Source organism: Sinocyclocheilus grahami, unplaced genomic scaffold (genome assembly GCF_001515645.1).
Source record: "Sinocyclocheilus grahami isolate Dianchi unplaced genomic scaffold, SAMN03320097.WGS_v1.1 scaffold161.1, whole genome shotgun sequence".
NCBI classification, from domain to species: Eukaryota; Metazoa; Chordata; class Actinopteri; order Cypriniformes; family Cyprinidae; genus Sinocyclocheilus; species Sinocyclocheilus grahami.
In genome coordinates, this window is record NW_015505340.1 from 872,638 (window position 1) to 936,053 (window position 63,416).

Consider the following 63,416-nt stretch of genomic DNA (forward strand, 5'->3'; position numbering starts at 1 on the left):
TCTGTCTGTCTGTCTGTCTGTCTATCTATCTATCTGTCTGTCTATCTGTCTGTCTATCTATCTATCTATCTATCTATCTATCTATCTATCTATCTATCTGTCTGTCTGTCTGTCTGTCTGTCTATCTATCTATCTGTCTGTCTATCTGTCTGTCTATCTATCTATCTATCTATCTATCTATCTATCTATCTATCTATCTATCAACAAATAGAGTTTGTGGTTTCTGGTCAAATTAATTACTTTACTATGCACTGATTAAAATAACTGTTTTAGATCTTAAAATGTGCCATTATGTATGATACTCAATAAATTACAGTACTATTGTGGTTTGTCCATTATTCAAACATAACAGAGCAGAGGTCATTCTGATTAAAATCCGTAACTGTATAAATCCTGTAACAATGTGTAACTGTAAAAATCCTATAAAGTATACTTATTCATCTGTGTTTTTCTTGAAATAATAAAACAAAGCTTCTTCTTATATTTTATTAGGAATTACAATGAACCACCAAATCATCTTGAAAATGTTGACATTTAAACATGAAATATTTCATATAAGTAAATACAATGAGCAACACTATAAAATGTAAATTAGTTTTCAAGAATCAGATTACTTTTTCCTTTAACAAAATTGACAAAACATTTTTAATTGTTAAATTAAATTATTTCGTTTAATTGTGTAAATGGAAGCCAGAAAGGCCGCAGAAGGCTTTAATGAGAAAGTAAAGCATACGTCTGCTACCACCTTGACATCAATCTAAACACAACGTCAACAGAAAGCTGTATTGTGGTTAATCTACTTATAATCACTAGAGGACGCGTGTGTTATCGTGACCGTTTGAAATATTCAGACTTTTGAACAATATATTTATTTTAAGACTTAGGCCCTACCAATTCATTCCTTAAAAAACTATTTATTTTAAGGAATAACATGATTTTAATATAATGTTCTGCATTTCTCTAATTCTATTTACTAAATGTGCCTTGCACCCCAAAGATATTATAATTGTCTGAAAATAATTTTAAAATTGGGACCCTGATCAATTTCCGATTAGAAATTCCATACATATTCCTTTATTTATTATATCAGATTGTTCACTTGCCCTTAAAACATCACACTATTAACATGTTTTTGTGGTTATTTTAATTATTTAATTGCATAGAAGTGAATACAATTATTAAACAACATGACAGCCAAGCAACCATTTCTCTTTTAACCCAACAATATAGGAGGAACAGATGGTACAGAAGGTGCTGTAAACAACTTTCAGTCGCTTTTCTAACTTGAGTGATATTTTTAAAAAATTAAAAAAATTAATTGAAATAGTAGCTACACATAATCAAAAAAGTTTTTTTCAAATAGTCAGTGAAACATTAGCTACACATTATTCCATGATAAAGTCTTTTAAACAGGGTTGCATGCACAGGACTGTATGTGTCTGTTGGCTGTTTCAGCTATGCAATTTCATCTCTCTGTATATTATCTATGTAATATTGGACGGATAAATGTCATATCAATGAAAGGCCGCAGAAGGCTTTAATGAGAAAGTAAAGCAGACCTCTACTGCCACCTTCAGATCAATCTAAACACAACGTCAACAGAAAACAGGATTAGAATAGTTATAGTCACTAGAGGGCCAGTGTTATCATGACCGTTTGAAATGTTCAGACTATTGCACAATATATTAAGACTAGGGCCACACCAGTTAAGTCATTCAAATCCATTCATTTTAAGCAATAACAAGATTTTAATACAAAATAAGTTTCTACATTTCTTTGTCTAGCCTAATTCTATTTGCAAAATGTCCCATGCACCCCAAAGATATTCCACTGGCTGAAAATAATTTTGAATTGGAACTCTGTTCAGTTTCTGATAAGAAATCCCTTACATATTCCCTTATTATTGAAATGAATTCTTAGATTGTTTACTTGCTCTTCAAAAAAAAAAAATCACACCATGATGGTGTTTTTGTGCTTAGATTAGTTATTATTTTAATGGTATAAAATAGAATATAATCATTTTACATGATGGCCAAGCAACTTTATTTTAACGCAGCAATATTGGAAGAACAGATGTCAAAGTGTTACCTTCAATGGCACTGAAATATATTATGAATAACGTGTCGCATTGCATCTGTAAAAATCACTTACAGCACTTTTAAATTTCACAATAATTGAAGGTCACATTCATCCACTGCTGTTTAGTAGTTTTCTACTACAACTTTAATTTAAATGTAGATCTATATTCAGCAAAGTAGTAGATATGTGCAGTTAGAAAGTTGTATGTGTATGTAATCACAGACTGTATAAAAACAGGTTATCACCAGCAGAAGTTTTGACCATATTACATATGTATACTGTATATATATATATATATATAAAGTTGTTCTAAACCTGTATGAATTTCTTTGTTCTCGTCAACATAAAATAAAATATTTTGAAGAATGTTCGTAACTAGAAAGTTTCTGGTCCCATTGACTCCAGTAGTGCATTTTGTTTTTCATACTATGGAAGTCATGGGGGCTCAGCAACTGCTGGGTTACCAGTATTGTTCGAAATATATACTTTTACATTCAACAGCAGAAGGAAACTCATACAGGTTTAGAACAACAACAGACCTTTAATTTTGGGGTGAGCTATTCCTCTAAAGCAGCTTAATTTAGCTGCTGTTAACATTTATGTCAATAATGTTAATCAAACATTAGAAAGAAAATCACTCACTGTCCTTGACCGAATTACTTTTGTAAAATAAATAAGAATGAATGTACATTGAATTTATACAGTGAAGACTATACAGTTTATTTGTACATTTATTTTATACAATATAATTTATTATTCAGTGCTTTAAGTGTTTCAAGTAGGTCTAGTTTTTGTAATTTGTGGATGTTTACTTGTCTTAAGTATAAGCTTGTTTTTACTTAGGCTAGTATTTTATTTTATTTTTATTTTTTTTTTAATATTGAAATTAGTAACAAGAATTATGAAATTTCAATGCATCAAAATTTTGATAGGATAAAAATCATATTTAACGCTATATATATATATATAATATTTGTAATAGGGGGCCCTGCAGTAAGTCATAGCCCCGGGGCCCAGTAAGGTCTTCATGCGGCCCTGGACGCCAGTGTACGTTTACAAAAAAAAATTGGTATGTAAATGTGTTTATGTCAAAAGTGTATTCTCTTTTGTGTAAGATTTTTATCTAACCTTTTAGAGTCAGTATTATAAACTCCATAAATGAGAATGTTATTGCCAGGGCATAGCCCACCATAGATCCGGGTTTTGTATGGGACCACCTGTTTACAGTAAAAGGAACTTTGTAAAATTGTGTAATATAGAAAATATAGTACTCAACAATATGAATGACATGAATTATCATATGCTTAATAGTGGTAGAGTATTTTTTTCTTACCACAGAATTCGGGTAGCCAATGAACTCCAGCTTAATGTTTTGGTCCACTGAGATGGTGTTCACTTGAGTGACTGGAATACAATATTCATAGTCCATTAAGTGTTTCCCATTGGCACTTATCTATGGAGAGCCATTGTATAATAAGTAAAACAGTAGAAATCAATCATTGTTCTCATTCTGGTAATACAGAAAAAGTACAGTGTTGAACTAGATTGATTCTCAGTGAAATAGTCTTATTCTTCACAACATTCAATTTACAGTCCAGTTGTGAAAATCTATCATACATAAATGTATATTCCATAAATGTCTATGGCATTTGACATAACCCATTTGTCAATACTTAGGTCACCTTTTCAAAACTTTTCACACATGAGCACAACAGTCTATGGGCTAAACTGTGGATCAGTTTCAGTTGCTTTGGTACAAAATGCAGTGAATACATCTTTCAAATTGCAAGAATTCTTTTCTCACTCAGACACAACCACCAACAAAATTCTATGTACCTACTACAGGTTAATTTGCTCAGTTTTAAATACTAATCTTTTTAAACTTAGGTTAAAACAACTAAAATAATACAAAACTGAATAAGGTATTTCTGCAGAAATATATTCCAGATCTAAAAATGAAGTACTATCAAAACAATTAGATGTAACTGAAGGCCTACACAGGTGTTAGTCTTTCAATTTCATTACCATCTCTTTTTACTGTACTGTACTTGTAACATATACTGTAGTGAATTCTGAACAGCAGAGAGGTCTCATTCTTGTTATGTAAAGAAATTTTACAAAAGAAAAGATTCTATAATGCAACATATTGGTAGTGTTTTAAGTCATTGTTTTATGAGTGACTAAGTGTGTTTGTTTGGTGACTATCACGGTTTCCCTCTGATCTCCCTCACACCTGTCTCCTTTTCTGTCTCTGATGGTATATCTACGGACATCTATATCTAAAAAGGTCTCTGTGATACACAAAAGCTTTTAGCTAAACAAAACTGATATTATTGTAATATTATGTGCTTTATACTGTAATGTTTTCTCACCGGTGAATGAGACATGAGATAATCTGACAGCGTAGCATTCAAGCTTCCACCAACACCGTCTCTCATCATGTTGCTGGTTAGCCTCTGGTCGTTCATGTATTTTGGAGGAAGCGTGGCTTTGGAGAGTGATTTGCAGGAAGGGTGGGATCTTATGCTTGCTAAACTAGGTTGCTATTGCTAGCCTCTCTGAAATCACCTACCCTACCTTTAAATGTATAAATAAGAAATATTTGGTTGACTGCTGTGGTGAAAATAAACATCTATTGGCCAGTACGGCTCACAAGATGACAAAAACTTTCATTTCGTTGCCCCTAGCCAATTTACTGACCCACTAACTAGGTTTTGAAGCATGAATTAAATGTTTTGGGTGAGTTACTACATTTTGCAGACATGAAATTGATTTGTGATGTCCTGCAAAAAAAGTTTATTAGAGAATGTGAAGACTGTTTCAACAAATGAGCCAAAGTGGTTGAGATAAACCGAAAAAACTAGTCATGATCAAGTGTAAGATGTTGTATATACGATATACTCAAACATCAAATATAATGTCTATCCCTTATCTTATGTTGTCTCAAAAATATTTATTAATGAATCCATTTTTTTATTGATTTTACGCTGTTGTTGCCATGAAAATAGCTTTATGTTGACATGACATAATACATCTAAATAAATGGCTAACTTTTAACTTCTGCAAAGAGTGAATACCTTGTATGCCTCCTTGGTGACAAGGATCTCAATGGCGAACAGTTTGTCTTTGACGATAGGAGAGTCAGCTGTGGCTTGTTTGGCAACCATTCTGGTAGGTGTAAGGTGTTGTACACTATATGTGCACTGCCATTCTCATAGCGTGGGTTTATGTGCAGAGCAATATCAGCCTCCGAATCAGATCCGCACTGAAGGTTCAATCTACAGAACACAGAAAGAACTGTCCACAAAACTAGTAACACGGTAATATTCCTTTAAATAAGACACTAAGATTAATTTGTCCTCTAAGATTAACATGAAAAATACTAATCACCTGTTAGCATCTGGCAAAATCCTTCCAATTATGATAACACTCTTCCCTTCCTGCAAGCCTCCCTCGATTGACCCAATTGGGATTGTCTGTGTTGTAGATGTGCACACTGTAAGCATATTTTGCAATATCTATCATAATAATCCGGCAGATAAAACATATATATATAGTAACGGGGTGAAGAATCACACGACAAGGAAATCTTAATCAATACCCCGGAGGGTGGATTTATTAGTGAGGTGGGTGGTAGGGAGAAAGGTCCAGGTAGGTGCTCCGGTGCCGTGAGTGCTCTCTTCCGTTTTCCCAGTGCAGAGGGTCCGTGCAGTGCTCCTGTGGGGCTGGTCGGTCACACGCTGCTGTCTGTGGGAAAAATCAGAGGGCGAGTTAGTGCTCAGTCTCATGGAGAAGTCTCTCAGATGGCAGGGCTTCGTGGCTTATGTGGCCGCCGCCTGATGAGCTGCAGCTGTGACCGATCAGCCTGTGATGAGGACGGCCAGGTGTTCCTTGCTTGTTTCCTGTGTCCTGGTCCTGTTGATGATATGAGACAGTAGGGGAGAGATAGGGGGTGGGTGGGGAGTGACCCCTGACAGACCTGTGAAAGCTGCCCAGATGCGCGGGCCATCCACTGAAGGGGTGCGTGGTCCGTGACCAGGGTGAATTTGCGACCAAGGAGGTAGTAGCACAGCTCCAGGACTGCCCACTTGACGGCCAGGGACTCCTTTTCCACCGCGGCGTAGTTCCTCTCGGCCGGGGTCAGCTTCCTGCTGATATAAATGACAGGATGCTCCTCACCTTCCTGGATCTGTGACAGGATGGCTCCCAGTCCTGTGTCAGAGGCATCAGTCTGCAGCAGGAAGGGGCAGCTAAAGTCTGAGGCTCGGCGGACTGGCTCCGAGATGAGGGCCCCCTTCACCCTCTGGAAGGCCTCTTCCGCTGCTGGTGTCCACTATCTTCTCCGGCTGCCCCTTCCTAGTCAAGTCTGTCAGGGAGGCGACTAAAGAGGCGAAGTTGGGGATGAAGCAGCGATAATACCCCGCCAACCCAGAGAAAGCAGTCTTAGGTTTAGCATCCTCAGAGAGGGGTACCTGCCAGTAGCCTTTGGTGAGGTCCAAAGTAGAAGATCCTTCCCAACCGGTCCAACAGCTCATCCACCCGAGGCATGGGGTATCCGTCAAACTCGGAAAACTCATTGAGGTGACGGAAGTCGTTGCAGAAACGGAGGGTGCCGTCCTGCTTCGGAACCATCACGATTGGGCTTGACCACGGGCTGCGTGATAGTTCTATCACCACCAACTTCAGCATTTGTTGGATCTCTTCCACCATAGCCCGCCGACGAGCCTCAGGGACGCGGTAGGGACGTTGCCTGACAACGACCCCCGGATGTCGTGCCGCAGGACTCCGGTCTGCCCGGGACAAGAGGAGAACACATCGGCGAATTGACCGACCAGGTGCTGCAGCTCCCTCTTCTGGGCAGCCGAGAGGTGGGGGTTGACATCAACAACCACGGGGTCAGAGACGGCGAGGGCTGCGAGCTGGTCTCTAGTCCCCACCCACTTCTTCAGCAGGTTGATGTGGTAGAGCTGCTCGGTTCTCCTCCTCACTGGCTGGTGCACATGGTACGTCACCGGCCCAATCCTTTCCAGCACCGTATAGGGACCCTGCCAGGTGGCCAGGAATTTGCAGGCAGCATTGGGGACTAGGACCATGACTCGGTCTCCGGGCTGGAACTCCCGTGGTTGGGCTGCCCGGTTATAGTGGCGCTGTTGGGCCTGCTGCGCTTTCGTTAGGTGTTCCCGGACTAATGGCACACGGTCTCCGTTTTTGTGCGTGGCACCACTAGCAATAATTTTTCCTCCCCCCTTCACTGCGCGACACAGTAGAGCAGGCCATTTTGAACGACGAAATGCGGGAGAGGGTGGGGGCAAGGCTGAACCTCCTTGCCTTCGATGACCCGGACCTGGGTCCAGCCATGCTTCAGCCTGTCGTCCTCCCGTTGTTCCTTTCCAAATGAGCCCCCTCCCGTCACCTGTTGGAACACATCATAGAAGAGGTTAGGATTTTTGGAGGGGGACTCCCCTTCAGTCCCGCTATGCGAGGCCAGAAGCCTGGGCCGCTGACGAGGTCCTGTCGTGGGCTGGTCGGTCACACGCTGCTGTCTGTGGGAAAAATCAGAGGGCGAGCTAGTGCTCAGTCTCACGTAGAAGTCTCTCAGATGGCAGGGCTTGCGTGGCTTATGTGGCCGCCGCCTGATGAGCTGCAGCTGTGACCGATCAGCCTGTGATGAGGACGGCCAGGTGTTCCTTGCTTGTTTCCAGGGCGACGCTGATGCAGCTTCGGGACGCTCGTCACAATATATATGAATATTCTATATCCTATAATAGTCCTATAAGGCTAATAATGTCAAGATGTTAATAAATATTTGCCCTCTGCTTTTATGGAAAATAAGAATAATTTAACATAAACCAGTAACAAACATTATATAATTGTAACACAATATAACAGTAAAAATGATAACATATGAAAACGTTGTATTAATCAACAATGTACATAAACACAAATGTACATAATAATAATAATATTTACCAAAAAGTACATTATTAAATTTTTTATAGGCCTAACACACATTCTTCTTCTTCGTTGTCTTTATTATTATTATTATTCTCCATCGGTGACAGAAATCGAGAAAATGTTGCTCATGTCTTGTCTGGTTCTCTGTCAGACCTTCTCGGTCCTGAGTGTATTCCCGCCTGTTACCTGTTCCCTGGAGGGTTTGGACTGCTCGGATTATTCGCTGCCTGAGCTGAGACTCTGCACTGCTGGGTTACCTGCACTTCTACTTGATGTAGTTGGAGTTTTCACACGCAATTGGATCTTGTGTTTCCGTTTCATGACACCTCTAGCCAGACGAAACCAGCATGGCGTGGTTAATTCCAGGCTGCAATACAGGTGCAGAGGACTTGTCTGGTTCCCGTGGTCTTGTGCCGATGGTCATCGAGGTGATGAGGTGGCTACAGTGACCATCTGAATCCGTATGGCTACGGTGATCTCGGAATAAGAATGAAAGAGACTAATATTAGTGTAGACGCCATTCTTCTTACAATGTAGCGAGTACATCGGATGTTATGGGAAGTGTTCCTGGTTCCGGCTGACCTAATTAATACAGCCTAACAATCCTTTAACGGATTTGAATTATAGAAATGCAATGTTGTATTGTGTATGCCAGGTTAAAGAGATGGGTCTTTAATCTAGATTTAAACTGACAGAGTGTGTCTGCCTCCCGAACAACGCTAGGTAGAATGTTCCAGAGTTTGGGCGCTAAACAGGAAAAGGATCTGCCGCCCGCAGTTGATTTTGATATTCTAGGTATTATCAAATGGCCAAAGTTTTGAGATCGCAGCGGACGTGAAGGACTATAATGTGATCTGAGCTCGCTCAAGTATTGAGGAGCCAAACCATTCAGGGCTTTATAAGCAATTAGCAAGATTGTAAATTGTATTTGACACCTCAAACTCGTTGTTGTTGTGCTCCTCAAATCATTCCTGAACCATTTTTGCTTTGTGGCAGGGCACATTATCCTGCTCAATAAGGCCTTAGCCACCAGGGAATACTATTTCCATGAAGTAAAGTGATGTGTCAAAGTAACATGGATGGCAGGACCCAAGGTTTTCCAGCAGAACACTGCCCAAACCATCACACTGCCTCCGCCAGCTTGCCTTCTTCCCATAGTGCATCCTGGTGTCATGTGTTCCCCAGGTAAACGACGCACCCGGCCATCCATGTGATGTAAAAGAAAATGTGATTCATCAGACCAGCCCTCCTTCTTCCATTGCTCCGTGGTCCAGTTCTGATGCTCACGTGCCCACTGTTGGCACTTTTGGCGGTGGACAGGGGTCAGCACGGGCTCCCTGCCTGGTCTGCGGCTATGCAGCCCCATACACAACTAACTGTGATGCACTGTGTATTCTGACACCTTTCCATCAGAACCAGTATTAACTTCTTGAGCAATTTCAGCTACAGTTGCTTGTCTGTTGGATCGGACCACACGGGCCAGCCTTCGCTCCACACTTGCATCAATGTGTCTTGGCAGCCCATGACCCTGTCGCTCGTTCACTACTGTTCCTTCCTTGGACCACTTTTGATAGATACTGAGCACTCCAGACCGGGAACACCCCAGAAGAGTTGCAGTTTTGGAGATGCTCTGACCCAGTCTCTAGTCATCACAATTTGGGCCTTGTCAAACTTGCTCAAATCCTTATGCTTGCCCATTTTTCCGACTTCTAACACATCATCTTTGAGGAAAATTTTTTAACTTGCTGCCTAATATATCCCACCCACTAACAGGTGCCGTGATGAAGAGATAATCAGTGTTATTCACTTCACCTGTCAGTGGTCATAATGTTATGCCTTATTAGTGTATACATAGGTTATTGTCTATAACTATACATGAAACCTCATTATAGAGGCTAATATAAAAAATATCACTTACTGGGTTAGGGTTATGGGTTTATAAATTGCCATCTGTTGCTGACAATCTGCCATTCTTCCAGTTCTTATTCTTTAGCAGTCTCAATGCAAATCTTCAGCTGGGTATTCAAGACCAAGGTTGGAGCGCCAAGGATGGTAAAGCTTGATGTTGAGTAGCCTAAATATATAATATATATATATTTAAGCCCACCCAGTTATTATACATAGTTTATATACAATTCTGTGTAGATATACCTGGAAATTACTGAAATCTACCTTGAAATATTGTCTGCCAGACAGCTAAAATGAAAACAATGGTAAGGCAGAAAACAATGGTCCAGTGACAGTCATGTAGACTATAGTTGGCGTAACAGTGATAATGAAGAACACGATGCCTAATAGTATGACAAAAAATGCATGAGGTGTGAGGGACACAAACATTGGTGGATAGCTAAGGTATACAGAGGAATATTTGTGCTTTTTGGGTAGATAGGCCTATACCTACCTGGAAATTACCTAGACGTGCGGTCTGCCAGATAACTAAAATTCAAACCTGGATAAGAGCAGAAACATACACTCTCAGAGTGTCACATTTTTTGGTTCTGGTCATTTTAGGAAAATAAGCTTTTGGTTCTCAGAGCATTCCTAAAACAAATTAAATATTAAATAAATAAAAATTAAATAAACAATTGTTTTAGGTTGTGGATAATTAGGATAATGCTCTTCTAACATTTCTGTAACCATGCTGCAATATTAGGCTACTTTAATAAACAGTGTAAATATTAAGATTGAAATAATCTATTAATATGTCAAGTTAACTGGAACATTCATCTATTACTGTTCCACAAGCTGTAATCTGCCCAGATCTTATGTTTCCAAGAGTACACAATAAAATAAAAAAGTTTCAGCTCCCTGTTTTTCCATTATGACATTTATCTGATCATTACAATTCCTTCTGGCAGCAAACTACATATCCGTGATCTTCATTTTGCACATTTCATTGGATGTAGTGCTGCATGCACTAATGTAAGTTATTGTTAGCAAAACTTCTCTGTAATATTCTACAAACATTCATCATTCATTGGAATGAGGAAATAAAACAAATATAACCATACTACTAGGTTGTCCCAAAATTAAAAAAAAAACTCCCTACAATGTTATGGGAACATTTACGGATATCCTTGTAGGGGAATTTACAGTTAAAACCCAAGGACCAGGTGTTGAATTAAGACCAGGAGTCAGAGATGCAATCAATTGAAGAAAAATTTACTGAAGAAAATAGTTTGCAGTTTCATCAGCAGAAGTCAGCTTCATTACTCGCAATGGAGTTAGTAGGCCGCTCTGCATACATGTCAAAAACACCAATAATTATACTCTAACAGAGGTCACTAATTACTTCAATACATATCTCATAAGTGATTATTTAGGCTATAGAGATCAGGAGTCAGACAAAACAGGTATCTCCAGAGACCTATTCCTGATCAGAGGGGCATCCGATGACGAGCTTCTCCACTTACTCAGGAAAAGATGCCAACACACACAGAGAAAACTTATCTTCTGTTCAAGGTGGCCTGGCTCTGGCGAGAATCTTATCAGCATTCAGCATGGTTCATTACATATATCACACACACTATGCCTGTCTCTTTTTAGAGAGTAAAAATACAGAATAAAGCAGGATTATTTAATATTTATTATGCAACTACCAGTTAAATTGCTCAATAAGCAAGTTGCAAGCAATATCATAAAACAGCAGAACACATAAATGTCACAGTTGTCCCAATCACTGTCGCTATCGTAGATGGGAGGTCACCTTGACCTAATCATGGCATTGTGACTCTAGGAACAGAATAGACTTCAGCATGGAACTAAGTCAATCATCAAATAATCTAGGAGGTTAAATACTGATCAATAACTTGATTAATAAACACACAAGAAATAATATTATTATGAAGGATATGGTAGATCGGCATCCACTCCTTCATCCTGTAGAGGGCCGTCCACAAAGTACATGTTTTCCACTTTGAAAATGCAGTGGAACGGAGGAGAAGGTAAGATCTCGACTCGTTTTTTAAAAGATAAACTTATTCTAACTCGAGTGCTGTGATTTTAGAACACCCTATATACGAAACTGTGTAAAAAAACACATGACGCAAACGCAAAGAGCAAACATGTCCGGCTAGCGCAAGGATGTCAAACTCAATTCCTGGAGGGCCAGAGCCCTGCAGAGTTTTGTTCCAACACACGTACCATGTAGTTTTCAAATAAGCCTGAAGGACTTGATTAGTTGGATCAGGTGTGTTTAATTAAGGTTGAAACCTAACCTCTGCAGGGCTCCGGCCCTCCAGGAACTGAGTTTGACACCCCTAGGCTAGCATGTGTTTACATTGGAAAAACATTGATAATGTGGCGTGGTGGAATGGAAAAACACTTTGTGTGTGAACCAGAAGGAGTCTTTACAGGCACATATAGGCTAAGCTAAAGTAAGCTGCATATATCTTTAGAAAGAGCCTAGGTAAATATAGGCCTTCCTGGATACATGTCGAATACCGTTTACGCTTGCTAAAATATTATTAGGGCTTGTTGGGAAACACCAAAATGTTTTTCATTGCAATCATCAATAGCACCATTCATTTCACGATTTTGAATAAATATAGGCCTATATATATATATTTATATTTAATTAATGTCATTTTGGACATATATATATAAGGAATATTCATTGGAATATTTTGATATAACATGCTGTTTATTTGTTAGTAGTTTATTAGTTTAAACATGCAGCAAGGCTGATGAGAGTTTCAAGACGGTTATATAGAGATAGGCAACATAACATGCATATTGCATAATAAAGAATTGTACAGAAAGTTAAACATAGTATAAAGGGTTTTATGATAATTTGAAATAGCAAAATCACAGTGCTGTTCATGTTTATAGTCAGCCATTTTGCTGTATTTGAAAGCAATTCTACTTTTTAACAATTTGCCATGCTTTCCCTTACAAATTACACATCACAAATCCCTGTTAAGCCTGCACTAAAGTCAGCTGCAGATCTCCACAAATCTCCAAAATATCAATGTCGTTCAGAGAGCTGCTCTTACATAGTTGGGTGCAGAAGGGTATGCCGGGAACTGTGGGTAGATAAACACTGAATTAGTATCACTTCCTCATACAGAACAAACACAATGTGACCTCGTAACAGTTACTGAAAGATATGGGAGACTGGAAATGTTGCACTTGATCAAATAACACGGCATCTTAGTGAGCACTTTCAACACAGAACATCAGTACAATATAAAATAAATGATTCAGAATTAATCATAAACAACATCACAAATAATAGCACTGTTAAACACAGATAACATTGAACGATGGAGTTTTCTAAATGCTGACATGAACTAAAACAGGAAGTTGTGTGTACTGACATTTGGCAGAGGTGAAGTAGATGCCATCCTGTTTTGGAGCCATAGTTTACACATTTAACCCTGTCATGCCACACCGAACGAGGACAAACAAGTATATTGTCTTTCTAGTAGTTTCTTCATTAGCATTTTTTTTCCAACCTTTCATTTACATGCTGCAGATCTTTTAAAAGTTGTAGAATCCAATAAAAGCATTGTGTGTGTTTTGTAGAGCACCAATTATATCATAAAAGACAAACATATAACCTTCAAAGTTAAGAACCTTTGATTTCTGTTGATCATCATAGAGGTGTCACATGACATATTTCATGACGTATCAACCACTTACCCCACATCCTGGAGGTACAGCATACTGAGGCTGTAGATGAAAGGAACAGTTGTTTATGACAGGAAAACTACAATAATGTCCTTAATGTCGTTCAAACATATATTCACCTGATATGCTGCTTGAGGTGCTATATAACCCTGGAAAGATAATATACAAAATTAATTCAAAAGACATTGCAGTTTTATCGCAACAATGAGATGCAGTATGCAGTATGAGCTGATAATAGTACTCACTGGAAAGGCCGGTTGTGGAGGTAAATAGGGCTGCAAAGAAAAAAAAAATCACGACGTTTATATGTCACATTACATTCAAAAATGCTCATTTAAATAAACAGTGGGCCTAAAATGATTCAGGCGCATTGTGATTTAATATTGCTTGTATACTCATGAATGAATGAATGTCACGACATTTATATGTCACATTACATTCAAAAATGCTCATTTAAATAAACAGTGGGCCTAGAATGATTCAGGCGCATTGTGATTTAATATTGCTTGTATACTCATGAATGAATGAATGTTTTTGAATTAGTGAATGAATCAAAGATAGTAACTTGTTTCATTACTAAATTAATTAAGAACTCTTCCTTGTCACTTGTTACAGGAGTCTAACCGGAAATACTGTGTGTGTGTGTGTGTATATATATATATATATATATATATGGAGGAAATGTTATTTCTATCTGAAATACTAATAAAGTGTTCTTCAGACTGTCTCCGAGTGCTTCAGTATGCTTGAGTATTTGATGAGCTGAGAGATAACAGGAAATCTATTTGTGTAGGCTGTGTGTGCAAGACAAGTTTATTTCTATCTGAAATACTAATATTATTTGCGTCACTGTACTAAAGTGTTCTTCAGACTGTCTCCGAGTGCTTCAGTATGCTTGAGTATTTGATGAGCTGAGAGATAACAGGAAATCTATTTGTGTAGGCTGTGTGTGCAAGACAAGTGTGTGAGACAGAAATGTGATTTTAGACGTCCTGGCTACTAAGGTATAAGGTATAAATGTTGAGTTGGGGTGTTGCCTCTGGCTCTTGGTCGCACTCTGCAGTCAACTAGGATGACTGTTGAACTTTTCTTGCAAGAAAATAAATATTCAAAAGACTTTTGTCTCCAAAAGAAAAAGTAAAACTGCCACGGCAAAAAAATAAAATAAAATTTATATATATATATATATATATACACACACACACACACACACACACACACAGTATTTCACAATATTAATGATATTACTGTATTTTTGACCAAATAAGAGTGCATATTTTCAAAAATCATTCTAATATGCAGATTTGGTGTTTAAAAACACTTCTCATTATTATCATATTATTATATTTTTTGTTGATTAGAAAGTTCAAAAGAACTGCATTTATTTGAAAAAGAAATCTTTTATAATATTATAAATGTCTTAACAGTCCCTATTTCCATAGTTAATGTGATGAACTGCACTTGTGATTACTTCATTCATCCATTACAAAACACGCTGGGGCACATAAAAGTCATTTTAAACACTAGCTCAAAAAAGTGAAGTTAGTTCTGAGAAAAGTTCTGCAGTGGCATCGCGCCTATTTTTGTTCTCACCGCAGGATTCTGGAAGGCAATAGAGTTCAACTCCACCATTCCCTCCACTGAGATGGTGTCCACCTGAGTGAATGGAATACGGTGTCTATAGTCCATGAAGTGTCTCCCATTAGTAGATATCTAGAGAGAACCATCATAAAAGTCATAAATGAAATGAGGTGAAATGCCTTTCTAGTAATTTACTATTTATCGTTCTGCTGATTAAAAAGAAAGCTGGAAAATGGATTGATGCTACTCAGAAATCTGAACGTGAATGACCTTGTACCTTGTATTTGTCCTGCTCGACAAGGATCTGGAGGGTGAATGTTTGGCCTTGGGGGAAGGGAGCTTCATATTTGCGTTCCTCTGAGCCCCAGCACCTGCTCTGGGAGGTGTTGTGCACGACATACCCAGGGCTCTCATAGCGTGGGTTAAAGTGCAGAGCAATATCAGCCCCGGAATGAGATCCACATTGAAGGTTCACATGAAATCTGCAGGACAAAGAGGAATAAGAGAGGTATGAGAGAAAACTGGATCATCTCATCTAATATGTTCTAAAATAGTTGCAGGGCTCAAGAAACGACACCTGAATTGGTAAATAATTATTTTAAAATGAGCATTTTACCACTAAAAAGCATTAATAGCTCTTTTGCAGTGTAAATAAAGGAACACAGCATATTGTAGACTCTTCTCATCTTTTTCACACATCTTGGTTGCCTCTGATCATTAACCTAATTAAGTAGAGACCATATTATACCACTACACTACTAAACAATAAAGGCCAGCACCAAAGAATTATGTATAAAAATATCCATAAGAAAACATTGTACAGTTAGTTAATCTATTTTATTACCCGAAATGAAAATGAAATCATTTCATGTCCTTGAAAACTAACATTAAACTAAACATTAAATTCCTCACCTGTTAGCCCCTGGCAAAACTCTTCCACTTATGATAATGCTCTTCCCGTCCTGCAGGCCTCCCTGGATTTGGCCACTGAATGGGATTCTCTGTGTTGATGCAAATAGTAATACGACACATAAGTAGTCATCTGCCCTGAGGAACTAATTCCTAATCATACGAATAAATTATTAAATTGGCCTAGACCAGTGGCGTGGACAGACCTCCGGAGGGGAGAAGGGTATAACTGCAGCCTGGAGAACTCCAAATGTGGGCGGGAACTCCAAAACGGGGTGGGAGCTCCAAAACAGGGCGTGGCTTCCTCCCATTGACGGACAGGCACATGACACGCATGCGCTCTCACGGAGAATATTTATTTATACAGCATATTTTATTTTAGATGAACTAGAAACAATGTTTAATTTAGAAAGTTTTATTTTGAAATGTAAGTCAATAACAACTGGCTGAAGCCACAGCCAATGGTGAAAGTCTTTGCGCGAGGAGCCCCCGCCCCATTTTGGAGGTTCTGCCTACTTTTGGAGTTCACGCCCCATTTTGGAGATCTCCGGTCTGCTTGCCGGAGGGGGGAGGGGGGTTAGGGTGGGGTCCACCTCGGTAGAAAGCACGGTCCGGGGGCACCTAGATCTAGGGCAGACCGAAAGGGCACTTAAGCGCAGGCGATTAAAGGGGCAAGGGCTCGAGCCGTCGAAACGCCACTAACGTTACTCCCCTGCTCCTCCGGAGTCTGTGCACGCCACTGGTCCAGGCTACAATAAAACTTCTATTTAACTCCACCACTCCATGTGCTGAGACAACTTGCCCCGCTTGCTGTAATGAACTGAACATTTTTACTGAACGGTGAAAATATTGTTCAGTTAGTAAAAAAAATAATTAATTAATTAATTAAAAAATAATTTCAATAAAAAACACAGGGCCTCCCCCCATAACGGAGCGTAATGGAGTTTTAATTGTGCGTGCAAAACCACACAGTAACTTTAAATTGTGTAATAACTAAAAAAAAGAGAAAGTAAGAAAAAAATGCAAATTAGAGTAGATTATATAATGCATTATGCATCACTGCTCAGTCTCGTTCTCTCTCAACTGAAATGGAAAAAAAAATTATGTTTCATTTGTTTATTTTTTTTGCCAAGATAAAATTACATTGTGTTTACAGACAAGTGGCTATAAGCTTTACAAAAATATTAATTCATAATTACATAAAATTAAAACCACAATCTCATTCTAGAAATGTACAATTTGTGTTGGACACACTTTGTGTAAATAAAGAGCTGTACAACAGGAGTAAAGTACCTTTTCAAAATTTTGCGATGGAAACATATAACATTTTGTACAAATACTATAAGAAATCTTAGCTGTACAATAAATAAAACAATAGTTCTCTATTCAAATGTCTTTAAGATGTCATGGGAACAGTCACTGTGGTCTTTAACATCCTCATTGTTCATAACACCACAAATAAATCACCCAAGACTCTGCATGCACACTCTCTCTCTCTCTCTCTCTCTCTCTCACACACACACACACACACACACACACAAGCACAAATTAAAACAAGCGGTATTAGATATTAAAAGTTCCTGAAGATCATCCTGCTGGGTTAAAATATCTTTCATTCTTTATGATATTACAAATACCTCGTCAGGATCCTTATTTTTGAGGCTCTTTATCCATTCTGGAAGGGCTCAGTAGGTCAGATTAGCATCCGGTAAATGATTATTAATTTAAATCTTAATTTTGAGCAAAAATGTGGAAAATGGAAGTTTGTGGACTGTAAAAGCTTAAGGTCTTTCCTACCAAAAGAGCAATGGAAATCACATTCCATTCATCTGACGGCACATGAGGAATTTGAAACAGCAAAACGTGGCAAAGTCTACTAGCTCAATAAAACTACTGAAATCCTATCAGCATATTTGCCATTTACAAAGTTTAGCTGAAATAGCTTTGCTCAGTGCTAGAACAGGCACACGTTTAAAAGCCTTTCAGTTGCCAAAGATGGGACTACTATATGAAAAAGCAACACAAAGGTTAATATTGCAAAAATTTGTAAGACACTCTGTTGTTGATCATCAGCAAAGAAATCCAATAAATCACGCAGGAAATAAATGGAATATAGACATCTGAATCAAAACTAGTTGTTTTCTTTGAATGCAGCAGCCATGCAAATGTTAACAGCAGCCGTGGATAAACCATCATATTTATAGACGTAGGGACAGCGAGAGCGGAGCCCCGGACTGCAGTGTTCACGCAGACAGTGGTGACGCCATGCGCTGAACATTCAGCCAATCAGAGAACAGAAGGAAGAAAGTACAGTGACATAAATAAAGTGACATGTAAAATATGAAGATTTGGAAGAGGTTGGTGGCAAGAAGAAAGGTTGAGACGTCAAGATGGAGACAGGAACAGCAGATGACAGAGATGGGATCACAAGTTTGGCCCATTCCCAGTGTGGAGAGAAACCCACAAGAAAAACAGCAGAAACAACACACAAATATTTAAAAAAAAAAGTATAAAAGGGTTTTCAGGGATTTCAATGGCTTTTACTGATAAATAATAATAATAATAATAATAAATCATTGTACATTATAATGTATTATAATCATATACTATATAATTATTGTCATTATTAATATTATTTTAATTATTATCAATTCAGATTACACCCTTTTCACCAGTCTAACCATTGTTTTTAAATGTAAGAGGTGAATTACTGACCACAGGCCAGATATTTGGTCATATGAACATCTTCAAAATGTAACCGGTTAAATCAATAAGCACCTTCCTTCTGAACCACTCATATTCAGAACAGTATCTGCTTCTGAATTTCTATATGGTGAACAATAAATGATCAATCACAAAAATCTTCACACATATTTGCAAACCAGACCAATCATTCATAACAGGCAAAAACCTTGGTAGCAGAAAAAACACTCACAAACAATACACTCTTTTTTTCATTACTGTCACTTACTGTTATTTTCCTCACCATATGATATCAGGTTTGACCAAATATATAATGGTTGATTCCATGCACAGCATCCTTCTGACACTCGCTACACTAAAAATCCAATGATGTAAAATTAAGAAGGCTCAGAATAGAGAAAAAACAATGCACAGGTCGGCTCCAAACCATCAGTTAGTTTTCATGCTCCATAAACTACACCCCCTAAAAAAGGGGGATCCGCAGCATGCTAGCGTTCCAGTCTAGGATACATACTCCTCAGACTTCCAGAAGTGCCCGGGGTGTGAGAGTCTGCGATTGAGCTTTGGCAGCTTCTCTAGTAAGTCTGACAGCTGAGTGAATGTTGGTCTGTCCTCAACCTTAAAGGACCAGCAGGCTGACAGGATCTCCTGCGATGCGAGTACAATGACCATGTTACATTATACACTTTTTATATCTATCTATACAATTATTAATATATAATAGCATTGATTTAATTTGGATTTGATTAGATGTATATAAGTAAATATAATATATCACACACACATATGTGTATATATATATATATGTGACCCTGGACCACAAAACCAAAAGTCGCTTGGGTATATTTTTAACAATAGCCAAAAAAACATTGTATGGGTCAAAATTATCGATTTTTCTTTTATGCCAAAAATCAGTAAGTAAAGATCATGTTCCATGAAAGTATTTTGTAAATTTCCTATTGTAAATATATTAAAACTTAATTTTTGATTAGTAATATGCATGGCTAAGAACTTCATTTGGACAACTTTAAAGGCGATTTTCTCAATATTTTGATTTTTTTGCACCCTCAGATTCCAGGTTTTCAAAAAGTTGCATCTTGGCCAAATATTGTCCTATTCTAACAAACCCTACATCAATGGAAAACTTATTGATTAGTAATATGCATGGCTAAGAACTTCAATTGGACAACCTTTAAAGCGATTTTCTCAAATATTTTGATTTTTTGCACCCTCAGATTCCAGGTTTTCAAAAAGTTGCATCTTGGCCAAATATTGTCCTATTCTAACAAACCCTACATCAATGGAAAACTTATTTATTCAGCTTTCAGATGATGTATAAATCTCAATTTCAAAAAATGGACCCTTATGACTGGTTTTGTGGTCCAGGGTCACATATATAGTTTTTTTTTAATATATATATACCAGGGCCAGACTCACCGTAACCTCCTTGCCCAAGCTTGTACCCTTCTGGGCCAGTAACGTTCTGATGCCTTCTCCACTTCCCAGCTGATAGATCAAAACTTCAGTCGGTTGGTTCATGATGGGCCATTCTTTGGCCTGGAGTTCAAACCAGATAGTGCTGAGAAAGATAAATTCAAAGTCAACTGATCAACTTCAGTGTTGGCTTGCAAAATATTGTAATTTGATTTCGAAAAAGCCTTTAAAATGAAGGACTGATCAGAAAAAGTCTTTGCTTTGAGAGAATTTTTTTTAAGGCAAAAATGAAACATTAACACCAAAACCAAATGTTTGCATTAGAGGCACTGTATTTGTGATGCAGATGTGGGAAAAGAGATGTGGCTTTTACCCAAAAGCGTAAACATCAGCAGCTTTTGAAAAGGGCAAACAGTCTTCTTGGTTTCCTGGCCCCATCTTTTGCACGATCTCTGGAGCCAGGTAATAGATCCACCCTCGTGGCAGCTTCAGTTCATTTTCCCGCCTACAAACAAACACATACGTTAATGAAGTTCTTAACAAAGCATACTGTATAATAAGACTCTTTTTATAATGACATGCACCCTACCTGTCCTCCTGGACCACTCCAGACATCCCAAAAAGACCGAAATCTGTGATGACAACTTTGTTTGAATCGTAAAATACATTCTTGGACTTCAAATCTTTGTGCACAATTCCCTTTGCATGGAGGTAACCCATTCCCTGTAAAAGGTAAAAACAGCAAAACGAAACTAAGCAAAACAGTTAAAAACATAGACAGTGTTTTAATGTGATTTGAGCTAAAGAAGCAAAATTTATGATATAACAATAATTTTTTTGCTGAGTTATTGAAGTTATTACATTTTAATGAAAAACTATGAAAGCATTTTTTTTGGGATAATAACATGCACTGATGAATCATTCAAAATAAAGCCAAAAACATGCATTACATGTGATGCTTCATACCTTTACGATTTCCTGAGCGATTTGTCTTATCTTGTTGATGTCAAGTTTAGAGTCCCTGACAACAGAGTACAGCGTCCGTCCTTTACAAAAGCTGCAGCAGGACAACATAAACACTGTAGATTACAATCAAAACACAAATGCTCTATAATATCACATATTACACATTCAAAACATACACTACTTTTCGAAGGTTTGGAATCAGTAAGAATTTTTTATTTTTCAAATAAAATCTCTATTGTCTAAAGATAAAGACACTAATGCTCAAATCAAGGCTGCATTTATTTGATAAAAAAAAAATTATATTGTGAAATATTACAATTTAAAAGAACTGTTTTCTATCTTAATATACTTTATGATGGAAAAGCTGAATTTTCAGCAGCCATTACGCCAGTCTACAGTATCACACAATCCTTCAGAAATTATTCTATGCTGATTTGGTGCTCAAGAAACATTTATTATTATCAGCTGTGCTGCTTAATATTTTTGTGGAAATCGTGATACATTTTATTGAGGATAATGAATAGAAAGAAAAGAAATTACTATTTGAAATAGAATTCTTTTGTAACATTACAAATGTCTTTACTGTCACTTTTGATCTATTTAATGCATCCTTGCTGAATAAAAATATTAAATTCTTTCTTTTAAAAAACAAAAACAAGGGCAGTGTACATGAATGATACAACATTGAGAGAGTTGAGAGAGGCGGACCTGGTGATAATGGCCAGATGGGGCGGGTTCATGCAGGCCCCCATAAACAGCACGACGTTCTCATGTCGCGTTTGCCTGTAGTTCATCACCTCCTTCTTGAACAGCTTTAGGTGCTCTTGGTTGTTACCGTCAATCTCTAACAAGCGAACGGCCACCTCTCCGTGCCAGCGGCCCCTACACACCTTTCCCCAGCGGCCTTTACCGATCAGCTCTCCGAGCTCCAGCTGCTCGAAAGGCACATCCCACTCCTGCAGGTAAACGCTGGTCTGGCTGGCCTTACGGCTTATGTGGTCCTTCCAGTAGCCCCTGCAATTGGGAAGGTCATCCACTTCATCACCTTCACTTTCATCATCCGAACCTTCCTGATCCTGACCGTCGTCCCCTTGCTGCTCCTCATCCTGAATGAGAAAATATAGTAACCAATTTAGTCAATTCTAGGGCCAAACATTTAAAAAATGTTTCCATATTCACATAGTCCAACATCGGTTTTGATTTTACACAATTCAAAATTTAGATGCAAGATAAAAAACTTCAGTATTGTATTTTTAGTGGTCACTACACATACACCACTGACTGCAAAAAACAACAACAACAACAAAAAACCTGTGACCACCACAATAAACTGGAAATTTTGCCCACAGATGCTTTCAATTCCTGGTAGTTCTGTGGGTAAAACATGTTTTTTGCGACACTCACCACAGCTTCCCTTTGGCCTGTTGATAACTGGTTGACGTTACCATCCAACTGATCTGTTTCTCTGCATGAAATATAGAACATACTAAACTCAGTAGTCTTTTACTAATCACTTTTAAATATTTAGCAGTATCAGAACTATGTATGATGTACAGTATGATCTAAATCATTTATAAAAGGATAGTTTACCCAAAAAATCTAAATGACTAAGTTTTCAAAGTTTTAGTTTTAATTAATAACAACATTTTTTTAGCGTATAATTACTTCAGTTTTGGCCTTTCCTCACAATGATTTCACAAATTGTCCATGAGTCAGTGCTGCCACATTGGTTCCATGTGAACGTAGTGTAAATTATTCATTCATGATGAGGCAATAGCCCTCAAGAACGTACCATGAGGAACCAAAACCGATGAGATATGCATTTCAATTGGCCGGGGTCAAAGTGATTCTAGAAATACTAAAGAAACAGTAATTAAGAAGTTTCGTCTTACCCGGTGTTGTAACCTCCATCTGAATGCGTGGTACTGGATACATCTGTGAGAAAAAAAGGAAATCTAGAGTCATATGTCAATGTTGATATTAAACATTCAGATTCCATTTAAAGGTGTACTCCACTTAAAAGTTTTGAAGTTGAAAGCAGTTGCTGGTCAAACTGCTGCCTATTTTTGTGAAACTGTGCTTTTTTCAGGATTCTGTGATGAATAGAAAGTAAAAAAAAAACTGTCAATGTTGATATTAAACATTCAGATTCCATTTAAAGGTGTACTCCACTTAAAAGTTTTGAAGTTGAAAGCAGTTGCTGGTCAAACTGCTGCCTATTTTTGTGAAACTGTGCTTTTTTCAGGATTCTGTGATGAATAGAAAGTAAAAAAAAAACACAATTTATTTGAAATATAGATTTTTTTTGTAAGATTATAAATGTCTTTACTGCTACTTTTTATCAATTTAATGTGTTCTTGAATAAAAGTATTCATTTCATATATACTTTATCTATAGTGGGTATAGAAAAAAAATCACCCCCCTTTAAAATCACATTTTGTTGCTTTGCAACCTGAAATGAAAACGGACACAGTTTTTGTTTTATCCAGCTGCATTTACTCAGTGCAACATATAACATCCAAGTGAAAGATATAAGACCAACACGTCAGGAAAAAATAAATAATAATAATCAAGGAACAGAGGAATTGTTGATTAAAGTCGTTATTTTTGTTTACTTTGTGCACAAAAAGTATTCTCGTAGCTTCATAAAATTACGGTTGAACCACTGATGTAACATGGACTATTTTAACAATGTCCTTACTACGTTTCTGGACATGGGAACGTTTCAGTTGCATTGCTGTCTATACAGGGTCAGAAAGCTCTCAGATTTAATAAAAAATATCTTAATTTGTGTTCTGAAGATGAACAAAGTATTATGGGTTTGGAACGACATGAGGGTGAGTAATTAATGACAGTATTTTCATTTCTGGGTGAATTATCCCTTTAATATAATATAACCTGTACAAATGAATAATATATGTTTTCAGGATCTCCATACACACCACAAAAGGCACACAGAGAAATGAAAGCACAAAATACTGCAAAAATAAAGCAATTCCCATAGATGACCACTAGGAAGCGACACACCACAGTATAAGCACTACTAGCAACTTAGGCCCTGTCTCAAATGGAACACTTCATGTGCACTTGCGGTCTTACGGACTTACAATGGCCGCCGCGTGCGTATGTCCATTATGTCCACGAGACCGTAGGGTGTCCCATTCATCATTTTCCTCGATCCGCACTTCTGCTGAGCCCACACTGGGGCAAGCTCCGCAGCAGACTTCTACCCGACAGTCAAAGCGGCATTACGTCATGAAAGTGCAGACTCAGAGGAAGACCGCGAGGGTTTAGGGTGCCATTTGGGACAGGGCCTTAATCTCAAATTGCTGTGTTCACTACAGCTGAAGGTCTCAAGATTGGAAAGCATAGTTGAGTTGTCTGACAAAGTCTCTGATAACTCAATGAGGAACTCAGACACCATGCCTGAAGAGATTGTTAACTCACCAGGGAAGACAAACTGTTGTCTATGCTGAAAGTAGTAGGCAGCTATTGAGTGGGACAAATAGACAAATGTCCGCAAGGAAAAGAGTAAGACCCAGTTAAACAACTTGCTTGTTATGCATCAGCGACAATTACTTAAGCAGATATTAGTAGGTTAGTATTCATCCATTGAAGATGTTATTTCAGAGCATTGGAAACAAGAAATGAGTGCTTAAAGGGGTCATATGATATGCTAAAAAGAACATTATTTTGTGTATTTGGTGTAATGAAATGCGTTTATGCGGTTTAAGGTTCAAAAAACATTATTTTTCATTCATACTGTACATTATTGTTTCTCCTCTTTGCCCCGCCTTTCTGAAACGCATCGATTTTTACAAAGCTCATCGGATTGAAAAGCGAGGTGTGCTGTGATTGGCCAGCTATCCAGTGCGTGTGATTGGCCGAATACCTCAAACGTGTGACGGAAATGTTACGCCCCTTACCATACTGTGATGCCGTGTCATGATGAGGCAATAGCCCTCAAGAACGTACCATGAGGAACCAAAACCGATGAGATATGCATTTCAATTGGCCGGGGTCAAAGTGATTCTAGAAATACTAAAGAAACAGTAATTAAGAAGTTTCGTCTTACCCGGTGTTGTAACCTCCATCTGAATGCGTGGTACTGGATACATCTGTGAGAAAAAAAGGAAATCTAGAGTCATATGTCAATGTTGATATTAAACATTCAGATTCCATTTAAAGGTGTACTCCACTTAAAAGTTTTGAAGTTGAAAGCAGTTGCTGGTCAAACTGCTGCCTATTTTTGTGAAACTGTGCTTTTTTCAGGATTCTGTGATGAATAGAAAGTATAGAAAGTAAAAAAAAAAACACAATTTATTTGAAATATAGATTTTTTTTGTAAGATTATAAATGTCTTTACTGCTACTTTTTATCAATTTAATGTGTTCTTGAATAAAAGTATTCATTTCATATATACTTTATCTATAGTGGGTATAGAAAAAAAATCACCCCCCTTTAAAATCACATTTTGTTGCTTTGCAACCTGAAATGAAAACGGACACAGTTTTTGTTTTATCCAGCTGCATTTACTCAGTGCAACATATAACATCCAAGTGAAAGATATAAGACCAACACGTCAGGAAAAAATAAATAATAATAATCAAGGAACAGAGGAATTGTTGATTAAAGTCGTTATTTTTGTTTACTTTGTGCACAAAAAGTATTCTCGTAGCTTCATAAAATTACGGTTGAACCACTGATGTAACATGGACTATTTTAACAATGTCCTTACTACGTTTCTGGACATGGGAACGTTTCAGTTGCATTGCTGTCTATACAGGGTCAGAAAGCTCTCAGATTTAATAAAAAATATCTTAATTTGTGTTCTGAAGATGAACAAAGTATTATGGGTTTGGAACGACATGAGGGTGAGTAATTAATGACAGTATTTTCATTTCTGGGTGAATTATCCCTTTAATATAATATAACCTGTACAAATGAATAATATATGTTTTCAGGATCTCCATACACACCACAAAAGGCACACAGAGAAATGAAAGCACAAAATACTGCAAAAATAAAGCAATTCCCATAGATGACCACTAGGAAGCGACACACCACAGTATAAGCACTACTAGCAACTTAGGCCCTGTCTCAAATGGAACACTTCATGTGCACTTGCGGTCTTACGGACTTACAATGGCCGCCGCGTGCGTATGTCCATTATGTCCACGAGACCGTAGGGTGTCCCATTCATCATTTTCCTCGATCCGCACTTCTGCTGAGCCCACACTGGGGCAAGCTCCGCAGCAGACTTCTACCCGACAGTCAAAGCGGCATTACGTCATGAAAGTGCAGACTCAGAGGAAGACCGCGAGGGTTTAGGGTGCCATTTGGGACAGGGCCTTAATCTCAAATTGCTGTGTTCACTACAGCTGAAGGTCTCAAGATTGGAAAGCATAGTTGAGTTGTCTGACAAAGTCTCTGATAACTCAATGAGGAACTCAGACACCATGCCTGAAGAGATTGTTAACTCACCAGGGAAGACAAACTGTTGTCTATGCTGAAAGTAGTAGGCAGCTATTGAGTGGGACAAATAGACAAATGTCCGCAAGGAAAAGAGTAAGACCCAGTTAAACAACTTGCTTGTTATGCATCAGCGACAATTACTTAAGCAGATATTAGTAGGTTAGTATTCATCCATTGAAGATGTTATTTCAGAGCATTGGAAACAAGAAATGAGTGCTTAAAGGGGTCATATGATATGCTAAAAAGAACATTATTTTGTGTATTTGGTGTAATGAAATGCGTTTATGCGGTTTAAGGTTCAAAAAACATTATTTTTCATTCATACTGTACATTATTGTTTCTCCTCTTTGCCCCGCCTTTCTGAAACGCATCGATTTTTACAAAGCTCATCGGATTGAAAAGCGAGGTGTGCTGTGATTGGCCAGCTATCCAGTGCGTGTGATTGGCCGAATACCTCAAACGTGTGACGGAAATGTTACGCCCCTTACCATACTGTGATGCCGTGTCCTGGCCGGAGCGACAAGACAAAAACATTAAAACCCATTATAAACGAGACATTTGTTGCATCCATTGGGGACATAATTACGGATTATAATGAATTACACAGTCTTTTTACGCGTTGCATCGTGAGCGGAGGCCGGCGGGCTAGAGTGAGGAACGGCCAGCGGGCTTGAGAACGGCGCGGCCGGTGGGCTTGCGACAGCCACATGTGACGACCCCGGGCTGGACTCCGCTTTGTCCCCGGTGAAAGCCGATCCGGCGATCCTCAGCGCGAAGTTGATGTATTTCCTCAGCGACCAGCACGGATCAGCTCCAGGCATGACGAAGCGTATATCGTCCTCTTTTGGAAGGCCAAACAAAGTAGTTTCGCTTTCACAACGAAACACACAGCACCTTCACGACATGGCGGCGGTGGCAACAACAATACTACAGCGAGAATAAAAGTTACGCCTTCTTTCTTTGCGTGAACATTTGGGCGGCGTTATGCAAATCTTCCCACATCGTGACGTAGACATGTGGGGGCGTGTTAGAACGAGCCGTTTTAGGTAGGCGTGGCTGACTCTTAACTTTTATAAAGAATATCTCTTTGGATTTGAGACTTTAGTCTTTGCAACCTTACAGATCTTCTTTATGCACCAAGAGCTTGTAACACTCCAAAGAGAAAGGAAAAATTGAAATCGCATCATATGACCCATTTAATAATGCTCTGCTACAAAAAGAGTGACCTTCTGTAGTGTAGAAACTTAAACGGGTTTACACACGGGCATCAGTGGTATCAGTGTAAACGAGACTAACCTGGGAAGTGAAAGCGACTGTCAATGTGACCCTTAGGGGAGGGGTTGGGTGGCGGGGTGGCGCTTGGAGGGTTGCTCTGACCGAAGGGGGCAGGTGAGGAAGGGGTGGAGGAGGTGGTGGAGGAGGGGTTACTACTGGAGTCCAGGTGACTCAGTGATGGAGGGTGGTCCTGAAGGGTGGGACACATATCTTTAAAAACCTTTTCCAAAAAAACAAAACAAAACAAAAAAACAATCAAATAATGTGTAAAAATGTATGTTTGAACAATTAAGACAATTCATAAAATAGAATTTGAAAGAGAAATTTTATGGGTTGTCACTAGCATCACCAAATTGAGTTGTAAAAATGAATATAAAGATATAAAAATAATGTATTTTTAAAATAAAATAATAAATATAATATAAATATAAATAACATATAATATAAATATAGTATATATTAATAATAATAATAATAATGAGGAGTTAGTATGGCGTAACTCTCAACTTCCTGGTTTGTGTGGTTTGCTACATGCCTTTTTGTTTATTGTCTTCGGTAATGTTCCGTACTGCTGAGACTCTGCTGGTCGCTCCACCTGGTTATTGATACCTGACGGTACTGACTCTGTTCTTCTGATCTTGTTTGGAACTGAAAGAACAGAACAGAACTTTAGATCACCTGCAAAGCTGTCTGAATGCATAGTATACTACAGCTTGTACAAAATCTTACATTGTGCAAATGAAATCCTGCACTTAGGGGCCTCTTTGGTACATTTATTGTGGCACTTCACCCTAAAAGAGATGAAAGCAAACATTAGCAGGAAGATACTGGTTTGCAGATGTGGTTTTTCTAAATGATTCCTGTGTTTGCTTACTTGCAATGTTTGCATTTAACACCAAACATCATGTTCTTCTTGCACACCTGACACGTCTGAGACAACCAGGACTTGGTGGAAAACCTTTGAGGAGGCACAAAAAGAAAGCCAATTTCAGGTGTGTTGGAAGTTGGAAAACAAACACAGATGCAAGAATGAAAACAAGCAAAGGTTAAATGATCAGTACCTGTGTGTGACATCCAGACCGATATCCTTTCTCATGATTAGTGGAGAGCTTCCGTGGGATGCAACATTGTCTATATGATGTTAGAGAAAAATGGATTGGACTCAAAATGGATTAAAAATGAGTTTGGTGTTAGCATCTCTAAGCTTTAGAGTTGACTGGATGAATTTTTCACTGCAGTGCATTCTGGGAATGCTGTACACATGAACAATATGTGTAAAGCTGCCTTTAGCCAAATCAACATATTTCATAAGCAAACATAACACAGATGTCTAACTGTAGCCTCTTCATCTGGAGTGCAACTACAGTATGATGAATCAAAATGTTATCTTGGTAGGGAGCTCACTAGTTTTTGAAACAAATTTGTATTTACTAATTAATAAAAAACACTTACTTCTTACTCCCGCAGAGTCTCCCAGATGACTGGGGGTATTTGGTAGAATGCAGGGGGAACGGGCAGACAACAGTGGTGACTGTGAGGCAGAGTCTTCCCAGCCGTTTCCTCCACCGTTTACCTGCACGTTCAGGAGCGGCTTATTTTTCTTTCCACTCCTGCAGGGCGGAGGACACAAGACTACATTTGGTATCTGGGTAGCTGCCATCAAATACTAAAATCAGTGTGACATGCTAGACTGCATTTAAACAGGATTTTGGTGTTTCTTTGTATTATTATTTTTTTTTCCAAATTAAATTATTAAATAATTAATAATTAAAAGAATAAATAATTATAATAATAAATAGTTAATAATTACAATAACAATTAAATAATTTAATTATAAACAATACTTTGCCATTCAGCTTTTATAACCTTATGTTACCTGAGATAATACATGGATGGAACATTTGAACATGAAACAATAATTTTTACACTGCAGAACCATTTAAAATCAACTTGTGTAAAGCAAAAACCATATACAATTTAACCTAAAATCCCTAACACTCAGCACCCGCAACATTTCATTGGAATTATCACAATGCAACCAATTATATAATTCCCAGAAAGCTCTCATAATGACTCATTCTGCACCTCCCTGCAAAAAAATCTTTCTATAGTACTTTAAATAAACACTCATCTGCAACTTGTCCACCACAAATATTTAAAAAATGAGGTGCAAATACAGGCGTGCAGCTTCACAGGCAGGGAGTTTTAGCGGTGGACTTCAGTTCACATGCATATTATGAGGAGGAGCTCCAATCCTGCAGACATTTATTGGCTTAGAGGAGCGGGAATAATCAAGCACTGGACGCCAGCGAGTCTGAGAAGGGGTCTGACCTCGGCCTTGAGCAAACAGGAAACACTGGGGCTACGTGAAGGGGCGTGTAGAAATACTCTCCAAAAACTGCCTGGAATTGGGCCATCAGTGATCTCAGATGACACAGCAGTCCACTCCCACAGACCGAACACACGCTGGGCAGGGCGACACAGTATGGTATATGTATGAACAGCGTAGTGTTAATTTTGCCAGCCATTTTTTATTTAGTCTTAGTCTTTTAAATCAGTCTTATTCCTGGTGTCAGATTTACTTTTTAGTTATTATCCTATTTAGTCAATCTTGTCCAGTTTTTGTTTAGTCAAGTTTTAGTCGACTAAAAGTCTGAGCATTTTAGTCTAGTTTTAATCACTGAAAACTTCGAAGTGCTGTATAATGGTTAAACTAATATGTATATATATATATACATTTTTTTGCTCAAAATTATAATTGCAATGATTGTTGTCATTTGAGAAATTTATTTTTGCACTTTCACCAATAAGCACAAATCAATAGAATGTGGACTCAGACACACGGTTTATTTGACCTCATCTAGTGTACAGATTTATTATAGGCTATTTAATATATAAATTAATATCAAAGACTTAGATATGCACTCTCTCTGCACATTATGAAAACTGGTAAAAACAAACAAAAAATATTATAACCAGGGGTGCACATAAGTGTTTCAGTCTGGTTCTCATACGAGCACCTAGAAATTTGGTTTGGTGCTCACACTGCACATATAGTGTGACCTATTAAATATAACTATAAAAAAATAATCATAGTAATAATATTATTATTGCACTTTATTTAGTTAGTTTTTTTTAATCAAATAATAAAATGTGATAATCCTATTATATTTTAAAATAAAAAGTGAGTATTAAATAAAAATACAATTATTTTTATAGTACACCTAAAAATACAATGCTTATATTTACTTAAAAATTTTTTTTTTTTTTTTTACTTTTTACGGTTTGATTTCTTTATATGAATTTTCATCATTATACAGTATTACAGTTAGTCGATATAAAACGGTGATTGTGCATTAACAGCTGTCAGTCATGTCGGTACGCCAGTGAGCGTTCTGAACTTATTTCCACAGTGCATTTTTTATTTTGGTAGCACATGCACACCTGTGTACCACTTAATATGCTCCCGATTATAACAGTATTACAAATTCCTGATAGCAATTCCAATCATTCCAAATTGCAACAATTTTCTCTATTAAAACAACAGCGGTTGAGTAAGTGCATTTACTCAGCAGTCAGCAACCACAATCGCAAACAAACTAGCCGAGATCTCATGACAGAACACAGACTGGCTGAATGACACTTTCATTTAAGCTGAACATCTCACATGGACATTGCAAAACTTCGGCTTACATGTTTGTCTGTGTTTCAGATCAGAAGGATTTCTTTATTTATGCTGCAGGGCCAAAAATCATTCCAAATTATTGCTGAGTTAGGCAACATGTTGTTACGTGTAGCAAATGTTGTGCAATGTATAACTTTCATCTGGATTTATAGAGTCAGCATCCTGCTCAGTTTACACACAATGTAACAAAGATATAGCATGTTATCATTTATTTCCCGTTTCAAACTTGTACGACTTTCTTTCTTCTGTGGAACACAAATAGTCCATTTTTATTTTTCAGTATCATGGCCAATCTTCTTATTAAAGTGAATGAGGAATGGGGCAGTCAAAAGACCAAAATGAAAAAAAACACCATGAAAGTATCATAAAAGTGGTCCATATAACTTTAATGCTATATTTAAATATTCATGAAATAATTCGATAGCTTTATATGCAAACCGTAATTTATTATTCTTTGAAAATTTTGGCATATTCAATATGTCACAGTGGTTAGCAGCCCACTAAAGAAAGATTGGAGGTTTGGAGCAACATGTGGGTGACTAAACGATGACTGAATATTCATTTCAAACGGTGAAATTGTGATTATGTGTGTAATGATAAGAATCTGGAAATTCTTAGTCAAGTTTAAAATGAAATGTCAGCCTATATTTCTGTTAAGTTTCTAGTCTGTACATTGCTGTTAACCCTGGCACTTAATCTTATGGTTTGAAGAGGCATTGCTTATGCTTCAGATTTTATCTACATCGTTCAGATGAATATATTTCATTCCCATCACCTCAGTGCATTACTGCATGACTTTATCATGCGGTAAGTGTTTCTGAGAATCTGATATCATGTTTATAGTGCTAGGTTGTATCAGGAAGATCAGTAAAAAAAAATCAGTACATACTGTAACACAGGCTAATGGTCAGATAGATGCATTTTGGTTACTGACAGCGATGACAGTTTCATTATATTTATATACTGAATTGTAATTGGTTTTCTTTCTTGCATATACACTACATATTAAAAGTTTGGTGTAGGTTTAAAAAAAAATTTTTTTTAAAGAAATTAATACTTATATTCAGCAAAGACTCATTCACTTGATGACAGTAAAGACCGTTAAGATTTCTGTTTTTAAACAAATATCATTCTTTTGAACTTTACATTTATTAAAAACACGCTGAATAGAAATTTACCACAGTTTCCACAAAAATATTATACAGAAAAAAACAGTTTTCAACATTGAAAATAATCAGAAATGCTACTTGAGCACCAAATCAGCTTATTAGAATGATTTCTGAAGGATCTTGTGACACTGAAGACTGGAGTAATGATGCTGAAAATTCAGCTTCGGCTTCACAGGAATAAATTACAAATTAGAAAACAACCTTGGCAAGCATGACTTCCCCCCGCCCCAAAAAAAAGTGGTAGAAAATATTTTAGAGAACCTAAACTTTTGAACAGTAGTGTACCTGCATGCTGAATTGTGATTGGTCAATTTTCTTTGCACATATTTATAGCCACAGAATGACTATGTGTGGATTTCTGTTTGTAGCTGACTTACAACTGGATACTTTTTTTGTTATTACAAAAACAAAAGCATGTCTGATATGGCATTTCATTTACACTGAACCAGTGCCTACACTAGGATTTCGTTCTGCAATTTCTGAAATGCATATCTAGTTTGCATTCAAATATTTGCAGTGGTAAAATGGCTAAATTTGCTCCAATCTAGACAGTCACTTTTAAAGTCACCATAAAGCCCAACAGCAGACTGATATAAATCAATACTGCCATACTTGACATCATATGGCTGTCAAAATAATCTCAAATCAAACTTTGAGAAGAGATCATTATGCCATGGAGTAATACATCCATAAATAAAATATTATTCAGTGCTGAACTTACTTCTTGGGTGTAGGGTCGTCGATCCGGTTGGCCAGTTGGCTCTGGCTCTTGCTGCGCGTGAGAGTGATGTTGGGCAGGAGGTTTAGCAGCTTACGGGATGGAGGTGGTGGAGTTCGTGGGGGCTTTAGTTTGCCATACCTTCTCTGTGGCGGTGTGGCTGGAGGGGTGGACAGCAGCCCAGAGGTGCAGCGGTTCAGCTGCGGGGAGGATGAAAAAGGGTCCATCAGCCCATCACAGTGTGGGTGGACAATTGTAGGGAAGTCCGTTGAGGGTAGGGCAGAAACAGAGACACAGGAACGAGGGGCAGGGAAAGCAGAAGGAGGGGGCCAGCTGGTTGGGTTGGGACTGTAAAACTGATGTGCACGCATAGAACAAGACAGCGGATCAGCAGAGGTACTGTCACGGTGAGTGGGTTCTGCTATCCACGGGATACCCTCTTTCCTCAGAGCTCCCCCTAAAACAGAAAGAGTGAGAGACAATTCAGAAGCAGGTGGATGATCAACGCAATGCAGGGCTCCAGAACTCAACTCAAATGACTGCTCACCAGTGTTATTTTAGTGTTATTTATATACTATTATAGTATATTTATTGATATTTTGAATAAGCCTTTATTTTTATATGTTTTGTTGTAATTTTAGTGTACGTTATAGTATTTAAAATGTATAGTATATACAATTTTATTTAGTTTTATTTTATTTTTATTTCAGTATTTTTAGTACTTCAACTTATTTGATTTCAGTTAGTTGCCAAGGCAACATTTCTAATTTTAATTTTTTTTTTATGTTTTTAAGTTTTATGTTTTATTATATTAAATTAAAGCAGTGAAAAGTATTTTAACTTTTCAGTTAACAATGACAACTGTTGTTCACAAATGCAATCAAAATTTAACTTTTGCCATTGGCGATGGTCTGGAAAACTTAGTGTGCCGCTATATATGGTTTTGTCAAATAACAATTCATGAGCATCTCATCATGTATTTTAATACATATTAAAATGGGTGAATTTTTTAGCATTAATTCAGTCTTCAGTGTTACACGATCCTTCAGAAATCACTTTAATATGCTGATCTGGTGCTCAAGAAACATTTCTTATTATTGTCTTAATTTATTTCCGTTTCACTGCTTAATATTTTTGGGGAACAGTGATATATTTTTTCAGCATTCTCTGAATAGAAAGTCCAAAGGAACAGTATTTACTTGAAATAGAATTATTTTGTAAAATAATAAAAGTCATTATAAAATACATTCTTGCTGAATAAAAGTGTTCATTTATTTCTTTCAAATTTTTTTGTCTATATGCTAAAATACTAAAATGGCCAACAACTAAAATCAGAGCCTAGAGCAGGAAGTCGTAGTGTGCTTGAAGTGTGTGTGGAGGAAGGAGTCAGCAGTGACCTGTGTCAGTAGCGCTCTTGAGACAGGAGAGGGCAGCAGTGATGCGGGAACACTCCTCACTGCTAGAGCCCAGTCTTTTCATGGTGTCTTCCACCTGCGCACTGGACATTTGCAGCAGAGCATCCAGAGACAGCTTCACAGGGACGGCCTGGAAGACAGAAGAAAACATTAATCATGGCATTTATAGGCAGAAATGGACACAGGTGATTAATTGCACATTATTCAACATCATACATCTAAACTGATATTTAAAACAACAGCACTAGATATTCACTTCATGACTCAGTATTATCTTATTTGGCCAGTATTTGACCAGAGTCTATGGCATTTGTGTGGCTGTAGACAGACAGAATAGAGTCTCTATATCAATTAGAGAAAGATTAGGTGATAAAGCCCCCTGGAATCCCCCTGCCGCCACTAAGACTGCTGGTATCTCCTGGCACCAGACTGAGCCAATGTCCAGATACCAGTTTTCTTTCTCTGTCTGCCCATCTCTGTTCCATTCCTCCACCCTACAACATTCCTGCACTCTTTGGCATCTCCCTGCCGTATTTCAATTCTCACCCAAAACACACACACACACTCTCTCTTACTCAAACACATGACTGAGAAGCTGCCCAGCAACAGTTATAGTTGTGGTCAGTGTAGTCTCCATAGTAAATGAATAGATAAAAGGACACATGAGGCACTTTGGTCTAAAGGATCAAGGGAGGTACATAAAGTCTATCAATAGAGAAAATGGGGTGAATCAGAATCATCAACACAGGGTTAGGGTTTTGATTATATAGTGCACATCAACATAAAGCGGTTTCAGATGGTGGATGGTCAAACATTGCTAAACATTAACAAAACAGACCAATTAGGTGAATAGCAATGTGTGTGTCTGGTCCTATGGAATCGTGCAACTACAGCTGTGTTTACCGATAGCAGGGATGTGTGTGTGTGTGTTTCACACACAGCTATATAAGCTTCACTTCAAGGACAAAGCTATCAATTAAATGTGGAAGGTTTTCCATTTCCCAAAGTGACACTACCTGAGTCACCCTGGATTGACAGAAAACAAATTTTCATCTCCAACACTCCTTACTTTTCTTTTATGCAAAATTCACACACTTTTATTTCACACCATTCACTGTCATCAATCAAATTATAGAACCAGAACTAAAGGTTGTAATATACAGTATACTATATACGTGTTGTTACGGTTAACTAAAACGAATAATAAACTAAAAAAAAAAAATTCAGTAATATAAAAAATCTAATATAATACACAAAATAAAAGAAATATTATATGAAATTTTTTTACTTAAAAAACTGAACTAAAGTTTAAAGTACTAAATTTACATTCAACATGAACATAAATAAATTAAAGCTAAACAGAAATATTTTTTTAAATGGCAAAAGCACTTAACAAAACTACTAAAACTGAAACTAAAATGAAAATAAACTAAAAATAGAAGCTAAACTATAAAAATCTAAATTTTAATAAATATTATAGTATATAAACAATACAAAAAAAAATAACATTAGAGTATATAAATATAATTCATATAAATATTCAGCTGTTCCTCTTTAAAAAGAAAATGTATCAGCTGTATGTAAAGTGAGCCACATTTATTTTAGTTTTTTGGCTTTTTTTATTTAACAATTTACTTGTGGAACCATATCAAGATCCCGGTATCTCTGAAATTGAACCATATATTGCCTTTAAAATTAGGACACCATAAAAAAAAAGTAAGTTTGTTAGTCTGATTCTGTACTAATTATTGATTTGTTTAAAAATGAAAACCAAAAGTGATATAAGTAAAAAACAAAACAAAAACAAGGTATATGCATATCCCCATTTACACACGTAATTGTGTTTGTATGAGGTGGGTGTGTGTAATACACCAAATCAAAAACAAGTTAAACAGCCTTCTAAATGACATGCACGGCACTCAGGGGAATGGAAATCTCCCAGCATCCTCATGGAGACTTCCTTTTTGAACAAGAGCCAGAGATTAGAATTAAGAGCATAGATCTCTTCTCAACAAATACTACAACATCATCCACTCATTTAGCTTATAACCAATATGAACTTAAGCCGAGTCTAAATCAAACCAATAAGCATAATCTCTACACAAACATACAGTAACATGAATACATATTTATCCAATGGACATATTAATGTTTATTCTCTCTTCTGTCATTCAGAAAACACAACAGAATGCATAACGAGGATGTAAAATGCACCTCTTGATTGCTCTATACGACGTGTACCTACGTCCAAGTTAATAAGTACATGAATTACTGTGTTAAAACAGACAAGCTTGGGCAGAGAGCAGGTGAAATGACACATACCGATACCGAGGTGATGTCTGAACACGCCTTTTACCTGCATTTATGAGCTGACGTAACACAGGGAGTGATGCTCTGAACATAAAAGCAAGACACAGCATTACGATAGCTTCCATCCAAACAAACACTCACAAACTCCCACCCACTGCAATTAAAATCACCCAGGTGAACTCCCCTAACAAACAATTCTTTAAGATATGTCGTTATCAGGGACAGTTTCTGCTGGTCTGTCAGTAAAGCTTCACATGAATCTACAATCAAACAGAAAAAGTGTGACAGTGGGTGCTTACAAATGAAATAAATAGATCAAAATCACCAAACTAAAATGAAAATAAACTAAAAATAGAAGCTAAACTATAAAAATCTAAATGTTAATAAATATTATAGTATTTAAACAATACAAAAAAAAATAACATTAGAGTATATAAATATAATTCATATAAATATTCAGCTGTTCCTCTTTAAAAAGAAAATGTATCAGCTGTATGTAAAGTGAGCCACATTTATTTTAGTTTTTTGGCTTTTTCCGCCTTCAACAAAGAGCTTCAGTGGAATTTCAACTTGATAAGTATCTCAAACAAATGGAAAACAAGGAATTTCCTCACAAGCTTGTGAGTCTGCAAGCCTCTTGACATGAGCCTGATGTGTTCAAGTATAGCGTTAGTAGACATCTGCCGTTGGTACTTCTGTTTGCAGACTTTCTATGACCACAGAGGCTTGCATGCAGGCAGGAAACCGACAAACATCAAAAACAAAACACAGTTGACAAAGTCTTAAAATGAGACTCTAAAATATGAAGCAGTCAAGCTTACTATACCATGAGAGATTCTCCACTGAAGTTGTCCTTTACTAAATCTCATATCCCAGAAACAACAAACCGAAGTCTCTCCTCAAAGTCTCAAGTCAGTCACGCTGTGAGAGCTGCTCCCTTCCAACCCAAACTTCCCCTCCTACTCGTCCTGTCCCTCCTCCCTTTCCCCACTGTCCCTCCCCTCTATCCCTCTTTCCTTCCTGTTAACATGCCTGGGAAGTCTCTCCACAGCTCTGGACACTCCTCCTAAAATCACATGGTCACCAATAGATGCATTTGGTTTGTCAAATCACCAAATGCATGAATATGACAACTTAACAACTTCCATGTTAATGTCAAATTAGTACAGTTTTTTCATTTAGAAAAAAAAAATTCAATACATTTTCAAAAAAAAAATTTATGGGAAAAAGTGGTTATTTTAGCCATAGTGGCACAACTTAATTATTAAAAGGTCAATTTTGTCACTTTTATGTGACAAATTTGTATTTTAATAAATAAATACAAAATACCAATTTGTCTCATAAAAGTAACAACTAATTAATTGATTGATTTTAAAAATTGCAACTAAACTTGATAGCCGTGAATTTTCAGCTTCAACATCTTGTTTTTAATACTGAAGTTGTCCTTTACTAAATCTCATATCCCAGAAACAACAAACCGAAGTCTCTCCTCAAAGTCTCAAGTCAGTCACGCTGTGAGAGCTGCTCCCTTCCAACCCAAACTTCCCCTCCTACTCGTCCTGTCCCTCCTCCCTTTCCCCACTGTCCCTCCCCTCTATCCCTCTTTCCTTCCTGTTAACATGCCTGGGAAGTCTCTCCACAGCTCTGGACACTCCTCCTAAAATCACATGGTCACCAATAGATGCATTTGGTTTGTCAAATCAGAGGCCAAATGCATGAATATGACAACTTAACAACTTCCATGTTAATGTCAAATTAGTACAGTTTTTTCATTTAGAAAAAAAAAATTCAATACATTTTCAAAAAAAAAATGTATGGGAAAAAGTGGTTATTTTAGCCATAGTGGCACAACTTAATTATTAAAAGGTCAATTTTGTCACTTTTATGTGACAAATTTGTATTTTAATAAATAAATACAAAATACCAATTTGTCTCATAAAAGTAACAACTAATTAATTGATTGATTTTAAAAATTGCAACTAAACTTGATAGCCGTGAATTTTCAGCTTCAACATCTTGTTTTTAATGAGAAAAAGTGTTCTTTCTGACAATTTCAACACTTTTGTCCAAAAAACAAAACCTTTAAAATGGACTTGCCATGCTATAAACTAGTTAAACAATGTTTTCTTACTTTTATTCTTTAATTTTGCACTCCTAAAATGCTAAATTGAATTAAAACAGATCCAACGTCTCACAAGACTCTTTTCTGATCCAATCTGTTGTTTTTGTGTAAATGCCCCCAAGAAACACTTCTGGTAGTGGTTGGATGAACTTGAAACCAACTTTATTATACAGGGTTTCCTTAATACAAATTATGCAACTAGTCTTTCTGGCAGCCCACTGATTAGTCGACTTTTAAAATATGCAATTTTGCACATCTTTATTGTCAGCTCCACAACCGCTAACGGAGCAGACATTACTGATACCACACAAATTCCACTGCTCTACAAAAATACATTTATGAGGCTATTAACAGAGCAGGATGTCTTTTGACTGTGTGACTGTGAAACAGAGATTAATGAGGGTTAGGCTGGCCTAAGTCCTTCTTTGACCTGTCACCATACATTTTGTGCATGAGTGCTCATCCCTGGGCCAAAAGAGAGGCCACATTAGAGGAACAAAGGCGAGCGAGAGAGGGGGTACAGCACAGGAAACAGAGGTTTGGGTGAGATTGCATTCGTCACAGACTCTTTTTCTTTCTATCTATTTCTCTTTATCTTTGCCTTAAGGAAGGCCTCCAGTAGATCCACAGGATGTGACCCACAAAAAAATATGATTCACACAACCACTCCTGCCTGTGCCCTTTAGACTTACTCAATAACACATGTTGGCATGTTGTGGACTGCCTAAACTCAAACGCTCCAAACCCTGGTTGATTTAAATTAAGCATTATATTTCATAAGTGACTCTCAGTCCATCACCAGCAACAGGAACAAACTGAAAAAACAACACAAAATTGGATGGTGTGTCATGGTTGTTGCTGCACTTTCACTCTTATTGAGCAATGGGAAACCCCATCACTGCTGCACCCGGGAACATCAAGGAATGAGTCACAATATACAAAATAATTCAAGTGTAAAGACACCAACTTGTGACATCAGTTTATACTCACTGACTCTCACAGACAACGGACATGCATACAGTGGGTACGGAAAGTATTCAGACCCCCTTACATTTTTCACTCTTTGTTATATTGCAGCCATTTGCTAAAATCATTTAAGTTAATTTTTTCCTCATTAATATACACACAGCACCCCATATTGACAGAAAAACACAGAATTGTTGACATTTTTGCAGATTTATTAAAAAAGAAAAACTGAAATATCACATGGTCCTAAGTATTCAGACCCTTTGCTCAGTATTTAGTAGAAGCACCCTTTTGATCTAATACAGCCATGAGTCTTTTTGGTTATTTTAGCATTATTTAAACTCTATTATAGTTGTCATTCATATTTTAAATTAGCTTTTATTTTTATATTTTCAGCTTTCATTTGAATTCTAGTTCAATTTCAGTTTATTTTTATTTCAGTAGTATTTTAGTTCAGTTTTAACTTTTATTTATTTCCAGTTAGTCCAAACTAACTTATTTCAGCCAAGGAAACATTTCGTTTTTTTTTTTATATTTATATTTTAATATATTTATTTCAGCTTCATTGAAGTTAAAAATGCTTGTTAAAGTTTTAGCTTTAGTTAATAATAGCATAAACACACTTTCAAGCAAAACTGACTTCAGTTCATACAAACACAAGTAAAAAGCACATTTAGACTAGATGGTTAAAAAAAATTAAAATAAAAAAACCCCCAGTGAAATTAGTTCTTAAACTAGTGATAGCATCATTAGCTTACAGATGCTACTTGTGTTTGATATCTTATGTAATGCAATGACGTTCAGACATTTTATTTGTGACCTAGATGGCATGAAATCAGAATGATTAAACATGATCAGATATGAAGGGTATGATAACGGATGTTTTTTTGTTGTTGTTTTTTTTACAGATATGGATATCATCAGACACCCTAGATAGTTCTCCATTTCTAGTACCTGTAATGTAAACAAATACACACAAAGCAGTAGCAATAAGAAGACAGCAGCAGAGGTGTTTCCTTGTAGTTCTGTAGATGCACCAGAAACCACGAGTCACCCGTATGCAAAACGTCTTCCCTAAACTGTCTAATCATGCAAATACAACCACACTGGCCCCAGTCCCATCTTGTCTGCCCACAGGAGAAATAGCATTCCTCTGCTTTTTCTGAGAAAGCACTATCCCATTATACTGTGATACACTGGGGCAACTGGATTCCCTGCTGTCCTCTCTGAGAGGGGCCGGCTGCCCACATGCATGCATTCCTGCTCTGTGAATCACACTATAGCAGCCTGGTGTGATACATTTAGAGAACAAACTCATTGAGTTAGGGCAGGGATAGTCAAGTGGTGGGTCACGACTCAAAATTGGGTTTCATGTTATAGGTATAAACAATGCAAAATGAAAGTAAGATATAAAATAAGTAAAACTGAATAAAATAAAACAAAACTGCATATTTATGTTAAATAATTAGGCTTATCATACATCAACATACAACACATATGTAACAGTAAAAAATAGACAAAGTAAAAGAAAATATTATCCAGACTACATTAAAAAAACCTTTACGATGACCACAATATTTTTTATATTGTTAATTACTATATTTTTCTTAAATTAAAAAAATTCCTAATTTAATAATTAATATTAACATTTTAATTTGCTTTTAAAGACATTTTTGTTTTATGTTTGTACAATTTTGGTACTGTATTGGGTCATCACTTGTCAAACGTAAAATCTGGGTCCTGAAGCAAAACCAGGCCACAGGCTGACGCAGACAGACAAGAGATGGTCTGTTGTGAATATACAATGACAAGGCAAGTATTTTGGGACAACGGAGAGAGAGGAAAACTGGAGGAGACATAATAAGAAACACACAAAAATCATGCTGTCCTACCGCAGTAACCGAAGTGAAGCAGTCAGCTAATCAGAGGCATGCCTCAAAGTGACCCCTCCTGTCCCCACTGGGATAAATTGTTTCTATGTCTAGTTTTGTTTTTCAGTCTTGCATACGTTGTTTATTTCCCTGTGCTGTCTGTTTCTGTGTCTAATGAGGACAAACAAGTCTGCGCATTTGCCAGGCAGTCATGAATGCAGTGCTGTTCTGCTCAGCTTTGTGTATATGACAGTATGGGGTGGTGGGCAGAGAGAGAGAGAGAGAGAAAGACAGACTCCTTTTGGAGTCCAAAAATAGACTGACGGGACAGTTTTTGACACGGTGGCAGACGCTGCACATTCTGAGCTTTGGAGTGGGATCAGGTGTGTTCAGTCCACAGAGGACTGAAACGCCACAGAGACTCTCAGCAGCAAACAAGCAAAACATCTTCCCTCTCCTGCCCAAATCCTCCAATAACATTCATTTTTTTTAAAACAGACATTCATTAAGTAGAAGCTACAGTTTAAGAAGTCTGTTTTTAATATGAACTGTACTTTCATGCTTTAAATGTTCCTTTAAATTTCCAGAATACAGAAGTGCCTTATTGCATTTAATAATATGGTTAGTAGATAATAAAACAATAACGTAAAAACTTAAAATAATATTTTAAATGTTAATTTTTCATGTCATTTATGTATGCATGTGTTTTTTATTTATATTTATGCTACATTTTTAATGAGTGAATATAAAATAAAAGGGAAAATAAAATACAAATACAATAAAATAGAAAATAAAATAAAATAAAACAAAATACTGAACAAACAAAAAAATCTAATACCCAAAAATGGCCCATTAGCTGAATAAAGGTCATGAAGAAGGGAAATAGGATCAACTTTAAAATCCCTCAAGATAATAAAGGAACTAAGAAAAAAATACATTCAGTACAAACAAATATTGGTACCTCTATGAGCTCTGGCCGGAGGTTGATGGTGTAGAGCCAGTCTGTGAGTTGTGGGTAAGAGTCCAGCGCCAGTGGTCTGTCACTCTCTGGAACACTCTGCTTCCACTCTAACTGTTTACTGATGTACTTCACCAGCTTCACCTGTAGATGGCGATCACACACACACACACACACACACACACACACACACACACACTAGAGCGCGCACACACACACACACACACACACACACACACACACACACACAGACTTATTAGACTGGTGTAGCAACAGCTTTGTGAGACAACTCATTGAGTCATCTGTTTGCTTTTTAAATTGACACCATCTATCCCTAATTAGTTGTTATACCTTCAAAAGAAGATAAATTAACCTCTTATTAAGTTAACATGAAGCTCTTTGTAGATTAAGATCCTTTGAGAAAAGGATCATCAGGATAACATCAGACACAAAGGCAAAAAAAAATTCTATTTTTTATTTCTAATTTCATGGCATATGTTTCAGAGCACTTCAGAGAAAAAGAGCTGTTTCAAAGTCCCCAGTTAGATGCCACAGAAGTTTGAAATCAGTACACCAATGAGGGACAAGCATGTTGATAATTCAGCACGAGCATTTTTCTCTAAACCTTCGTGTCCGCAAGCAAGCGTTGCACACAGAATGCAAAGTGAGAACAGAGCAAAGGAAATCCCCATGTGTGACTTCATTGTAAACGGTGGGCAATGAAAATGTGTGTTGTGCGTGTGTGGTGTCAGTAAAACAACCGAATACAGTGCAAACAAACAGTGTACACAAACACACCACACTTTTCTTCAGTTCAAGTACCAGCCAGTGCATCCATCCGTCATTTTTTTACCATCACTAGACTGATATTAGGTTAAAAAATAACAAGCCAATAACGTACAATGCCCACAGGACAAAGATGTTTCAGACGTGCCCTCCCTTTGTTGCCGTAACGCTCCCACTGCAATAAACAGCGCTGTCTATAAATAGACACTGGTTATCATGGCAAGGGAGTCTGGACTCTTTCTCATGGGGGCGTCTGTTCCGCCACTATGGCAACCCTGGCTGGAACACACTTGGCGGCTGCAGCCAGAGTCCCATGTGACATCATGGAGCAGCGAGACACTGCGGTCCACAGGTTAACAGAAACCACCACACACCTGCCTCTACAGGTACAAGTTCAAACACCTCGGAGACAACCACAGCTGCAACTATGCTCATAAAGAAGAGGCTGTTTTCACTGACTAAAAGCTATGAAGGTTGCTCAGAAATAAAAAGGTTACTTTAGGACTTGGTTCCATAGGAGGTTTGGTTTTTTAGTTAATTCACTTAATTTACTACAAACTGCATGAAGTGGAAACAATAGTGGTACTCACCTTGTTTGAATATATATATATTAGGGGTGTAACGGTACACAAACATGACGGTTTGTTACGTACCTCGGTTTTGATGTCACGGTTCGATACAGTTTTGGTACAGCAGGGGGAAAACAAATTATATATATTTTTTTAATTAAACAGTGGTTTACTGAACAAATTGCTCTTTCTTTAAACGCCGTTATAATTAAAATAAATTTTCTTAAGAATAAAAATCTACCACTGCTTATGCTCTAAACTATAGTGAGCCCTTTTACATTAGGCCTACTATAAGGTTACTGTTAACAACAGAGCCCAAACTTAAATTTAATTACTATTTATTTTTTAAATATAACAAGCAACACTCAACTTTTAAAAAATTATGCAAACATGTAAATAGCACATAATGCAGTTTTTAAATTAACTTCTAAATTATAACAATTATTGTTGTTGAAATATATTCATTTACACAGTGCCTCGCATTACTCGTTTCATAACAGATTTTTTTAAACATTAAATAATTAAGACATCACTAACAGGTCAAGTAAAATATAATGAGTATATAGTCTATATTTCGCCAAATGCTCTCTGCACTTCATTTATAGCGCACTAACGAGCTGTGGACACTGATGACTTGCCTGAGGTAAACGAAACGCTACGTGACATTTTGTTTACAAGCTGTTTTATTGCCGTCTTTCCCAGGTTGAAACGCTGATTGAGCGATTACATGAGGCGTGAGATGTTCATTCATGTTTATTTCACATTAAAACTAGTAGTAAAGAGGTAGGGATGATCGCGCTCCATGCTGCGATTGAACTGAGGTTTACAGCGATCTGTCGTGCTACATCAAAGAGTGCCAAAACAGCATTTATTGTTTGAATTTCCTGAAAAAAAGGACATAATTTGAAATATGAGACTTTGTTTCATATTAAAAGTAACAATATATAAAACTGGAAGTTTCCAATGAAGTTCCGCTCGTGCAGTGGTTAAAACAATGCTGTATTTGTTCGGTACACGTGCGTACCGAACCGAAAGGCCCGTACCGAAAATTTTCAGAACGAATACGTGTACGTATATATATAGATAGATAGATATATAGATATAGCTATACACTACCATGCAAAAACATTTTTTTTTGTAAGAAAGAAATAAATTAATACTTTTATTTAGGAAGCATTAAATTGATTGGCTGTAAAGATATTAATAATGTAACAAAATATTTCTATTTCAAATAAATTAATTTTGTTCTATTTATTTTGTTTCAATTCATTAAAGAACCCTAAAAAAATGTATCACATTTTCAGAATCTTCAAGGAGCCTTTTAGCAAAGCTCAGTCGTGACTGCATGTGGCCTTTCATGAGGAGTGGCTTTTTTCTTGCAACCCTCCCATACAAGCCACATTTGTGGAGAATTTGTGATATTGTTGTCACATGCACACAATAACCACTATTTGTCATAAATTCCTGCATTTGCTTCAGAGTTGCTGTGGGCCTCTTGGTTGCCTCTCTGACCAGTTTGCTCCTGGTTCTTTCATCCAGTTTGGAGCGACATCCCGATCCAGGGAGGGTCTGTGTTGTACCAAATACCTTCCACCACTTAATAAAATAATTCACTGTGCTTCTAGGCATTGATAAAGCCTTTGAAATGTTTTTGTATCCATCTCCTGACTTGTGCCTATCCACAACTTTATCCGGAGATCTTTTGATCGGTGTCTATAGTTGATTGTTTGTTTCAGTTGCACTACCGAGGACTGAAATGCTCCAGGAAAACTCTTTTCATGCTGAGCTAATCAAAATGACCATAGCTGATCACAGCTGAAAGTCAAATGGCTTTGTGTGCCATAGCTACACCTGATTGAGTTTACAAATCATTTTTAGGAGGGGGTGATCCTTTTTCCAACTCAGTGGTTAATTTTTTCATGTCTTTTTTCTGACATGTTGGTGTCACTTGGATGTTATAAGTTGATTAAATACAGCTGGATAAAACAAAAACTGTGTCCGTCTTCATTTCAGGCTGCAAAGCAACAAAATGTGATCATTTTAAAGGGGGGTGATTCTTTTCTATACCCACTCTAAAATATATTATAATATATTATATATATATATATATATAAAAATATATTGGCAAAAATTTCACATTTCAGTTGTTTTCTGATTTACCTGACCTTTCATGTCATATAAAGAGTCAAGACAGTGAAAGTGCGTCAGAGCAGACTGCGTTGTTGAGCAAGAACAGTTGTAGCACCAGTCGTTTATGCAAACCACCAGAGTGCAAGAATAATTCAAATTATTTCTAGATTTCACACATTGTTACACATCATAATTTTTATCAAAACTCATGCTCTATCTAGAGATCACCACAGAGAAATACACTATTTTGTCTACAAGAGCTTTGGTAGGTCACAGTGGCAAATTCGACTGAACCTGTAGCCCAGCAACCAGCCACCTGTGCAGTTGATTAGCGCTCTCCATTCGTATCACGGCACTCGAGAAGAGAGCAGCTGCAGTGTTGGAGCACCTTACTAGCAGTTAATTCTACTGAGAGACAAGACAGCAGTGGATGGCTTTATGTATGAGCGTATTATCACCTCACCCAGGCAAAACCGCCAACACAGTATGTAGTGCAGTCTTCAAAAGAGAACGAGAGCAGCGTATCATTAAAGTTTCAGGAGGTTTATAGCAGTCTTAGAAGCTGTTCTGGCTTTTTTCTCTTTGTACTATCTGAGAATGCCCCCATTTGATGCTGATTTGATGCATCGGTCGGCCACGAGCGAACCTCGAAGACAACAGGGTGTTAGCTTGCACCAGACATAGCCTGGCACAATGTGCAGGAGTGCGCCTGTATTCAATGACTATCTCTCCTCTCATCTGCCATCTCCGTTACACCTCTCAAGGGGCGGCTGGAGTATGGGGCAGGGGGGACCTGCTTAACTAAAGTGTCTGCGTGAGACCGGAGAGGATAGATTGAGAATCTTTTGTGACATTTGAAAGCACCCGGCCTCTTAGATGCAAAATGAGCTTCATATTACAGAATTAAGAGACACAATCCATAAGGGGAGATGGTGTCTGTTACTACAGACCTCTGTGAAAGTTATAAAAGTGAGTACATTGGCAATCAAGAGTGTAGCAAGTTTGATGCTGATTTCATCAATACGGTTCCTGGTAAAACGGTGCCACAATCATTTCAGGAAGAAGAGTGTTCCTGGTATGAGTGTGCATGGAGAAAGACATGTGATTAGATGATGTAATTTCCACATCTACTTTCTTTTGTGTAGGCATGCACTCAAATTCTACAAAATCACTTGATTTCATCAAATACAACATGCATAAAAAGGTTTGCAAAAAGTGTCACAGTTGTACCAGATAAGGTAACTGTAGACTGTAGTGGAGTGGCGTGGATCCTGTTACACACTGTGTCACCAATACAAGCAAACCTGCTCCTATTGTTTCTGACAATAACATAAAAGCATATGGGATAATGCATGCTAGGTTTAAACAACCAGACTACCTGTAAAAATCACTATTTTTTTCAGTTCAGTGTGGCACATGGCAATAGATCCATTAAATGATTTGTCTCAAGTGCTGGCTGGGTAGTAACTGATTACATGTAATCTGGATTACGTAATCAGATTCCAAAAATTAACTATTTGTAATTAGATTAAATTACATTTTAAAATACTCGTCTACAGTAATCAGACTACAGTTACTTTTTTATGGATTATATGATTGCATATTTACAAAATAGCAATACATTATCCATAATTTATTGATTCACACTAATTCCTCTTTATCATCTTTTAAACTTTCCTTTATAATATAGCCTTCTGCTTCTATACATTCAGAAAGTCTTCCAGTTTTGTGGACATTCACAGAGATCAGTCATTAGTCAGGTGGCTACACAGCATTTGACCACTGGATTTACAAAAATCATTTTTTTTTTTTTATTATCACTCTGTATATTATTTAACCATATATTCCATGTCTTTGGAAGGCTTTTGTCTTTCAAACACCTTAAAATGCACAAATTCACAAACATTTTTGTCATGTGATCCTCTTTCACATAATATATAATTATTTGAAGTACCCCTGAGATTTTAAAATAAATATTTGAATAATTAAATACCACATTTGCATGTTCACAGTTCTCTGATGTTGGTTATGGTCACATGACAAGCAGGTAAACAAATACGATATTTAATTTTTTTAGTGTTAAAATAAAAAGTGTTTTATTTTGATTGATTTTTAAAAGGACTTATTTTAAATGTAACATTTTTATTATTAGCTTTTCATTGAACTCATAAACCCCTTGCAGTTCCTTCACAAACCCCAGTTTAATGTACTTCATGTTAATAGCAACAAATGGAATATATTTTCTTTGTATTTTTATAAATATGGTACAAGATAATCCTGTTTAAATCAATGTGATAAACGAGTTAGGTCTGATTATATTACTTAAAATGCGTAATGTAATGGATTATGTTACAAACTACAATTTTTGTCATGTAATTTGGAATCAGTAACGGATTACAATTTGTTAGTCTCAATGATTAAATCAAAAACAGAATGTTTAATAGAAAAAAAAACATGGATGAAAAATTGCTAATAAAGGCAAGTCAAGCACACACACACACAAAAATAAAATGTACAGCTCTAGACAATAAAGTGCAATGGTTCGTGGAGCATAAGACACAACAAAAGAGAAAGAGGGGGGAAAAAAAAGATAAAGCTGTTGAAAAACCACATGGGGATTTCCTGATATGAACAAACATTAGCCGGTTGAGAGGCCTATGCTCCACCGCATCTAATGGGCCTTGCAGTGATGTGTTAACTTTCCATCCATAGAAACAAAGTGCAAATGAACCTTAAAAAGCCTTTGATGAGCACTCACATTATACCAAACAAAGACTTGTATTTCCCAGAAACCAAAACTGAGACGCAAGGGAGTTGTGATTCTTCAAAATGCGTTTTTCCCAGATCTCTTCAGTCAATTAAAGGTGCTGTATGTAGGATTGACGCCGAGTGGTTGAACTAGGTATTGCAGACCAAATTAAAAATATTGGAAAGGGTTTTTTTTCACCCAGTCCCTCCTCCTCAGACTTGACGCACACGCAGGATGCCAGATTGACGACACCAACAACCATCTCTCAAATGCATCTCCAATATTTATTCTGCTTTTATTATACCGTTGTTGATCATAAAGTTTTTTGGATGGATGTCGAAGCTAATTAGGATGGGCAGAAAGTTCTATTTCCCGCTCTGACCCCTTTCGTTTGCCAGCTTCCATGACTGAAATGAAATACGCTGTGTTTCCCGCCAACTGGCATCCCGGGGTGCCGAAATACAATTGGGTACACTGGTAGTGGGCGGGTTTCACAAACCAAAACAGAGACCGAAATTCCGGCCCGGAACGCACATTTTCAAAGGAGAATAACTGACTGTAGCATTGTTTTTCAGATAAACAATAATGTTAACTTAGCATGTTTCTTAAATATCTGCAAACATATTATGGTATTTGTATGCTTTAGTAGAGTCAAAAACTTAAATACAGCACCTTTAAGGTCTTTTACATGAAAGAGCATTATCCAGGAATATCACTCAAGTACTTAAGATTGCCACTGCCCTGGCGCTGAAGACAAGACTGTGTCATCAATAGGTTTTATCACATCCAAAAGTGTGGCAATCCTTCTTCCCATCCACTGCAAATTTAATGATTTTGCAATAAGCCACAGACCTGTACTCAAGATAACGGAGCCAAAAAGGTTGTTGCAGGTAGCAATTTAAAAGGAAATCAGCTGAAATATATTTGTGTCATGAGTCAGTGTACTTTCCAGGTTAAACAATAGTAGATCTTTTAAATGGACCACAGGACAGAATAGGTTAATGCTATGTTTTAACCAAGAGCACTTAAAGATACATTGTTCCAAACCTGTATGACTTTCTTCTTTATAACACAAATTAAGACATTTGAAAAGTCTCAGAAAGTCATTGGGATCTCAATGTTGTTTCAACCCCATTGAACTTGATTACAAAAAAAGAAATTCAGGTAAAATATTCTTAGAAATATTGTCAAATAGGTTAGGAACAATATAACAGTAGGTTGAGTTAATGATGACAGGATTTTCATTTCATTTGGGTGAGCTATCGCTTATAATGTTTTCTGATTGGCAGTGGATTTCTAAGGGACATCAGTTCACAGAAAGCTGAAGAAGTTGCTGCTGGAATTGTTATTATAGTTTTAATTTACACAGATGACACATTAAACATGCCCCCCTTTTTCTCCCACTTTGCCTTCAGATGGGGGAGACCCCTTCATCAAGAGTGACGTCACTGCAGCATGATGGGACAGCACCAAATATCCAGCAACGTCAAGTGCACATTGGTAAAACTTGTGTTATCGTAGACCACAAATTAAAAGGTGTTTAACCATCATACTACTCAAATCCTGGTAACTAATTTAACAAAGATTACCCTAGTGGCATCATTACCAGACCGAAAGTTCTCAGACTACAGATCTTTAAGGTCATTTTGAATTTGAGCATAAATCTCCCAAAACTCGCATACAATTATATCAAACTGGTGGGTTTTTGGTGGACACTACATTTTTGTACATTCTCTGTTAGACCAGCTATGCCCATCCACAGGAAATCCCAAAACACAACTCACTGTTTTTTCACCAGCACAAAACAAGTAGGAAATGTGACTTCAATACACAGCACTTCCTGAGCAATAAAAAACTTGCATCTACACATTTTACACAGATGCATGATTTGCTTCTGAGAACACACAGTCTTGCAAACCGACAGACTCAGGCCACAGAGTGGTTGTGACCAGATCTGTCCTGAGCCTGTGGAGAACATTTAGTGATAGCCAGATGACGGCACTGAAAGACAAAGATGATGTGACTTCAACACAAATTTCATTGAAGGGACTTACACTTATCACAAGATGAAGAAATAATGTGCAAGATTAAGCGGTATAATTTCACACTTGAGTGCAGACTGACCAACATTTAGTTCTGAAAATAAACGGCATGAAACAGATGACACACTTCTGTGCTAAACTAGTTTTAAACAGTCCCACAACTCACCAAAGCTTAAATGAGGGCACATATAATACAACAGAAAAGATTTGCATCTCTGTGGAGACAAATACAATTTTAATTCATGAAATAGCCAAAAAAAACTAAAACTGAGTATGTTTCACATGAATCATACAGGATACTGAACTGTTAATGCCACTGCATTTTTTTAATAAATCCTAAAGGGTCCTCCATGATTTGCACCCACAAAGTTGTGCATTTTCAATGAAAGTTGGCAACTACCAATGGGAGGTCCACCTGGGGTGATCCACTTCCTGATACAATTGATTACAGAAGTCAAGCAGCACCACCTACTAGTACAACGACTTGGTGACCTCCAGACAAAATCGTTGTCAATATGAATGCCTGACATCTTTACAAGGGGAGAGTGTGGGTCTACTCACGGACAGAAACGTAACACCCATTGGTTAAGTAATTGTGTAACACATAGTTGTTGGACATCTGCTAGTGTCCAGGTCTGCATCTGTTCCCCTCACTAGATCAAACAAAAACCTAAGGATTTTCTTTTGTTCCCCCATTGAGACAGATAAAAGAGATGTCATTTTGCAAACTGCTTGTCTTCTCCAATATCCATAAACACGCAGTCTACACAGTTTATTCTGAGTGCTTGATGTAACCCTACTCCTAATGCAATTCGGCCTGCCTCTCGCAGGCTTATTGTTCAAGCAGAGAGAGGGAGGAACGCATTGTCTGGACTTTCCACCACTTTTGTTCTTCAGCCCTTTGATGGATGCCCTCTGTCTACACAAAAGTGTTTAGTGGAGTTGCGGCATTATGGGATTGTAGCGTGCAGGGTCAGATTCACTTTCGCAAACCTCCCTCGGATTGAGGAATCTTGCTCACTAATCACATGCATGTGAAGGGAACACACTTGCTAAATATAGGAACAGCCACAATAGCACAAACACACAGCAATCTTTCCAATGGCCAGAGAAGACAAGCCACTAACCAGAGATTCTCAGCTGCCAACCACAGTCATTCCTTCAATGTCTGAATTGTCTCCACTTCTTGAGAACAAGCACAGAGAGACAGCCAGTTCATCCACAGGAATTTTGTGAGATTTACTGGCAGGAATCTAAACGATAATTGCCATTTAGCACCATCTCTCTGTGATTTGCTTTAAGTGTAGGGAAATAGGCCACCAAGGTTATTCAAGTATGCCCAGTGGTAGCAAACAAAGTCCTGCTGAACTGTTTTGGTTACACTGATTGGGATATTTTCAAAGAGGCTATGATATACAGTGGGGAAAAAAAGTATTTAGTCAGCCACCAATTGTGCAAGTTCTCCCACTTAAAAAGATGAGAGAGGCCTGTAATTTTCATCATAGGTATACCTCAACTATGAGAGACAAAATGAGGGAAAAAAATCCAGAAAATCACATTGTAGGATTTTTAAAGAATTTATTTGCAAATTATGGTGGAAAATAAGTATTTGGTCAATAACAAAATTTCATCTCAATACTTTGTTATATACCCTTTGGTGGCAATGACAGAGGTCAAACGTTTGCTGTAAGTCTTCACAAGGTTTTCACACACGGTTGCTGGTATTTTGGCCCATTCCTCCATCCAGATCTCCTCTAGGTCATCGGTTACATCAACAAGTACGTTGACCACCACACTACCCAATATAGGACCTTGGATAAACGCTGAGATACAATGTGTGACAGAACAATCGCTTCTCCGTATTTGGGGTGTCCAATCCTGCTCCTGGAGGGCTACTTTCTTAAAGTCACTCTAGAACTTTAGGATTACTAGAAACCTTTAAGAAGAGATTAGCTCCAAACCTAATCAAACAAAACAGCCTATAACTTTCAGGTAATCCTGAAGACTCTGGTTAAGATTTTTCAGGTGTGTTAGATTAGGGTTGACGCTAAACTGGACAATGGACAGGCGTACTCTACAGAAAAGTGGCTATCCAGGAGTAGGACTGTACAATCAGTATGACTGAAACTTTCCAAAAGGACTGTGTTAGCTCTCTCTGGGCACATTTTGATAACCTCAGGAGATTGGTCTCTTCACTGGGTATGCAAATTGTATCCTTGTAGGTCCAGGAAGTGAGCAGGTAGGGAATCCCGTGCCACCACCCGGATGCTGCAGCGAGGGACTCAGGTTGCCAGGCCACCATGCCCCTTACTCTGAGCTGGCCCTTGGGATGTCAAGTCACCCTTTGAGGCCTGATACCATATTCACTGTGTCTGTCTTCTCTCACCCTGCCACAACTGTCCACTGAAAGCTTTTGATGGCTACAGCTCTTCAACTGAACCTACCCTCTCCACAGGTATTAAAAGAGCCAAGGCCACCAGCTGTTCCTTGACTTCAAAGGCAACCTTTCTCAACAGTGGTGTCACCGGGGTTGTGTACCGAGTCTACCGCAATACCCACCTTGCTGAACTGAGACTGTCATTGAACATCAAAACAATTACATAAGTTGATATCAACACGACAGCCTACAGGGAAAAGGTAAGACACCTCAAAGTCTGGTGAAAAGAAAACAATCAGAAAAAGACATGTTTAGAGAGTTCAGACAAAGATGTGCACCTTAACATTGAGTCCGCTTAAAAGGGGTGGTCTGGGGTACGGTTCAAGTGAACTCCGGTACGCTTCGCTGCTGATGTGAACGCAATTGTACCAAATCATGGAAGTGAACTATTAATGACGCTATTAATGACGTATTATTTGATAAAAATGTGTGTTTGTGTGTGTTTCACTCACTTTCCTGATAAGTTGCAAGCAGAGAGCTGTACATCTCATTTTGGTTCACCTTCAGCATTCTTTAAAGCATTTGCAGTACATTTGTAAGACAGACGAAAGTGCCTTTATGTACTGAAGCTTTGGAAACAAAACCAACGGTTCAAAAACATAAATATAAAAATGCTATGCATTTTGTCGCCTTCTCCTGCGCTGTTGTTACTAAGCAACGGGGAAGCAGCTGCTGGCTTGATGACACAAACGAACCACGGTTCGGACCAAATATTATAATGTGAACACAGTCCAGTGGGGGCGGGGGGTGGGCAATCGAACTCGGCTTCGGACCAAGCAATCAAGTGTGAAGGTACCCTTAAGCTAGCCAGTGAAAACATATGACATATGGCTTCTTCTAGTGTGTCATAGAGAGTACCTGTGTTACCTGCTGGATCACTGTCTGGTAGGGCTGCTCAATTAATCGAATGAGATTGTCATGCGCATTTTGATAGTAATGCCGGTTCTGTAATCAGCAGGAAATCATCATCATGTGCTTTCAGATGGAGCAGAATTTACTACACATAGCCGTAGTTCACTGACAAGTTACGCAAAAAAATTTGCAGATTATTTTATTACGCGATTATGAAATCGAAGAAATCATTCGCGATAATGACAGCTTTTTGCATAGCTTATCAGTGAACTACGGCTCTGTGAAGTAAATGCTGCTCCATCTGAAAGCATGTGAAAATACCACATTTAATAACATATTTAATAACATACAACTCACTTCATAATGTCAGTCGAGTGTTTGAAATAAATCCTTCTGTGAGATGATGTGGCTTCTTACACAGAATAAGGCACGCAACATATTTCATAGTTTTAAGCAGTGATAAAGGCATTGGATTATAAATATACTTTATTTTAATGAAAATTATAATAATAAGAACTCAGATAAACCATATATTGCCGTAGTCGTGTGTTTATTAGTCACGTTGAATCAATGAAAGCAGTTGAATCTTCTGTTTATTCAGCTGCAGCGATAGGCATTTTCTGGGTTTCTTCAGCGCGAGAGCGCCCTCTGGCCTTTGGATGGAAATTTACTGCTGATCACAGAACCGTGCTTCACTGAAAGATACGCATGACAATCGCAGCTTCTGTCGAATCGCGATCTCGATTTCATTTCGATTTATCGTGCAGCCCTACTGTCTGGTATGTTAACTGCTCTGCTTTAGACAAAAGAGCTCTGCTGTGGGTAGTGAAAATAGCTCAGCTCATCACTAGAACCAGATTTCCAGCTTATTAAACAATTAAACATTATCAGTCCATCTCTTGTTAGTTTCATACCCCTACCATCTGGAGAAAGCTCGAAAGCTTGACTCCAAAACCAGTAGACTTGCAGCAAGGGTTAGCTCTGACAATCAACAAATGGACTGTCCACCCCCACTCAATGCAGAAATGCAACCCATAATCCCGACTCTGCTTGTTATTGTTCTCAGCACAATCCTTGCCGCATTACAGTCGTTTTATGAGCACTAGACTCTATGTTTACATCTTGCAATTCAAGTCTATCTGGCATTGTCTGCACACTGTTTTACACCATTTTTTTAGCTTTTATATAGTACTCTGGGTACATATTGCTAACCACTTATTGCATTTTTCTTGTAATTAAATGTAATTAAATTTAATTGCCTTGGGCCACCACACATTATCATAAACTGTTATATAAATTTTGCTGTGGTTTCAAAGGACATGTATTTTATTATTTTTCTTGCACTTGGCTGATAATAAAGAAAGTGATAAAAAACTTCACATGACCTTACTTGAACAAGTGTTTTTCTGAATTTCATCATGTACACAACCAGTAGATAAGTATCGGCAAAACAAGCAGCAGACAAACCACAATGTCACAATTACCTGTGTCTGTGAGAACTAGCATCATCAAAAATTTTAAAGTATAACAGTTTATTTAAAGGGTTAATTCACCCAAGAATGAAAATTAGCCTGTTTTTTACTCACCCTCGAAGCATCCTAGGTGTATGTGACTTTCTTCTTTCAGACGAATCCAATCGGAGTTATATAAAAAATTGTCCTGGCCCCTCCAAGCCTTACAATGGGGGTAAGCGGGTGTTGACTGTCAACAGTCCAGAAGACGTGAAATACAGTGCGTGCATCCATAATAAAGTGAAAGTGACATGACATGTGGCCATGCTGACCCATACTTGGAATTAGTGCTCTGCATTTAACCCATCCAAAGTGCACACACACTGCAGTGAACACACACACACACCGTGAACACACACCCGGAGCAGTGGGCAACCATTTATGCTGCAGCGCCCGGGGAGCAGTTGGGGGTTCGGTGCCTTGCTCAAGCGCACCTCAGTCGTGGTATTGAAGGTGGAAGAGAGCGCTGTACATTCACTCCCCCCACCTACAATCCCTGGCGGTACGAGACTCAAACCGTTTTATTACGGATTCGCGCACTGTATTTCACGTCTTCTAAACTGTTGACACCTGCTTACTCCCATTGTACAGCTTGGAGGGGCCAGGACAATTTTTAATATAACTCCAATTGGATTCGTCTGAAAGAAGAAAGTCACATACACCTAGGATGCTTCAAGTGCGAGTAAAACACAGGCTAATTTTCATTTTTGGGTGAACTAACCCTTTAACAAAGCCTCAAGCCCATCTTGATTATTTAAAGGGGTGGTTCACTGTTTTTTTTTTTTCTAGGCTTGATCGTGTTTATGGGGTGCAGTCTAACGTGTTAATACTTCATTAAAAAAAAACACATTATTTTTCAAATAATTTACCTTTATTCCACACCGCTCTGTCCCTTCTCTGAGAAGCGTGCTGATCATTTCCTGCTTTTATGAAGCCTGCCCTCAAAAATAGGTGATGGGCTCTGATTGGTTAGCTAGCCCAGTGTGTTGTGATTGGCTAAACCGCCTCTAGTGCGTGTCTAAACGTTCCGCCCCTCACCTCAGTGGCATGTCCTCCGGTTGTATTGTAAACAACTGCGTCGTTAATATCTCTTATCAGTTTGAGCCCGGTTTATTGAAGAGGATTGTGCAGAACCTGTGCAAGCACAGCTTTTATTGGTAGGCCTATGTTTTTTGTTTGTTGTTGTCTCATACTTTTCGATATGCTGTTATTTGTAAATGCTACTGCTTATGTTAGCTTTTAATATACGGTTTTATCCTGATTAAAGCTTTAATACAGTACAGCAACTGCACGCGCGTCCATGTTTAACGCTTCTCATAGCTATGTGAAAATAAGTGTATAATTGGAACAGTTCATTGTTGAAGCTGAGCTGAATGAGAGAGAGATGCAGAGTGCGTGAAGAGCAGGGGAATGCGAGGAACAGAATTTTAAAGGGGTCATATGATGCGATTTCAAGTTTTCCTTTCTCTTTGGAGTGTTACAAGCTGATTGTGAATAGATAAGATCCCTGAAGTTGCAAAGACTAAAGTCTCAAAACCAAAGAGATATTCTTTATCAAAGTTAAGACTCTGCCACGCCCCCCTAAAACGGCTCATTCTAACACGCCCCCACATATCTACCTCACTATGTGGAAATATTAGCATAATGCCGCCCAAATGTTCACGCAAAGAAAGAAGGCGTGGTTTCAGTAACCGCAGTTAGTGTTGAAGCAGCATGTCAGGGAGATGCTGTGTGTTTCTAGGCGAAAGCAAAAGCACTTTATTTGGCCTTCCGAAAGTAGATGCATTTAGGAATCTTTAAGATCACTTACAACAGAACAGCAATGCATTTTATGGATGACTGTTTTGTGAACCTAGGAGAGGAGGTAATTCTGACTTTGCTATGACAATCTGGTGCTTCTGAATCAGCTACTGTTTTGTTATTAGCTTAAGTATTTGCTGTGTGTGTGTGTGTGTGTGTGTGTGTGAGAGAGAGAGAGGGGGGCACATCACAGTGGAGTCAGCTGTCTTAACCGTGGCTTGTGTACTGCACACATACCAGCTTCATCACTGTGTCTGTCACGCGACTTTGTTCCCCTTTCGGGCTCTGTCTTTACATTTATTTGTGATGAAGCTCGCGATTATGGTAAGGGGCGCTACATTTCCGACGAGTGCTTGCGGTGTTCGGCCAATCACAATGCACTGGGTCAGCTGGCCAATCAGAGCAGACTGCGCTTGTCGGAAGGAGGGACTTTGTTGAAAATGACGTGTTTGAGAGAGGCGGGGCATAGAGGACCTACAATAATGTACAGTATTTGAAAAATAATGTGTTTTTTGAACATTAAAGCATGTCAGCATATTCTGTTACACCAAATGCACAAAATAATGATCTTTAAAAAAGCATCATATGAAAAAAGACGATATCTCCGTTTGCACTGAACTTTCAGCTTCGTAACTTTGCAGCTATTGTTTATGCTCAAACAGCAACATTACACACTAACTAACGTTAAAAAAGTGAAATCGCAATCAACCACCCCTTTAAAAGTGAGAGTTTGCAAGCTGCGAACATGAAAGCCATGTTTTGATTCAGAGAAGAAGGTGCTTGACCTTAATTTTGTCTTCACAGAAAAGCCACAAATTTATGGTGTTTTATTAAATACAACCATAACAATATTAAAAGTGACGCTGTTCAACAGGTTTGACCAACTTGGGATTTCAGTTCACTTTTGTGGGAGGGGTTAACCACTTGTATGGTTTAACCTGCGTATGGTTAAAAATAGCACTAACACTCCTCTGACATATGCTCCTCTTGTTTGCAGAGCTAAACTAAGATAACAGGCTGTTTGACATGGAACATATAGTTTTAAAACAGCTACAGGACTTTGACTAGTTTACTCTTACAATACACTATTGAAAAAGTATTCCGTTGCAGTGAGAATGAGTATAAAAAATACTCAATATGAAAGCATTTACACCTTCATTTTTGAAAAAAAGGAAAAAAAGTTAATTGCACTACTGCAATAACTTTCTGTAAAATAATTACAAAAAGTGTTTATTGTAAGGCTTAAATGTCTGTTTTGCATCATATAAAGTAAACATATTATTTTCATGACACGGTCATGTGATATTAACATGGTGGTGCCTATAAAGGAGCAACCTGCTCCATGATATTTCTTAACGTGCTGTTCATTTCTTCCAAGTGCAAAACTTTTCTACTTAGCAATGCACAACATTCCACAGGTAAAACTTCACATCAGGAGGGGGTAGGCAGATGCACCCTAAACAACTAGCCTACCTCAAGATCCAGGAAGTAATGTCAGCCATGAGGGGGTTTCCATGACCCTATCATTTATGAATTTGGTGTCAATATATTAATAGACAATAAAATGAATGATGACTTGAAGATGCACCTACAAAGCAAACATCATTATTTAGGCATATCAAGAACTATCATTCACCGTCTAATACTGGATCGCACTAATGTCATGGTACTTATTTGACTTGACTTAACCTGCAACCTGGCATGAACACTGTCTAAATGCCCTGTAGCTTGTTATCCAAGTAAGTTACACAAAGGCAAAAAAAACCCCCAAAAAACATTACCTCCAAAGCGCGTATCTCGTGTTGGGTCAGGTCGTTAGATGCGGCGCACTTGGTCCGGAGCCCTTTTAGACTAGAGATGGAGATCTCGATCAGGTTCTGGATGAGTTCGCACTGGTGAAGCGCGTCCATCCCTGCGTTACTGCCATCGCTCGCGTCCAAATGCTCCTCATCACTTGCGACCATGTTTCCAACTTCGCCAGAGACACTAGTATCCATTCCTCGGCATTGGCACGGCTTTAGGGGCATGGGCTCGAACTGCAGCAAATACTAGTCCAAAGTCATGTTTGTAAATGCATGTAGACTAAACGGAGGTGCCAGTCCTACTCCAAGTTCTGTACTAGTTCAGAGCGCAAGCATACTCCTCAAACATACTTGTGGACAGGTTTGACAGCCAGACAGGACGCGTTGTCAGCTTGTTCCGCCTCAAACGTTGTATGTATATCCCGCGAAGCCCTCTGAGAAGCGCTCGCTTAGGTCTCACCCTCAGTCAGCTGTTTGAAGTAGCGTTTGATGCTTTGCAGTGTGGGAAATGAAGTTTTGTTTACACGCGCATCGGACCGTTTGAGGATCACTTACGTGACTTTAATAGATTTTTTTGTTGTTGTTCAATTTTGGACTTAAAACAAAAGTTGTTAATATGTTTTTTTTTTGCTATTCTGTGTATAGGGACCTTGAACTTGTTAAAAGCGCTTTATAAATAAAACATTATTATTATTATTAATAGAGTAAATGAAATAAAGTTGGGTAGAGTAAATTAAATAAAATGTAATACACTTCATTGTCCCCAAGGGAAATTTTGTCCTTGACTCAAGGTGCGTTTACACTGACAATATGTTGAATGCACAAAAAAAACAAAAACAAATTAAGAACAGTAAACCATAAAAATGTGGAAAAAGTTGCAATACAATAACGTAGTATACTGATTTTTTATTTATTATATTATTTTTTTCTCAGAGACAATTTATGCTTATACGTTAATAAGTAGGCTAGAAGTATAATTTATATTGTACAGTATTGTAACTAGGTACAATATGGTAACAATATGGTTAACTAGTTATGTTCTCAGGTTTGAGATAAATGGATAAATGTTTAATGAAACAGGGTGGAAAAGAGTGAATACATTAATTAGAGTTCACTGAGCCCTGATAAATACAAAATCACTCAAATGATTACATAATCTATATGGCCCCTGTAAATGAAAAGTTGTAATTAGCATGTTAGGGCACTTATTTTAAGTTTTTCCCACCCAAACAATATAAAATTTGGATTTTTCCTGCCCATGCATCACTTAATTCGGACCAATCAAATGAACTGTTACATTTCGAGGACTATTGTACAATTGTGGAGTGGAATCTTTAGAACTATGATACTTCATTTTACCCGATGCCTATTTTTACCTGACATCACCTTAAATTTGACATAACGTAATACATTAAATATTGTGTAAAAAAAAATTATGATCAATATCAATATATTACAATTGTACAACCCTTTGGTGGAACTTGTCTTGTCATATATCTGCTCTTGTTGGCTCAGTAATACAGTTCCCATTATGTCATCAGAGGCACACTTTGTATAAGGGCTGGAAAAACACGTTGAGTGTGTATATGTGTGTTCATGCATGACTGTTCACAGGTACTGCTCTCTGCCCACTCAGATGTGAAAATACTTTTTTTTTTAGACTTTCCACTGAGTTACGATTTGCTGGGTTCCCTTGATGTCAACGTAGCCTACTATGGCAATCATTTCGAGGACTATTGTACAATTGTGGAGTGGAATCTTTAGAACTATGATACTTCATTTTACCCGATGCCTATTTTTACCTGACATCACCTTAAATTTGACATAACGTAATACATTAAATATTGTGTAAAAAAAAAATTATGATCAATATCAATATATTACAATTGTACAACCCTTTGGTGGAACTTGTCTTGTCATATATCTGCTCTTGTTGGCTCAGTAATACAGTTCCCATTATGTCATCAGAGGCACACTTTGTATAAGGGCTGGAAAAACACGTTGAGTGTGTATATGTGTGTTCATGCATGACTGTTCACAGGTACTGCTCTCTGCCCACTCAGATGTGAAAATACTTTTTTTTTTAGACTTTCCACTGAGTTACGATTTGCTGGGTTCCCTTGATGTCAACGTAGCCTACTATGGCAATTCAATAATTATATATGATTGTGTAAATAAACAGCACTTTTGCTGTTCAGAGTTCATGAATGTGTTTGTGGCAAAGTGCTGTAACAGAAAGACATGAAGAAATGTTACAGCACCAACTTGCTGTATCAGACACACTTTCCCATGGGAAAAATCTCCTCTCCTCCAGAGCTTGCCAAGAAGGAGACATAATTTCAAAAGGAACAGTAAAGAGGGCTGAAGCCAAAGAAGAGCTACTGCAAATTGTCTTTCCCCATGAGGCAGTCAAGCCAAGACACTTTTAGCCAACTGAATTGAAAGGAAAAACTGTAACCAGTTTGTATTTTGGCTTACAACACTCAGAAAAAAATGTCTACATCAGCTGTATGACAGGAGCTTGATGGTTCTGCGGCCAGTTGAAATGCTGCTTAGTCAGTGTTCTAAACCTATAGCCATCCGCACCGGTATCCTCTGAGTAATGCCACTGCAGATCAGGTTAGGCTTAACAGAGAAAGAAGAGATGGAAAGACTCAAACAGACACTCACTCCATTCCAGGTAAGCAATGTTTTTTCTTTGCATTAGTCAACACATTCACACACTGGGCCATATACTGCTTAGGTGGAGGCAGGCAGTTGTTAAAATATGGTGCTGCATATTATTAGCAAGTTATATAAACTATAGCAGATTGCAAATTCTGTTATCAGCTGTGAATTGATAACCATCTGGTTAATAACTTAGCAGTGTTAATGGAAATATGTTCACAAGATGTGAAGCGGGAAATGTAAATATGCTTTTAAACAAATAATGGGATTTTAAACATTATTTTAAATAAACAAAGAAAGAAAAGGAAAAAAAGACAAATGATGGTGTTTAAAATCACTTTCACTTCCATTTGGATGGTAATCCTGCATACGAGTATGAGAAAATGAATATGAGTGAGCATATAGTGCCTCCTGCTGGAAAATGAAGGTAAGTAGTACATTTATAATAATAAAAAAACTCCCTCTCAATCACTTGTCATGTGTTGTAACATTGAACTGCCATATTGTTGATGTTAAAGTTTGTCACTGTTAAAGTTTCAGATCTGTTCCAGAAAGTTCGGTTTCACCTCAGACATCTCACGATCTACGCAGAACATGTACTGTGTGCTACTACAGCTTTCAATGCTACATCGAGCCAGGAAGTGATTCACAATCAGAAAAGCATTTAGTTCACAGGAAGTTGGGACAATTGAAGGAAGAAAGCGCTTTTCTCAATTGCAGACGGCATGATTTCTACAGAATCGTAAATGTATTGTGGTCTTTCTTTCCAATATTTCTTTCCATTATTATTTTCAGAATAATTATCAGTAGTTTGACAGTACATAGCCTACGTTACATTATATATATATA

The 63,416-nt window shown here is 37.7% G+C and overlaps 2 protein-coding genes across 6 annotated transcripts; both read right to left on the bottom strand.

The window, feature by feature from the left end:
- Positions 1-13,010: 13,010 nt before the first annotated feature.
- LOC107592961 (galectin-9-like) lies at positions 13,011-18,953 on the bottom strand. The gene is made up of 8 exons (XM_016282549.1): positions 18,934-18,953; positions 16,159-16,293; positions 15,524-15,728; positions 15,259-15,378; positions 13,911-13,940; positions 13,785-13,814; positions 13,678-13,707; positions 13,011-13,058 (listed from the first exon to the last, which is right to left on the bottom strand). Exons 1-8 carry the CDS (start codon positions 18,951-18,953, stop codon positions 13,011-13,013), a joined length of 618 nt encoding a protein of 205 aa, XP_016138035.1.
- Positions 18,785-60,341, bottom strand: LOC107592917 (kinase suppressor of Ras 1-like). Of its 5 annotated transcripts, none has more exons than XM_016282496.1 (19): positions 59,880-60,341; positions 43,226-43,366; positions 34,978-35,125; positions 33,584-34,037; positions 30,340-30,474; positions 29,461-29,618; positions 29,070-29,139; positions 28,883-28,966; positions 28,738-28,799; positions 28,544-28,656; positions 28,030-28,198; positions 25,334-25,376; positions 22,663-22,723; positions 21,967-22,364; positions 21,259-21,349; positions 20,882-21,015; positions 20,666-20,797; positions 20,296-20,437; positions 18,785-19,506 (listed from the first exon to the last, which is right to left on the bottom strand). In XM_016282496.1, the coding sequence occupies exons 1-19, from the start codon at positions 60,123-60,125 to the stop codon at positions 19,360-19,362; spliced, it is 2,928 nt and encodes a 975-aa protein (XP_016137982.1). In that variant the 5' UTR covers positions 60,126-60,341; the 3' UTR covers positions 18,785-19,359. The 5 variants fall into 5 exon arrangements, with proteins under 5 accessions (XP_016137982.1, XP_016137981.1, XP_016137984.1 ...); XM_016282495.1 differs by having other exon boundaries at positions 28,030-28,228; XM_016282498.1 differs by lacking the exon at positions 30,340-30,474.
- Between the last annotated feature and the right edge of the window lie 3,075 nt (positions 60,342-63,416).

Coding starts and splice junctions, on each gene's coding strand:
- LOC107592961 (XM_016282549.1), bottom strand. CDS start 18,953: ATGAGTGGTTCAGAAGGAAG. Junction 15,379..15,523: donor TCGAGCAGGACAAATACAAG/GTACAAGGTCAT, acceptor GGTTCTCTCTAG/ATATCTACTAATGGGAGACA. Junction 13,815..13,910: donor CTCCACAACCGGCCTTTCCA/GTGAGTACTATT, acceptor TTATCTTTCCAG/GGTTATATAGCACCTCAAGC.
- LOC107592917 (XM_016282495.1), bottom strand. CDS start 60,125: ATGCCCCTAAAGCCGTGCCAATGCCGAGGAATGGATACTAGTGTCTCT. Junction 30,475..33,583: donor GACGACCCTACACCCAAGAA/GTAAGTTCAGCA, acceptor CGCCCTGCCCAG/CGTGTGTTCGGTCTGTGGGA. Junction 28,229..28,543: donor CGAAGACAATAAACAAAAAG/GCATGTAGCAAA, acceptor TTTTTGGAAAAG/GTTTTTAAAGATATGTGTCC.